The 72,089-nt window shown below is 36.8% G+C and overlaps 3 protein-coding genes across 3 annotated transcripts in view; 1 reads left to right on the forward strand and 2 right to left on the reverse strand.

Moving 5' to 3' along the window:
* The window catches only part of cdc73 (cell division cycle 73, Paf1/RNA polymerase II complex component, homolog (S. cerevisiae)), a 35,476-nt gene extending 27,271 nt beyond the window's left edge, over positions 1 to 8,205 (forward strand). Inside the window, exons 11-17 of the mRNA XM_042769751.1 lie at positions 594 to 651; positions 2,458 to 2,493; positions 2,767 to 2,854; positions 5,116 to 5,277; positions 6,147 to 6,247; positions 6,334 to 6,475; positions 7,745 to 8,205. Coding sequence (XP_042625685.1) covers positions 594 to 651; positions 2,458 to 2,493; positions 2,767 to 2,854; positions 5,116 to 5,277; positions 6,147 to 6,247; positions 6,334 to 6,475; positions 7,745 to 7,781 — 624 coding nt within the window. The 3' untranslated portion in view covers positions 7,782 to 8,205. The remainder of the gene's footprint in view (positions 1 to 593; positions 652 to 2,457; positions 2,494 to 2,766; positions 2,855 to 5,115; positions 5,278 to 6,146; positions 6,248 to 6,333; positions 6,476 to 7,744) is intronic.
* A 17,729-nt stretch (positions 8,206 to 25,934) lies between these two features.
* On the reverse strand, positions 25,935 to 55,214 carry kcnt2 (potassium channel, subfamily T, member 2). The gene is made up of 29 exons (XM_042769758.1): positions 54,152 to 55,214; positions 53,881 to 53,960; positions 53,457 to 53,553; positions 52,947 to 52,991; positions 52,799 to 52,847; positions 51,459 to 51,518; positions 50,948 to 51,022; positions 48,631 to 48,714; positions 48,366 to 48,460; positions 43,157 to 43,337; positions 40,109 to 40,273; positions 36,757 to 36,893; positions 36,470 to 36,533; positions 36,184 to 36,292; positions 35,964 to 36,072; positions 34,867 to 35,016; positions 34,523 to 34,725; positions 33,410 to 33,620; positions 33,183 to 33,290; positions 32,799 to 32,969; positions 32,579 to 32,650; positions 32,281 to 32,415; positions 29,829 to 29,940; positions 29,595 to 29,696; positions 29,090 to 29,173; positions 28,844 to 28,972; positions 27,590 to 27,878; positions 27,217 to 27,301; positions 25,935 to 26,457 (listed from the first exon to the last, which is right to left on the reverse strand). The coding sequence occupies exons 1-29, from the start codon at positions 54,244 to 54,246 to the stop codon at positions 26,412 to 26,414; spliced, it is 3,342 nt and encodes a 1,113-aa protein (XP_042625692.1). The 5' UTR covers positions 54,247 to 55,214; the 3' UTR covers positions 25,935 to 26,411.
* Positions 55,215 to 66,447: 11,233 nt separating this feature from the next.
* Positions 66,448 to 72,089, reverse strand: part of LOC109099048 (probable G-protein coupled receptor 158) — a 48,236-nt gene continuing 42,594 nt past the window's right edge. Inside the window, 3 exon segments of the mRNA XM_042769776.1 lie at positions 66,448 to 69,572; positions 70,586 to 70,732; positions 70,845 to 70,950. Coding sequence (XP_042625710.1) covers positions 67,830 to 69,572; positions 70,586 to 70,732; positions 70,845 to 70,950 — 1,996 coding nt within the window. The 3' untranslated portion in view covers positions 66,448 to 67,829.

Below are 72,089 nucleotides of genomic sequence, written 5' to 3' on the forward strand. Positions count from 1 at the left end.
CATTTTTTGGCCAATGAAGCTTTTAGCAATTATTTTTAGCAATTTTTAGGAATCTATAAAAAAATGTGAATGAACACCACAACAATTTATGTCACTGCCAAAACTTTTGCCCATGACTGTACTGGCAATAGAATTGAATCAACATAGAAAATAATAATTATCTAGAATGTACTTTTTTTTTTTTTTTTTTTTTTTTTTTTTTTTTTTTTTTGTAGAGAATGTGAGTGGTACTTGCCGTGGCGTCAGATGAGCGTCAGTACGTTATAATCAGTTATGGTCTTTTACTGAACCGATACCGAATCGTCCTCGTCTGCATCACGATGCATCGAAGAAATGATTAATTTCAACACCCCTAATATAAAATATATAAATAAATGTATATGTGTGTATACAGTGTATGCAGTGGGAAAAGCCCAGAGTATAGTGTCAGGAGATATCCATGCCACTGTGACATGAAGGAAGACATAAGTGTATCTTTGTATGAAACTAATGAGAACTGCTTCTCAATGACTGGCCTAGGCTAATTGAAATGCGTCTGACTCATCATCATCATTCATGTGCATTTTCTCTTGCTTTCTCTTTTTCCTCTGTAGGAAGGTGCATCTGCTAGAAAGGCCCAAACACCAGCTCTGCAGCCTGTTCCCAGACCAGGTATGGATGAAGTCCTTGAAGTTTAAACATGATACAGCTGAAATATTGCATATGTGACGTTATCACTTATAGACCGTTATTTATAGGGATGCACGATATTGGATTTTTGCTGATATCCGATATGCCGATAATTTTCAACTCCTTTTGGCCAATAGCCGATACCAATATATGATTTTTTTTTTTTTTATTTTAGTTAGTTTTTAACAAGTATTTATTTGTTAGAATTAAATAAACAAAAATAAAAATGTTTTATAATGACAGTACATTGAAGATTTGAAAATAACTGTAAATAAACTATATATTAATCACTGCATTTTTTTATCAAAAATATGCAGTGGTAACCTTAGCATTTTATTTTATAATTTAACATCTGTAAATGGTCTAAAGCAAAAGAGTTTATATAATTTTTTTTAACTTAAGTGTCACGTTTGTGAAGCTATAGCAGGGATGATTATATATGGCCAGGGATATTCAATTTTGTGTAGTGATTTAGATTTTACTGTAGTTTTTAGCTCTTGAGCTAATTAAACACACCCGAGCTTGCTAAAAGAAAATCACAGGTAGGTGAGTTTGATCAGGGTTGTAGCTAAACTGAAGCAGATTGGCCCTCCAGGGTAAGATTTGAGGAACCCTGAGCTATAGCTTCTGACCTATAAATCAAAACATACTCATGATTTATGGCATCAGTTACTGCTTTATTTAGCCAGAAACAGTCTAAATATTATTTGTGTATTTTGCTTTCATTTTATTAGAAGTAGACCAACAGCGACCCCTACAGAATTAAAACTCCTTACTGAGCAGGCATAAGGACCCAGGGGAGGCTGCCGCTGCAAGTGCTATTACTGTTTACTCTAGATGTCTGTCATACACCAAACGCGTCATTCTGTACGTGCATTCTCAGTTTTAATACTGCAATCCAAAACAGTGAATCCAGTCACCATTCAGGCAAAACTTTGCTTCAAGAATGAGCCACAATGCTGACATGATCTAATCACTAGCACACCCTGAGCGCATGTGAGTTAGCATATTCCTCTTATCGGCAAGACATATCGGCATAATTTTTCATATCGGGCCGATGACAATATTTACATTTAAAGCCATTATCGGCCAATTCCGATATTGAGCCGATAATATCGTGCATCCCTAGTTATTTAATTCTCTGTTACGCTTTAAAACAGGAAACATTTTTGCAGCTATAACTGCAGCAAGATGGAAGTGTTTTTGTTTGTTTGTTTGTTTTTCCAGGCTCTGAGACCTATACCAAAACCTATACGTATTTGACTTATGTATTGTAATTCAAAGTAATTTCTTCTACTTTAACACCAAGCGATCTTATTCCATTTGTTGACAATAGTGACGTTGGAAATTACACACTTCACCTTCACTCTCTTCTTAACTACATTTATAAAAAAAAAAAATCTGAACATCATCTAATCACTCATCTAAAGCACCTATGCGCTGACACACACCAGTGTTTATGTTCCTACACTCTGATATGAGGAATGTTCTGTAAAATGCTTTGACACTCTGTTTCCTTCTTGATAAACTATTAATGTTCTTTTGAGTTTGAGATGGCATTTGAAAGCACAAATAATCCTTCATCACATCTGCATAATTTTAGATAGACAAGTGAAACAGTCAACATGTTCATCTGTTGACTACAAATTTTCATAGTGGTAGCATGTGCATAAATTATTTCTAATTTTCTTTTCAAATTATTTCTGGCCATAGTAACAATTCCATATATGGAGTGTTTTTCTTTTATTTATTTATTTATTTATTTATTTATTTTTGTCTTGTCTTTAGTCTCTCAAGCAAGACCCCCGCCTAACCAAAAGAAAGGTACGTCTTTAACAACATGGATGAGGAAAGGAAACATACTGTTTTGAACAAATATGTCTTTATCAAATTATGTGGTTTTTATAACAAAATATGTGGTGCAAAAAAAGGGCATGAGGACATGGATATATATACATATATAGTTGACTTGATCATCTTGAGTAAAAACCTACATTTAAAATGCATTTATTATTATTATTCATTTATCATACTGCAAGATCACTGCAGTTATCTAGTTTATTTTTAACAACAACAACAACAAATTGATTTTTCCAGGTTCTCGAACTCCCATTATCATCATCCCTGCAGCGACAACATCTTTAATCACAATGCTCAACGCCAAGGAGCTCTTACAGGACCTCAAGTAAGTGCTGATAATACTACTAAATTCAGTCATCTGTTAAATTAATTTATGATTTTTATCAGACAACAAACGTCCCTCATTATTGTTGGAGTATTACAGGTGTTTTCTGTCAAATTGACATGAAACAATTTTTATGAGAACATGAAAGGATCAAGCTACCAACGAGCTCAGACCAGTCAAACCAGCTGTTCTTGTGTGCTAATATGCTCAATCATCTTCCTCTATAGTCATGAGAAAATCCATTTCAGAACTATAATGGAACGAGGAAGTTGAATGAGTAAAAACAACGGCTTGGCTTGATGAAATGATTTTGATAAAATCAACAAATGGAGATTAACAGAAAAAGTGAGATGATAGTCCATTTGTGAGCTTAATTTCCTGAAGGCAAGCTTAAACCGTTTTATGCACTTGGTTAGGGCATTATAGCAATAAAGAAAAAATCCAGAGCATAAATCAACAAGTGTCTAAGATGCAGGTTATGAAAATACAGCTGCACCACCCAAACCAAACAACTTCTCTAAACTTTATTTGTAGTGCTTCTCCCATCCAGTAATCACCTGAGCTTTGTTACTTTTTTTAAGAATCGGAGTCTCAGCTTTGAATTGTCAATTCAAAGAAAATAAATGGCATTTTGATGCTCTTTAATGTGTGATGACAGATCACGCCACCATCTCTTCCTCTTTATTACTAGTTACAGCCTGAAGTTAACATGAATGAACATGGAAGTTATGTCGACACATACAGACATTGTATTACTGCCTTCATTCTTGCCAGCATAAAGTTTTAAACTTTTAAAAATGAATGGCAGAAGTTGATATATTTATTGGGGAAAATCGTTAGATTAATCAGCTATTTGGAAAAAAAATTGATAGATTAAAAATCATAAAAAAAAATAGCAAATAGTGCTGAATATTAAGCATCTTAAGCATTTAGTTCATAAATTGGGTTTTGAACTTCAAAAATCCTTGCAAAAGATTTTAATTTTTTAGAGTAGATTTTGAATAAACAGGTTTGTAATGTGACTGTGGAATCCCACATGTTCGTGCGAATGTTACAGTTGCACAGTCATTGTGATTTACATGGAAGTTGAAAATCTCCAACAACGCACCTCTCTATTGCTCACATGCCAGTGCCATAAAAGCAGAACCTCACTGTTTGAGTCAAAAAAGCCTTTAGATCCGGTCCTTGAAGCATTACATTCGTGATGTGCGTGACATTCAAGTGCTGTGCGGTTAGGCCAAGCATGCACCAACCATCTTCTCATATTTGTAATAAGAATCGTTTATCAGTTTAACAAAAGAGAAGCTTTCAGAGTCTCCTAGTGGTTTAACATTTAAAAGCAAAGAAATCAAGACGGTCATAAATGTTAGTATTGAAAATTCTACAGTTCTAAAAAGTTCTAAAAAAGAACAGTGGGAACGTGGTCTGAGACAACTGAAGTAGAATTAAATATCAAGATAATTCTAATTTAATTCACCCCCTCAACATTTTTCTTTCTCTGTATCTCTTTGAAGAACCCACTAGATATATGAGTAAAACTAATGTGAATCATTACAATCTTGCCATTTTAATACATTTTATAAATATGTATTTGTCTAGTTATTACATTCAGGAAATTGTCCAAAGTAGTCCCCCTTCCCTTTCGACTGCTCTTTGGCTTGTGCTAATCGGGAACAGAAGTTAAAATGGAAAGGACTTGGGGGACTCGTGTAGTGAGTTCTTGACTGCTCTCGAAGAAAGTCATCTTGTTCTATTTGCGTTTCATTTGTTGTGCAGGTATATTGCTCATGAACTGGCTGTTTAGAACTGTTTAGGCTGTTTATTTAAGTAGGCTGTTGTTCTAGTAGAACAAAATAATTGTTGATGATTTATAATTGACATTGCATGTATGCAGATGTGATATGCATTTCCAGTGTTCTAATTTTAAATATGGTTGTGAATTCACTGTGACAAAATATTTAGGTATTTAAGTATTTAATTAGGGTTTTAACATTTAATAAGGAAAATTTAGGACCAGAAGACTCATGATTCTTGCATTTTTCGCTAATAATCATAAGATTACTGACATCTTTTGGGAAAGAACATGTAAAGTTTAAGCTCTTCTCAGGCTTCTGAGATGATTGATTGGTTTATACTCTGTGCATGCAGTTGTGTGTTAGACAATGTCTGAAGAACTGTTCAGTTGACGTTCAATAATGAATGCAATTGCTAATGTATATAAAGTGTATTTTATCTCGATGTTAATCGGTTTTGCTTGGCAGGTTTGTCACGTCAGAGGATAAGAAAAAGCAGGGTATTCAGAGGGACAACGAGGTTCTGCTTCAGAGACGTAAAGATCAAGTTCAGCCAGGTGGTGCCACAATCAGCGTCACAGTACCCTACAGAGTGATCGACCAACCGCTCAAACTCGCCCCACAGGACTGGTGAGCTTATCTATTACTTTATCTGGAAGCAGTGATTATAGTTTTAAACGCTCCTGTTATCAACAGGATTTGCCTTGTAGATCTTTTCTTAAACCTGTTGAGTAGTGATTCAACCAAACTTTTTTTTTTTTTTCTTACCGATAACAAAAAAATAGTTCATTTAATAATCAAGCAAGCATTTTTTTTAATAATCAACACTCAAATAAAGCTGAGTTGTGTGCAAACATTTAAATTGCACATTAAGTCAGTCTTTGTATACATTTTTTTTTTTATTTTATTTTTTTCTCCAATTCTGTGTTTATGTAAACATTTAAGCTGTGGCTGTAATACCTTTTCATGACAGATCTATTCAGACATACTTTAAATTACGAAGACATCCATAACAGGTTAAGTAAAAATATAATGAATATGTAATGAACTGCATATTTTTAGTGAAGTGCTCTAAAGTTAAATCATAGTCTCTTTGAGGTTAAAACACTTTTATAACATAAGACACAAAGCTTATTGTAATTATTTGATGGTAGATGTGCTACGAATAATGCTTAGTGATGTTTTTAACTGAAAACTATAGACTAAAAGATTGATATTGTGATTTTAAGAATCAATATTGGTTCATCAAAATGAAGATCAGTTCAAGTTGAGAAATCAGTGTTGTCAAATTAGCAGTAGCATCCACACAGCAAGACTTGTTTACCTGTTGTTGTTTTCCCGAAACATGTGCTCCCTGTCAAAACATGCCATCAGAGAAACGCTAATTAAATGCCACTGTTTTGTCAATGCTTTCACTCCTCCAAAACCCTTTTAGCCAAAAACCGAGATTAGCAACCTCATAAATGGCTGTTGTTGTTGTTGTTGTTGTTTGTTCACAGGGATCGTGTAGTGGCCGTGTTTGTCCAGGGTCCTGCCTGGCAGTTCAAGGGCTGGCCGTGGCTGCTGCCTGATGGATCCCCCGTGGACATATTTGCCAAAAGTGAGACGCAGCACATTATTTACTTTACACCACATTGATTGCGTACAGGAAAGAGTGTGTTTTATGTCATGCTGATGTTCATTTAGTCCGAGCCTTTCACCTGAAGTATGATGAGGCACGGATGGACCCAAACGTACAGAAGTGGGACGTGACTGTGCTGGAGCTGAGCCACCACAAACGCCACCTGGACCGGCCCGTCTTCCTCCGCTTCTGGGAAACACTGGACAGGTTGGGATTGCAACTCCTGTGTCTGTCAAGCAGTGACTTTTCAGTCTGCCTTTAGCATGGCACACACTGGATGCCCCTGGATGACTATACTGGCTCCAAGCTTTTGAATGGTCTAGTGCAGTGATCCTCAAATCTGGCTCGCGAGATCCACTTTGCTGCAGAATTTAGCTCTAACCCTAATCAAACAGACCTGCGTTTCCTAGTCAATGTCTTCAAGATCATTAGAAAATCACTGGTAGGTTTGTTTGATTAGGTTTTGAGCCAATCTCTGAAGGAAAGTGGATCTAGCGAGCCAGACTTGAGTATCACTGGTCTAGTGTATAATGTTACAAAAGCTTTTTATTTCAGATAAATGCTGATCTTTCTATTCATCAAAGAATCTTGAAAAAATTACTCAACTGTTTTAAATTTGAATAATAATAAATGTTTTTTGAGCTGCAAATCAGAACATTAGAATAGTTTCTGAAGGATCATGTGACACTGAAGACTGAAGTAGTGATGCTAAAAAAATAGCTTTAAAATCACAGGAATAAATTACATTTTACAATATATGCAAATAGAAAGCAGTTATTTTTAAATAGTAGGAATATTTCACAGTATTTTTGCTTTTTCTATATTTCTGATCAAATAAATGCAGGTTTGGTGAGAAGAACAGTATTAAAAAAAAAAACAGAAAAATCTTTTGACTGGTAGTGTGTGTTAAAATAGAAAACTGTTTATTCCTGTGATCAGAGCTGAATTTTCAGCATAATTACTCCAGTCTCCAATGTCACATGATCCTTCAGAAATCATTCTAATATTCTGATTATTAATGTTGAACAATGTCTTTACTGCCACTTTTGATCAATTTAGTGCATCATTGCAGAATAGAGGCATTAATTTACATCTTACTGAATGTTGCCCTGACCTATAGCCCACTTTTATTTTTCTTTTATTTTTTTTTCAATCATATTTGGGGGTTTTGGTCTGTGTAAACATACTTCAGATGTGTTTGATCGCTGCATAGTGTCTTAAGTTAATCATGTGAAAATGTTTCCAACTTTTTTTGTAGTTCCTCAGAAAATGTATCTTGAGTTGCGGTGCCTTTAGTAACTACTGGAGTGTGCAAGAATTCAGTTAAACAGCTTATAATTTTTATTTTTTTTTTTTTTTTTTTTTTAGATAGTCTGGTTAATTAAGTCCTTGAGAGATAAAACTACATATTTTTCAACCCTTATAGTAATCTATAGTGTGTGTGTATAGCTCATCATCCGTACATCTCCTCTACAGATACATGGTCAAACACAAGTCCCATCTGAGGTTCTGAGACCGCTGACATCCACCGGTCAGTATATCAAGACCGTCAAGATCTTCCCTCCCTCCAGAGACCTGTCAAGATGTACTACTAGACACCTGATCTTCTCAGCCTCCCTGAAAGCACTTTGGAATTCAATCTGTTTCACCTTCTGCTGACACCAGTATGATTTGTTGACCCTTCCTCCTCCCGAGGATGAGCAGGTCAGGGCGGGCGTGAGGAAATTTTGATGTTTGGGTTGGTCCTTGTCATGTTTTCTCAGTAGATATGTATTTTTCAATTGTAAAGCAGTTGGTGATCAAGGCGGATTCAAAAGGAGATATTTGATAAATTTCATGTTTTTTGTAAAACATGAGCTGGATGAGAATGCCATTGAAAATGGTTACTTGTTGATATGAATAAAATGACTGCTATGTCTAAATCTCGTTATGATAGATTCACTTTGTTCCTTTCTTCTTTTTTTTCCTGCCTTCTGTTCTATGAAGTGTAGAGTAGTGCATTGGCGTTTACTGCGAATGGTAAATGTAAGTAAGATTAGAGGAAGGCCTCATGGTTTAGGATGTGATGCCTTTGTTCAAAACCAGCAGGCATATGAATGACCAGAATTCATTCATATAAAATCTGTACTTAAGATTGTTCATGGTGAATTTGTTCTCTAATTCTGCAGTATATCAGAGATTTTGTTCAAGTTTTAAACAGAAACCCAAGTACTGCTTGCATCTAACCATTTTTGAAATGGAAATTGCAGTTGCTTCCATAAGGCAAAGTCAGTTATCTACAAGGGTACTTTTTTCTTTTTTTTCTTTTGGATGGTTGGTTTTTGTATAAATGCGTTTGAAAGTAATGTTTGTTTTTAAACATTTCTGTTGAATGTGGATTATTATTAAAAAAAAAAAAATTATTAAAAAGTATAAACAATTGGTGATGCATATTTTTTTCTGTTTCAGAAAAGCCTATGATAAGTAGGGATGTAATGATGCACCCACAACTGGTTGAAAAATTGATTCAACTGGTTGAAACAACTGGTTGAAAATTGATTCAATTGTGATGATTTAAGTCAGTTAATAGGTTAAACGAATCGCAATACAATTGGAGGAGATTTATATGAATGTATCTCTGAGAGGAACTGACTGTCTTCAGAATATAGATGGTGTTTTCTTTTCGTCATGCCACTGTATAATGCAGTATTTATTAGCACAGTGCTGCTTTGTTTACAGCAGTAACCATGGAAATGCTGTATCAGCGCTGTATCACTGCTGTTCCATGAGCACCACCTGCTGTCAGAAGTGTAGCCTCATGCAGCCTGTCTACTTTTATGTACAGTAGGTTTATATAGCGTAATTTCACAAAGCTAAAGTTAGACCATTGTGTTTTTGCTTCAAATGTTAAAATTAAACATGGATGCAAAAGAGATTCGAGGAGAAGAAAAGAGACAATGAGGCTTTGCAACTCTGTATGCCAAGGAAGATGCAGATTAAGCCCACTCCACGTCCTCGGCAGACCTTTGCACGGGTTACAGCTCGCCCACCCCTCAGCTATCACATCACAAGGCAGAGACTGCTTGTGAATGCAGCATGTCAGAGCAGACCACCAGAGCAGTACCCCGCCTGGCCCAGGAAAAATTATCCGCCTTCTACACTTCAGAAGAATCAGCCATCCCCTCATCCTACCCAGGTGGTGAGGAGGAAGAAAAAGGCACACCCACCCACTAGTCACAAGCACTTTACATGCTCACAGTTCAATAAAGTTTTCACTGTTTCCCCAGCAAATGTTGCAAAACACTTTATCAGAACACCGCATAACCACCTCAGGGAGTCATCGCTCCTCTAAAGGTGGTGAACAATGTAAATTGTGCATATATGTTTGCACAGTACAGGCCACAAACTCGTTTAGTTTTGGCAAGAATGCACACAGTCCAGTTGGGTATTGAGAACGGTTCAGTGTGGTTACAGACTGCAGTTTGCCACTTCTCCCCCGCAGTTCAAAGGCATTAATTTATTTTCAGGTACGAGGAGGAATAGTACATTTTCTTCAGGAGGAAGTTACCACCCTGTTGAACAAAAGGGCAATAAGAGTGGTTCCACCCGAGGAAAGCCACAATGGGTTTTACTCGAGATACTTCCTAGTCCTAAAAAAAGGGACTAGATCTCTGTCCCATATTAGATCTTTGTGCATTGAACAAAGAATTAAGGAAGTTCAAGTTCAGAATGCTCACACACTCTACACTATGGCCAGGTACTTGGTCTACCTCAGTCAACCTGAAGGATGCATATTTTCACATAAGAATATATCCACCTCACAGGAAATTTCTGAGGTTTGTATTCTTTGGTGTGGTATACGAATATCCAGTTCTTCTCTTCAGCCTGTTCTGTCTCTCAGCCCAAGGGTGTTTGTAAAATGTACAGAAGCATCCTTAAATCCACTCAGGGAGAAAGGCATTTTTCTCGCTACTTATATAGACGATTGGCTAGTGACAGCTGAATTGAAGCACAAAGCGAGAGATCACACAGCTATGCTCCTAGAACATCTACAGAAACTGGGATTAAAATTAAACACAGAAAAGAGTGTGTTAGTTCCCAGACAGTCAATAATGTATTTGGGGTTGTCACTGGATTCAGTGACATTTAGAGCACAATTGTCAGAGGAGAGAATAATAAAATTTTATGCAATGCCTGGCCGAATTTTGGAAGGTAAACAGTATCTCTTTTTCGCACATGCCTCAGACTGTAAGCTTTGATATAGAGCCTCAGCTCTAATAGTAATTCCCTTAAGCAGACTATTTATGAAAGAGTTCCAACACTGGGCAGCTTCTTTCAAGACTGGACCCATTATGGCACTCACAGACTAGACTGAAAGTGAGGTCAGCGCCAGTCTTTTCTGGTGCAAGCAGTACCCATGGACATTGTCCAATCCAGGAAGGTCGTAATGACGGAAGCGTCGTTGTCCGGCTGGGGGGGCATTCACGAGGGGGGGCATTCACCATCTGATCAACTGTCACGTAAACTACCTGGAAATGCTGGCAATTTTTCTAACGCCAACATAGACAGGGACGTCTCAGATCACTCCCATTACACATGTTGGCATGCACACTGATTTTGTGGAGCAATGCCAATCTTTTATCCCTGAGGGCAACACATGTACAGGGGATCATAAACCGGTGTGCAGAAATGCTGTCCAAAGTGCTGAATTCCCCTTTATGGGGAATGGAAACTGAACACGGAAGTGGTTGGTCAGATCTGGAGCGCACACGGCATTGCATCAGTGGATCTGTTTGTGTCACAGGACAATGCTCAGTGCCCTCTGTTCTTTTCTATGAAAGATCAGAGTGCGCCTCCGGGAATAGATGCACTGGCACACGATCGGCCTCACCTTCTCTTTTACGTGTTCCCACCAATAGCGTTGATATCCCCAGCCCTTTAAAGAGTGAGGGAGTATGGTTTGAAAATGATACTGGTAGCTCCGCGATGGCCCGGGAAATATTGGCTTGCGGAAATCATACATACGTATGCTGCTGTCACAGGCAGGGGGGGAGAGATTTTTCATCCTCATCCAGAATGCCTTGCACTTTGGGCCTTGCCAGTGAGTGGTTAAATATCAACGCAATTGGTCTTGCCAGGCAGTGTAATCAGAACTATAAAGAATTATATGGTTGTGTCCACTCGGTCATCCTATGAATGCCAATGGGGCGTGTTGGAGCATTGGTGCGCATCTAAACACGTAATCCCCTTTTAATGTTCGGTGGCAGTTATTCTGTCCTTTTTGCAGATTCTGATAGACCAGGGTAGAGCGTTTCAACCATAAAGGTGTTTTTGGTCGCCATATCTGCCTGTCATGTAGGTTTTGATAATAAAACTGTTGGGCAGCACCCTTAAGTTTCACAGTTTATGAAGGGAGCGCATTGTGCTTTACCTCCATCTGGTCTACGTGCTCACTCAGCGTCATGGGCTCTCTTTAAAGGGGTCACGATACAAGATATCTGTGAAACGGTGAGTTGGTCCAAAGGTTTATAAACTGGATTTTACAGCTTATACGTCACACACCGTCTTGAGTGTTGACTTAACCAGCCCTATTATAGGTCTTTTTGGTTGGCAGGAGTCTTTGAAACAGGCTCTCTAGCAATATGGGAGTAAGAATATCCCATAGTGAGACAACGAAACGTATGTTTGAAAGAGAATGATAGGTTACTTGCGTAACCCCGGTTCTCTGATAGCATTAAGTGAGGTGTCTAACCAGAACACCCTATTGCAAGTAACCTATCATTTTTTTATTTTTTTGTTGTTGTTTTTTTTTTTTTAATGGATGCCCTACAAGACTGCTTTGAGAGCACCGACTGTTCAGGGAACATGTTCAGGGAAGCTGCCACCTATGACCAGCACGTCTGTTTGGACGAATATACAAACTCTGTGACTGTATACATAGAGAAGTGCATTGAGGATGTCAGGATGTGAGGAAGCCATGGCTAACAGTTGAGGTCCATGCCCTGCTCAGACAGAGAGATGCTGCCTTCAAACTGGGGGAGGAACGGCCTCTCAGGTCAGCAAGAGCTCAGCTTTCCAAAGCCATCAGGAAAGCAAAAGGCCAGTATGCACAGAAAATTAACAACCACTTCTGTGATACTAAGGACGCCAGAAGCATGTGGCAGGGCATCCAGGCCCTAACAGACTATAAAATCACACCACATGCCAACAAAAGTGACACCCACCTCCCTGACTTGTTAAATGATTTCTCTGCATGGTTTGAAGCTCTGAATGACACACAGGCATTTAAATCCATGCCCACTCCTGAGTTTCAGTTGACGTAAGGAGGACGCTATCTAGAGTGAATCCATGGAAAACGGCTGGCCCAGTCAACATTTCAGGAAGAGTGCTCATGGACAGTGCTGACCAGCTGGCAGATGACTTCACTGACATCTTCAACATCTCCCTGAGCCAGGCTGTGGTCCCTGCGTGCTTCAAAAAGACCACCATCATCCCGGTTCCTAAGAAGTCAACGGTGACATGTCTCAATGATTATCGCCCTGTAGCACTGACTTCCATCACAATGAAGTGCTTTATTACAAAAAAAACATCCACTCCTCTTTGCCCTCTTCACTAGACCCTCTACAATTTGCATATTGCCCCAACTGCTCTATAGATGATGCTATCTCCTACACACTGCAATCCGTCTTATCACATCTGGACACAAAAACTCAAATGTCAGAATGCTGTTCATTGACTTTAGCTCAGCATTCAATACAATCATTCCACAGCAACTAGTAAGTAAACTCTCTACTGGGTCTCTACTGTGGCTTGTACCATTTCTCTCTCGGGCATGTCTTTCTTCCATCTTAAGCACAATGCCCTATAATGGCATGCAAAGTCACATAGACTCTCTTTAGACCCTTGTTTCCTCTCCAGAAGCCTTCTTTCAGCTTCAGCAGTCGAATGGCCAAATACTCTTCACATCGCTTGACAAAAGATCAGTCTCTGCTTCACTTTTAAAATGGGGTTACTTTTTAAATTGGGGGAAACTTTATTTTTGGTGGGGGAAGATTTTTACTTTTTAAAAATGGTGAGTCTCTTCTTTTATTGGGAAAAGATGTGTGTGTGAGTGTAGTTTTTGTGTTGTTGAAATGGTCATCTGAAAAACTGGTGTGCGAATTGTGTGAAAAAAAAGGTCGACTACTGCTCAGGTAAAAAAAAAAGTAGATGTAAATAACTGGAGTTTCCTTCTTTAGAGTGTTACTGGTACCCAGGATCTTAGCTTGTTGAAACCAATCTGTAGATCTCTGCGAATTTTAAACAGTCAACCATAGAAACTTCCCCAAATTGCACTCCTATTGCAGACTATTTGTATACTCAGTTCTAAGATTTTTTTAACTTTTAACACACTCTCTATCGATGTGATAGGCCAGCTTTTCCTCCAGGGATCCACACTGAACATCAAGATCTGCTTGTAAACAGCATTGGCTCACCTTCTGAATACAGCCTGCACTGCATTTCTCCAGGATGACAACTCATGTCCTTTTAACTCCTCTATTGCTGCCTGTAGGGACAAGTTCAAATCAGCTTCTTCCATTGCATCCGGTGGTAGAGGCATTGTAGAATGAGGTGATGGGTCTGCATCTGCAATGGAATCATCCTCTTCAGGATTAATATACAGCTCACTCAATGTACAGTATGTATGAGTTCTTTAACAGGTTCTCTACGAGTCACAAATGGGCCAGCTGTAAAATCATGATTGGGCAAGATATGGTCCTTCTGTAAATTCTTTTTTGGATTGGTATGCTCTCATCCTTCTCACCAGGACTTATCAAAGTAATTTATTATATTTCTTATTGTGTTTGTACATGTTTGTATTTAAGTAATTAAGAATAAATACAGATTTGTCCCTGTTTGGGCGCCATCAGGGATCCCCACACTGAACATCAAGATCTCTAAAAAAAAAAAAAAAAAAAACACCTATACAAATATTTGAAGGAGGGATCAACTGTATTACTTTACAATACAATCAGCTACATCAATAAAGAGTTTTTAAAACTGTTTGCTAATTAAGTTTTTTTTATGCAAAATCAATAAAGATAAAACTTTTTAAAAACTGTTTTTATGCTAGTTTGCTAATTAAGTTTTTTTTATGCAAACATACAGTCATGGCCAAAAATATTGGCACCCTTGGTAAATATGATCAAAGAAGGCTGTGAACATTAATCTTCATTGTTAATCATTTTGATCTTTTATTTTAAAAAATTCACAAAATTCTAACCTTTCATTGGATAAGAAGAATTTAAAATGGAGGAAAATATCATTATGAAATGAATGTTTTTCTCAAATACAAGTTGGACACAATTATTGGCACCCCTAGAAACTCTTATAAGTAAAATATCTCAGAAGTATATTCCCATACATATTCACAATTTTGAGCACTCCAGGGTGATTATGAACATAAAATTATCCATCCAAGGCTTCCTGTTTCACAGAAATATAAATATGAGGGAAAACAAAGCCCAAATTCCCTTAATCATCTATCACAATGAGAAAAAACAAAGAATATATTTCTGATGTACAGCAAAAGATAATTGAGCTTCACAAATTAGTGAAGTGGCTTTATGAAAAGAGCTAGAGCAGTGAAAATTCCAATTTCCACCATCAGGGCAATAATTAAGAATTTCCAATCAACAGAAAATGTTATAAATATGCCTGGAAGAGGATGTGTCTCTATATCGTCCTAATGCACAGTAAGAAGGAGAGTTTGAGTGGCTAAAGACTCTCCAAGGATCACAGCTGGAGAATTGCAGAAAAAAAGTTGAGTCTTGGGGTCAGAAAACCTTTAAAAAAAATTGACAAAAGAATTGTCAAACAGCACCTACATCACCACATGTTGTTTGGGAGGGTTTCAAGAAAAATTCTCCTAGCTCATCCAAAAACAATCTCCAGCATATTCAGTTATCAAACGGGACTGGCTTCTATAGTCAAATGAAACAAAAAAATAGCTTTTTAGCACCAAAATACCCCATGTGTACAACAAAATATACTGCTGTATTTTTGATGTTGTGGGCCTTTATTTCTGCTGGAGGTCCTGGACATCTTCTTTAGACACATGGCATCATGGATTCTATCAAATACCAACAGATAAAAAAAAATCAGTAAGTGAATGACTCTTATAATGGGCCATGTATGGATCTTCCAACCGTACAATAATCCAAACACAAACCTCAAAAACAACACAAAAATGGGTCACTGAGCACAAAACCAAGCTTCTGCTATGGCCAATCCAGTCCTCTGACCTGAACCCTATAGAAAATGAGTGTGGTGAACTGAAGAGAAGAAGCACCAACATGGAGCTGGGAATCTAATGGGTCTGGAGAGATTCTGGATGAAAGAATGGTCTCTAATCTCTTGTCAGGTGTTCTCTAAGCTCATCAGGCATTATAGGAGAACATTTAGAGCTGTTAAACTGGCAAATGGAGGTTTCAAAAGTATTGAATAAAAGGGTGCCGTTAATTGTGGCCAATGTGTATTAGAGAAAAACATTTATTTCATAGTGATATTTCCCCTCATTTTAAATTTTTATTATCCAATGAAAGGTTAGATTTTTGTGAATTTTTTAAATAAAAGATCAAAAGGATTAACAATGCAGATTAATTTTCACGGCCTTCTTTGGTCATATTTACCAAGGGTGCTGATTTTTTTGGCCATGACTGTAACATATGCAAAGCCCACACTTGTCAATGACTCTATTCTTCAAAGATTTCCATTTACACCATACATGAATAACCCGTATTTGTGGTAGACCTTCTCATATCAAATCAATACAAACAATGACCAAACAAACAAAATAAAAATTAAAAATAAACAACAATAGTAGCAATCAAACACTGATCCAAAGTAAAATAAACCACAGAAAGCCTTATCATTGGAAAGAATAAACTGTAATCCTCGTCTTGCAAGCTTGTTACAGGGAACAGTGAGAGGTGTTAGTGAATTGGTAAGGATAGGGACCCAAATCAAGAAAGATTTTGAAGAATCCAAACGATATTGGAGCCATGCCAATTCTGAGCTGTCTAACTGGAAATGTGAGCTGCAAGGAAAAAAACAGATCAGATTCAGATTCAGCTCTGACAGTACCAGAAAGATTTTGAAGAATCCAAACGATATTGGAGCTATGCCAATTCTGAGCTAACTGGAAATGTGAGCTGCAAGAAAAAAACAGATCAGATTCAGATTCAGATCTGACAGTACCAATAACTCTGGTAATGTATTTCTTAACTTCGGCTGGGTTTATGCTGGATTTCCGAAGGGCCCAATATGGCACCCCTTACGAAAAAGAAGTTTATTCAAGTGTGCTATTAGTATACTTATTTTAAACTAAAAATAGGAAAGTATGCTTTTAGTTTACTTTTTATGTACTTCTCAGAAATGGGCTTTATGTACTTCTCAGAAATATACTTAAAGTGACATTTATGTATACTTGACTTATACTTACAAAAAGTCTAAATATATTTGAACTATACTTGTGCTGCTAGAATCCGTGTTTTCACTGTTATATGGTAGAGGGCGCTAGGTCATCTGACATGAAACAGCATCAAAACTGTAACGTTATGGAATAAAATGTTGACCGATGGAGAGGTAATAATTACAGTCAAGCAAGTATACTTAAAAATATACTTGAACTTTACTTAAGTATACTTAATAAAATAAACTTGAAGTATACTACTTTTTGGTATGGGATTATATCCCAAGAGGAAAACAAGAGTGAGAAGTTTCCCCTTTTGCCAGCTAAGTCATTTTCCAATTCCTTGGTGTCCTTTTATCTGGCTTTGCCTAGTGTAGAAGTATCATCAGAAGTCTCATTGGCTGTTCAACAGCTAGCACTCCAAGCTGATACCACCTCAGAATTCCAGAATCACTTAGAGAAGTTGATAAGTGAATGGCCTATGGTTTGCACAAATGAGGTAGGACACTCTTCTGTAATCAAGCACTGCATCAACACTATAGATGAAGTTCCTCTCCATAGGATAGCCTACCATGTTTCTGTGGAGAAACAACAATTCATTGACAAAGAGATTAAGGAGATGTTAGCCAATAATATAATTCGACCTTGCAACTCACCATGGGCTTCTCCTGTTGTTATTGTTCCCAAGAAGGATGGTGGATCTAGGTTTTGTGTAGATTTTCGTGGACTGAACTCAAAAACTTATTTGGATGCTTATCCGATGACCTAAATCCAGGATATTTTGGGATCCTTACATGGAGCAAGAATTTTCAGTACTTTAGATCTAAAAAGTGGATACTGGCAGGTGGAGTTGGAGCCAGAAAGCATACATAAAACTGCTTTTGTGACATCTTCAGGGCTATTTGAGTTCTTACAGCATTTAATGGAATGTGCACTGCGAGAAATCATAGGAAAGTGCTGTTTTGTATATATAGATGATATCGTGGTATACTCAAAGGATGAGAATGAACACCTGCTACACCTCGGATAAGTATTCCTCTGCCTACATCAAGCTGGGCTGACTTTAAACCTTAAAAAGTGTTACATGATGAAAAAGTCTCTAACTTTTCTGGGCCATGTGATCTCAGGCAAAGGTATTAAGACGGATCCTGCTAAGATAGCGTCAGTGAGTCAGTTTCCTGTGCCTCAATCTCTGAAGGACTTGCAATGGATTTTAGGACTTGCTGGGCGATATCACTGATTTGTACCACGATTTTCAGAAAAAGCAGCCCCTGTACATGCTTTAAAAAAGAAGGGAGCCACTTGAGCTTGGATAGAATCTTGTCAAGAAGCATTTGAAACTATCAAGAATAATCTAACTCAAACCCCTGTGCTGATTTCCCTAGACTTTACCAAGCAATTTAAGGTGCAGACCGATGCCAGTGAGAAAGGACTGGGAGCAGTTTTGACTCAAGACATAGAAGGAGAAGAGCACGTTATAACTTATGCTTCATGCTTACTTCAGGGGCTGAAAAAGCATACTCTGGGCTGAATGACGAGTGGCAAGGCAAAGATCCTTTTAACAACAGTATCTTTACTATGAGACATGCAGGAGTTCAATACGCAGTGTACAAACTTCAACAACGTAGCACCAACTAGTGCATGCGTATAAGCAAGCTGGAGGATCATAGTCTGCTCAGATTTAAAGCTACAGAACACTACTATGTTCTACATCCTCCTTCTTTAACTTTGACAGTTATTCCTTAATGAACAGTTTCTTATATTAAAGTTAACTCAAAGTTTTTTTTTTTCATAGGAAACGCATTTAACAGATTACTTGAGCTGAGAGTAAAAAGGCAATTAACACAACATTTGTTAACTCACATTGTAACATCAGTTATAATGTTAACATTTATAAATTGAACATTTTGTTACTGAATTACAGAACTTTCTTTTCTGTCTTTCTTTTTTAAATTCTTGTTTTTCATTCCAGGTACTTTGGGTTTGGTTTGCAAATGCGACCTGCTCTGGTCACATATGGAGCTGTAGAAAGAACTTTTGTTGAATGTTCATTCAGGGGTTTCTTCTCGGTTCCTTGTGGGGTGCATTGTTCTTTGACCTCATTTGGAGTGAAGAATTTGTGCTTAGATTCAGCAGAGGGGGTCTGAACAAAGGGAAGTGACATTTCGCTGTGGTCTAACTTTTGTGGTGGTGGCTCTGCGACAGGAAGGATATGTTTTCGATTTCGTCTGTATTCTCTTCCTTCAACCTCCACAAGATATGATCTTGGTTCATCGCAGAGCTGTTTGACGAGTCCGATTCAGTCATGGCCTTTTGACGTTGCAAGTCTCACCACCTCTCCTTGTAAGAGTGGTCGGAGAGTTCTGCTAGACTTGTCATAGTATGTCTTTTGACAATGTCTCTTTTTTGAGATCTGATTCTTGACAGCAAAGTTATTCTTTGAGGCTAGCACCAGAATGGACTTGCTGATTGGCAGAGATGTGCGCGTCTGTCTCGACATTAATCTCTCTGCTGGTGACCCAGTGTCTGGTCACGTGGAACATTTCTGAGGTTGAGCAAGTTTTGAAAAACATCAGAACCGTCCCTCTTGGATTTCTCCATTAGATGTTTTGCACTCCGCACTGCCCTCTCAGCTAGCCCGTTAGCTTGTGGATATTCAGGGGTACTAGTGGTATGTGTAAAATCCCAAGCAGCAACAAATTCTTTGAACTGTTGGCTTGTAAACTGGGTACCGTTGTCTGAAAAGACTTTGTGCGGACTCCCATGAACAGAAAAGTGCCTTTTGAGCTTTGTGATTACAGTACTGGAGGACAGGTCACGAAGCAGATCGATTTCGAACCATCCCGAATATAAGTCAACTAGTACAAGGTAGTATTGACCATTCCACTCAAAGATATCCGTAGCCACACTTGACCATGGAAGATCTGGGATGTGATGTAAGTGTAGAGGCTCTTTTTGTTGATGGGGTTTCATACTGTTACAGACAGAGCACGATAGTACCTCCTTTTCAATGTCTTTAGTTAAAGAAGGCCAGAATACAATGCCCCGTGCCCTGCGTTTGGTCGCATCAAGGCCTGGATGACCTCTGTGAATAATGGTGATATACTCACTGCGTAGTGATTCTGGAATAACCGTTCTCTGTCCCTTCATGAGTATATCTTCATCGACTGTGAGCTCATCCCTGAAGGGAAAATACTCACGACTTTCCGTTGGCAGCTTTGATTGGCTACAGGGCCATCCTGACTTGATAATACTGCAGAGACGTTGAAGGACTGGATCCTGTGCAGTATGAGTTTGCAACTCCTTCAGTCTGGAAGATGAGATGTGTTGAACTGACATAACTTCGAAGTCAGCTCCGTCATCTGTGTGCTCGTCTGGTGAGTCTCTGGGGGAACGTGACAATGTGTCGGCAAGGAACATATGTTTTCCTTTCTTGTATGTGATTGTGAAGTTGTATTTCTGCAATCTTAGCATCATGCGTTGCAGCCTTGCTGGAGCGGTGTGGATAGGCTTGTTAAGTATGGTAACCAATGGCTGATGGTCAGTTTCGATGTGAATTTGTTTACCATATATGTAGTCATTGAATTTGGTGCACGCAAATACAACAGCCAGAAGTTCTTTTTCTATCTGTGCGTAACGCACTTCTGTTTGCGTCAAGCTCTTGACCTTGAAGACATGCAGCTCCGAGTCCGAACTGGGAGGCATCACAGGTGAGTGTGACGGGGTTTCAGGACGTCATAATATTTTAAAGTAGGTGGACTAGAAATCCTGTGCTTCAGAACTTCAAAAGCGTCCTGATGCTGTTTAAACCAGCACCACTCTGTGTTTTTACAGGTCAGCTCGCGCAGAGGGGCAGACAGCTCACTAAGGTTCGATATGAATTTTCCTAAGTAGTTGATCATACCTAGGAAGCGCTGCAGCGCAGTAACGTTGTCTGGTGCCAGCATTTCTGTGATTGCTTTTGTTTTTGCTGAGCCAGGTTGTAGTCCCTTGCTTGTGAAAATATGACCGACAAAGCTCACCTCACTAAGGCGGAATTTGCACTTTTGAGGGTTCAGCCTCAAGTTCACTTCACGAGCACGGTCCAAAACTTTTCTTAGGTTTGCATCGTTTTCCTGCTCGCCATTACCTCCCACAATGATGTCATCGACTATGACTGCGCACGGGTCGCCAGCAAAGATCTGCTCCATAGCGCGCTGAAAGACCTCGCTGGCCGAATTAATGCCAAAGGGCATCCTAAGAAATCGGAATCTTCCAAATGGTGTACTGAACGTAGTCAGGAGGGAGGACTTGTGATCCAGCGCAATCTGCCAAAAGGAGCTTTTTGCGTCGAGCACAGAGAATACTGTGGAGTTTGGCATTTGCGCTGCCACTTCTTCCACTGTGCGCATGGGGTGATGCGGACGTTTTAGGAACTTGTTTAGGTCCCTAGGGTCAATGCACAGTCTTATTTCATCTGAGTTTTTCTTGTGAGTCGCCACCATAGATGACACCCAATCGGTTGGCTCAGACACAGGAGTGATTACTCCCATAGCGACCATTCTTTCCAACTCTGCTTTTACCTTGTGTTGCATTGCTGCAGGAATTCTGCGTGCTGGACGGACGACAGGTTGGGCTTCTTTGTCCAGTTTCATGCAGTACGTTACGGGAAGCTTTCCTATTTCATCTCGGAAAAGATCTGCATATTCTGTGTTAAGCTGCTGGACAAAACTTGAGTTTTCTTTTACGCTGACTTGGTGGACTGCATTATTGAGAGAAATGAGGCCCATCCGAAGACAGTCAGACAGTCCGAACAGCAATGGCTGTACATTTTTTTGCACTACATAGAACTGTAGAGAGTAGGTCTGGTCACTCAGATTGCAAGATAACACGGTTGATCCAGCAGTTTGGATCTCCTCTCCACCATACGCAACAAGCTTCACATGGCGTGACACCTGAAGGTTTTAATCTTGCTTTACCTGTGCGAATGTCTGCAAAGACATGATGTTACATGAGGCTCCTGTGTCGATCTTTAGTTCGAGAGGCTTTCCATTGGTTTGCACTGTGCAAGATATTGCAGTTTTTCTTTAACTGTTTTGAATCAATTCCGGCCACCTTTTGATGATTTACCGCAACTCCATCTATAAAGAATGAGTATTCGCTACTATTTGAAGCTTTGGTAACATCAATTTGATTTACAGTCTTTTTTAATATTTCGTGTGCGCTGAATTTTCACTGATTTGCAGCATTTTTGGAAGTGGTTCCATTTGTTGCACCTGTGACATTGCTGGCCATATGCAGGACATTTCTCCCGTTTTGCCTCATGGTTGCTTCCACAATTGCTGCAATTATGAATTTGTTGTGGGGTAAACTTGTCTAATCTGTGTTTGGGAGTACGAAACGGTTTTCTTTTTACCATTTGTTGAACACTATCCACATTTTTCAAGTTGTGCTTTGGTCCAGCTAGTTTTTTAGTGTGCTGGTCAGTCAGTTCATGTATTTGACATATTTCAATGGCTTTTGTCAATGTTAGCTCATTGTCACGCAACAGGAGTTTTCTCATTCCATCGTTGAGTATCCCACACACGAGTCGATCTCTTATCAATTCTTCCTGTAAATCTCCAAACCTGCAACTCTGTGCCTTGTTTCGTAGGTTGCTTACATATGCCTCTATTGTTTCTCCTGGCTTTTGGTTTCTTTAATTAAATTTGTGTCTTTCCATCGTTATGTTTGTTTGTGGACTGCAAAGTTCACGAAACTTACCTTTTAGACATTCCGGGTCCTCGCGTGATTCAGCCGGAGTAATTATTTGTCGGTTTTCTCCCTCGCCTGTATATGCAGCGGGTGCATAGACGAATGTTCGCTCGCGCTCAATGGCTTCCGAGCCGGCCAGATTAAGCAGTATGAATGCTTTCGTGCGAGGCTCTTTCTCAGAGTGTGCAGCAGCAATGAATATATCCAATTCCTGCTCAAACACACGCCAATTTATCGGCGATATTGCCATCAAATACAAGAGGATCAGGTCTGCGGAACCCTTCAGCCATGATTTATTGTGCAATGAATAACGATGGCTTACTGTGTGGATGCTCGTTGGAATAGTTCATTTTCTCGTTGCTCTTACGATTCTGTGCAGACCACTTCTGACACCGTGCTGAATGACGAGTGGCAAGGCAAAGATCCTTTTAACAACAGTATCTTTACTATGAGACATGCAGGAGTTCAATACGCAGTGTACAAACTTCAACAATGTAGCACCAACTAGCGCATGCGTATAAGCAAGCTGGAGGATCATAGTCTGCTCAGATTTAAAGCTACAGAACACTACTATGTTCTACACTCTGTATCTGAGAAAGAGTGCTGTGCTGTTCTGTGGGCTGTGGAGAAGTGGCGACCCTACTTAGAGGGTAGACCCTTCGAAGTTATAACTGATCATGCAGCATTGACTTGGGTTTTTAATCACCGCAAAACCTTCATCAAGATTGACACGTTGGGCTATATGGCTGCAGGAGTTCGAATTTAAGGACAATGCAATGTGGTCCTGGATACATTATCCCGAAGTCTGGAAGACAATGCGATGGTGAACATGGTGAAGCAAGTGAAGTCTTAAAGTTTTTTAGTAACACCCTCAAGCCTACCAGTTGATTGGGAGGAAACTGCCAAAGCGCAGCAAGAGGATGCTGAAACAGTGTCATGAACTGTACAAGGTTTTAATGTAGTTTTCTTCCTCACCAACATGGGGTCCTAGTGTGCTCCCTGGGTGTGATAAAAGCTGAGGAAGTAATACAGTGAGATAGAGGACAGCATGGTGTGCCTTGTGTTCCTTCTCTGCCCTGAGAGACAATCCTTGTTATGAAACTCAGTTGTTTGCTGCTCAATTAAGGATTTTGTTTATAGGCTTCCTTTTCCTTATTCATCAACTCATGCTATGGGAATAATATGGAGGTGCTTTCATTGAAGAAGAGACTGATGCGCCAGGGCATATGGGACACTTCATACGTTATGTGTCTGGACTTTATCACAAGTACCAGTATTCTTTCCAATGAGAAGCCTTTCTGTGGTTTATTTTACCTTGGGTCAGTGTTTGATTTCTACTATTGTTGTTTGTTTTTATTTCATTTTGTTTGTTTGGTCATTGTTTGTATTGATTTGATTTGAGAAGGTCTACCACAAATATGGGTTATTCATGCATGGTGTAAATGGAAAGCTTCGAAGAATAGAGTCATTGACAAGTGTCAATGAAAAAAAAAAAAAATGAAAAAAAAAAAATCTTCGAAGAATAGAGTCATTGACAAGTGTCAATGGAAAAAAAAAAAAAAAAAAAAAAACCCTGGCTACGTGTCCTGTACTAGTCTAACTGAGACTTGTCATTGCACTTGTATACCGTTGTTGTTCTCTCGTTGATCTGATTGTTTCTACTGTTCTCATTTGTAAGTCGCTTTGGATAAAAGCGTCTGCTAAATGATTAAATGTAACTGTAAATGTAAAGTGTGGGTTTTGCATATGTTACGTTTGCATAAAAACAAGAACTTAATCAGCAAACAGGTTTGAGAAAACTCTTTATTGATGTAGCAGAGTGTATTGTGAATACAGTTGATCCCTCCTTCAAATATTTGTGTAGCTGTTTTTTTGTTTGAGAGATAGAGAATCAGTTATAATCTTACTACCTAATGAACAGGTCACAAATAAATTCTACAACTCTTTGCCAGGCCTTTACCATTCTTGGTTTAGCTTTATTAAATCTAGCTAAAGAGCATTCCATATTAACTGTATGTTGCATATTCAATAACCACAGTCTTGAGATGTCTGCCTTAGTGTCCCACCAAAAACTTTTTAAAACTACTTAAACTTTTTAATTGTTTCAAACTTTTTCAAACTTTCTGGTCCAGCTTTCTCAAGACAACTTAAAGTCTAGTTGGTTATTAAGGCGCATGTGATTCAAGTTGACCGTTACATTTTCTCCAATAGTGAGTAATACAGACCCTCTCATTTCCATATAGTAAAACAAGCTATGGTGCCCTGTTCGCACAGACATGATATTGCAGACTGAGTGAAAATGGAAGATGATAATATTGTAATATTATGTGCTTTGTACTGTAATGTTTTCTCACTGGTGAATATCGAGACATGAGGTAATCTGACAGCGTTACATTCAACCCTCCAACAACACCATCTCTCTTTGTATAACGGGTCATCCTCTGGTCTGCTTGTGTGTGCGTGTTTATGTGTTTTGGAGGAAAGCGGCTTGTCATAACTTAAAAAAAAGTTCAAATTTTGACTGTCAGTTTCAACTGTTGTAATTTAGATTATTATTTTTTTTTGTCATTGATAACCTTTTGTCTCATAACTGTTTTTTTTTCATATTTTGACTAGGTCATACATTTGACTATCAATTATGACATCAGTTTTGACTATCTCAGTTTCAACTTTGTCATAATTGACTCATTTAGATTTTTTGTCATTTGACATTTTATCTCATAATTATGACTTATTATCTCATAATTTTGACATGTCAGTTTCTGAACTTTGTGTCATAATTGAATCAATTTAGATTTGTCATAATTATGAGTTTTATCTCATAATTTTCACTGCCATACTTTTATTGCCAATTCTGACGTCAGTCTAAACTCTCAAGGTTTATTTATTTATTTATTTATTTATTTATTTTTGTCATCAGTGACCTTTTATCTCATAGTTATGACTTTTTATCTCATAGTTGACTTAATTTAGATTAAGTCATAATTCTGATTATTAAACCATGTTTTTTGTCTCTATCTCTCTCTCTTCTGTGATAGAAACTAGTCCTGGACACTTCAAACTTCACACTTGTCATTAAAAATTCCCCAGACACACTTAGTGGCACTAACTGCATATTAAAGATTCAGCCTCATGTTTCATTGTGCTCGTTGTTTGATGAGTTTTTTGCAGCTTCACAGAAGAACTGATGCACATGATCATCAGTATGACAAACTCCAGGGATCCACAGTCTGTGCGTTCATCTGTCAATCGGACACTGAGCCGACTAATGCACTGACCTTCACCTTGATCAGACATGCTTATTTAGAAATATAGGCCTGAGTCTAAATGTGTTGTTGAATTTGGTTTACTTTTATCTCTCCCTCTCTGTCTTTCTGAGCATTAAAACTGTAATAAACTTTGTTGAGACTGTCAAATTTGTAGTTATGTTTTTTTTTTTTTTTTTTTTTTTGCTTTATTTCTTTTTTTTTTTTTTTTTTTTTTGAGATGATACTTTTTATTGTTTATGATAGACCAATACTAATCACAGTAGTACATGTTTATGGCTTTCAGATGAATCTATAACTATGGGCAGAATGATCCTTTTTTTGCTCCACAGAATAATAACAACATGGTTTAAGCAAATAAAATGACACAATTTTAATCTTGGAGTGAAATATTCCTTTAAGTGATTGTTAACATCCAGTGTTTTAATTTAGATAGACTTTCATTTATTCAGAGACATTTTTGTGGTCTTTGTAGGTGGATTACATTTGCACTGTTCTGTCTTTTAAATGTAGAGACTTTACATGCATTATTCTAAGTGATGTATAGGTACTGCGTTAAAGGTTTGCAGCTGCTTAACCTGATGCTGAAGAACAAGCTTTACTCATGTCACAGTGAAGACAAACAGCTATTGTGAGTGTGATCTTCATTCACAGATGATTCTTTGTGTTCCTCTCTCTTATTTGTGAATCACTCCTCCAGCTTTTCTTGATGTCAGTATCTTTCATCTTTAATGAGAGGATCTTTACGGATTATGTACCTGAAACCAAATAAATAAATAAATCCATAAAAACTACAGCCACATATGGTACTGCTATTACCATTCAGGTGAATATAACGTCTTAGAAACATGACAAAAATGATGGATAATAAACAGAAATATAATAAATAGAAATTATATTTCTACAAGAAATTAAAAAAATAAAAAATAAAAATATTAAAGGCCTTTTTTAGGCCTTTTTTTCATAGTGACATTGTTTTCATGAAAATTAACCAAATTTCACCCAAATTGTCATTAGCGTGAAAAAATACTCATACTGGAATACAAATACACACACACACACACACACACACACACACACACACATATATGCAGTGTTTGACAAACTATGCATCCCCATTGTTTTGTGATCTAAATGGATTAATGTATTAAGGAATTAAAGAGATGAATCAAATTATTTTTTATATAATTTATAGCTTTTCTGAAATCATATTTTCAATCACAATTGCACCTGTTTTAGGCTATCCATAAAATTTATGTATAATTCTGACTTAATTATAAAGTATATAGAGAATATATATGTGGTATTGGCTGTACAGGATTTAATTTAGTATGATTTAAATTATTTAAAAATGAATAATAATAGAATTGTGTCTATTACAATGCAAAACAACTCTTAAAAAAAAGAATTTATAATAAGTAAAATAAGAAATCACATTTTTTGTTTGTTTGTTTGTTTGTTTGTTTTTTCTTCAATGTAACTTCCTTATGAAGTGCAATAGATTCAGCTTCACTTACACAATGTCATTCAGCTCCAGTTTTGTATCTGGTGACGGGTTGATTAAGGCGTATGAGTGACTGCTCTGGTTATTATTCATCCTATCTGGATTAAGAGACAAATGTTAATAATATAACAGCAATCTTCTTCTAGAGCATTTCAGTCATTAGAGTTTGCAATGAATTTAAAATAAATGTTACTTAGTTTGAAATATGAAATAATGCATAATACAATTTTAGTCAAATTGCCAATCATTTTTTGCATTCTGCTGCCATTAGCAGGTGTGGCAAAAGGTTAATTGGTGCTTCCAGAGTTCTTAAAATAAAATGTCTAAACTTTCTAAAAAACATCCTAATTCATTCTGAAATGATTTCACTGTGATATTCATCTCACCGAATCCGTGTGTGGAGAGCCCCAGGTTCTTCATGCGTTTCTTGACCAGCTCCGTGAGCTCCAGTCTCTCGGAGCATGAGAGCAGGACACCGCGCTGCTGGCTCAGTCTGTCTGCATCTCGCTCAGCGTGCCACGGCCCCAGCAGATTGGAAGCCCACTGCATGCTCCTTCGACGCAGAGAATGAGTCTGGATGTCTGGCAATTCACAGGGAATAGCCTCATCCTGCTCCTCCGGGTCCTTTCCCTCCTCAAAGACTGACACTTTGTCTGACATCTGGGATAGTGGAGTCTAGATGGAAAAAACCAAGATATTTCCAATTTCATATTTTCTATTTATTTTAACCACTTAATCTGAAGAACTTTTATTATTTAGTTAACTGAAGGAAAAATATTTTTAATACATTTTTAGCCTGTGTCTGAATTTCATTTTCTCAATTTTTGTTATATGTAACTATTTAACCTTGTTACCAATGTTATGATGAGAAAAATTGTCAAACAATTTTAATTTCAAGCTATGGGAAAAGCTATGGTTATTTAGCAATAACCAACTTTTGGTCCCCAAACTACTGTAGCCCGAAACTCAATTTCCCTGAATTTATCTCATTTGTAGAAAAATTGGATATTGGGCAGTTTCAAGCCTTATTAATATGGAAGCCCATTTCTGCCAGGGACTAAAAAGTTATTTGCAACTTCTTATCTCACAATTCTGACTTTTTTTCTCTGAATTGTGTGATATAAACTGGCATTTGTAAGAAAATGTCAAAACTGTGAGATGACTTTTTCCCCCTCTGAATTAAACTTGCAATTGCAAGTTTATATCTCACGGAATTGTGAGATTAAAAGACTAAATTAAAAGATTATTATTATTATTTTTTTTTTCTGTGGCAGAAACTATCTTTCAAACATTAGTAACCTTGAAACTAAATTCAGGAGTTTGGAGTAAGTTTTTTTTTATTATTTTTAAAAATATATATATATAAATTAATACTTGTATTCTTCAAGGATGCATTCAATTGATGCAAAAATGGCGATGAAGATATTTATGATGTTTCAAAATGATGCTATTTCAAATAAACACAGTTCTTTTGAACATTCTATTCATTAATAAATGGAAAACAAATGTATCAAGTGTTAGTGGAGTTCACTTGTTCAAAATAACTGATGATTAAGTGATAATTGAGTAAAGCTGGCTCCTGTTTCTCCTGATCTAAACGTGTATATGTGTTGTTGTGGATGGAATGAACGTAATGAAACCTCAGGAGGTTCAAGCATCTGAGACTCAGTCCTGTAGATGCCGATGGGAATGTCTCCTACAGTGGAGGAGAGCATTTCATACAGTCTGCCATACGTCTCAATGCACAACTCCTCCTCTGTGATGCTCATCTGAAATGTAATATGCCATATTTTAACACTACTAAAACAACATGAAATAAAGGCATCTAACAAAATTCATTTAGACGAGGATGTGGGGAATGTGCTAATGTTAAAAGTAACACTTACAGAACAAAGAAAACCAGATTTCGGTGTGGATTCCAGTCCAAGCAGTAGTCTGGTGATGGTGATCATATAATCCTTAACAAAACACTGAAACAACAGAAGCACTTCTAGCACAACAATGGACGAGTTTGAAGGCATGAACATTTACAATTTTCTAACAGCAAGTGCATACACTAACTTTACAAATTTGGGGGTTGATAAGATTTTTTTTAGTTTTTGTAAGTCTCTTATGAGAGAGTCTCTTATGCTCATTTATTTGATCAAAAACACAGTAAAATAGTAATGTTGTAAAATCATTACAATTTAAAAGAAGTGTTTACTATTCTAATATTTAAATTCATTTTAAAATGTAAAAAATGTCATTTATTGCTAATTTCTATTTCTATTGTATTTGTGAGGATATCTAGTGTTTTCATTCATGCTAATGTTGCCATCTAGTGGTCATCAGCAGACGCACAGGCAAAAATGATTTCAGCTCAACAGGCAGCAGCTCTTTGTGTCTTAGTACCTGATAGAGAAGTGTGTCCAGCATCCCAATGCTAAACACCCTACCAGCTGCAAAAGGCAGGCGAAATATGAAGGACAGGTTTGAGCCTTTCTCTCTTTCTTTCTGCTCCGTGAAGCCATGTGGAAAAATGTGGAAAAGAAGATTCGATCCAAACTGATTAATCAAGGCAAAAGCATTATATTATGATTTAGTTAAATAAGAGTAACAAAAAACATGTCCATAATGTCTGCTGACCTTCTCTAGTTTGGAGAAAGCCAGCGAGTGACAGTCCTTTGCGCTGAACTGCATGAATCTCATGTTAGCGGGATGAGTTAACTCTGTGATGATGTTGAGGCCAGACAGCAACCTACAGAGCAGTCAGTCATGTCAGTTACTTAAAGGGATACTCCACCCCAAAATGAAAATTATTATTATTCTGACGAAGTTTTTCATACTTTTCTGGACCTTGACAGTGTAATTTACTTGGCAGTCTATGACACAGTCACAAGTAGTGTTATCAAAAGACCTGGTACTTCAGTACCAAGTTGGTACTAAAAAAATTAAAATGTTACAGTGGCAGGTTTATTTAAGTACCGGTGGTACTGAGTACCCGGTCAACCCGGTTCTTGATGCGCTATCCGAAAGGTGCGCAGATGCTTTCTCTTCATAAAAGCGTGCACTGAGACGTGGCGACATGGGTTATCCGGGTTGTTGGTGGGTTATTTGTAAGGTGCGCAGATGCGATCAAATGAAAGAGTTTTTCAGGTAAGTTTTTCATTGTGTTTCCCCATACATTGGTTTATTTCATAAAAGCGTGCACTGAGACGTGGCCACCGCCACAAGTAGATTTTCCAAAAGGCTTTGACTTTGTTGAATAAACATGAGCACTGCACATGTCAAAGTCAAAACCCGGTGCGGGTATTTTTATATCACTGTATTTCTGAAGGAAACCAACTGTCTTCAGAAAATTATGGATGTCATTTTCATTTCATCTTGCCTGTAACGTTAATGCCTGAGCAGTGTTTGTGAGTGCAGTGCTTATTTGATTACAACCATTACTGGGGAAACTCTCCTGCTCTACAAGCGCCTCCTGCTGGCGGAGAATGAATTTGCATTTATATGCCGCCACAAACAGAGTGCAAGGCTGTGGGAAACACCCCGTTCTATTATGAATATTATAAAATATTTTAATTTGAATGTCAGATTGAAATTAATGCTGTTATAAGAGTAGTTAATCGTTAGCATAAGTGCGGCTAACGCTAATATAATGAGCATTAGAATAAATTTTTTTTTTAACCATTTTATTCCCCTTTAACTTTTATTAGGGTAAAAAACAGGAGGACATGATGATATTTACTATTTTTACACACCAGAAGCTTTTAAATGAATTGTGAATCTAAAATATCTGTGTTAGAGAATGTACAAATGGTTAACATTGTTTGTCATATCAGTCAGATAAGCTTTTTTTTTTTAGCTAACTTAGTTGTTATTCTTGGCTTTAAAATGTAAAAGCCCTTTAAAATTAAATATGTACACAGTTTGGATCAAATTAAAGTATATTAAATTTTTTTTAATTAGCATGTTTTTGTGTGTTTTACTTTGGTACTGAAATTGGTTCCGAGAACCGTGGATTTTCACTGGTACTGGTACTGAATACTGAAATTTTGGTACCGTGACGACAATAGTTAGTAGCATGCCTGGTTTTTTTCATAAATATTTTATTTTGTTTTGTTAAGACGAACAGAGCTTTTACGGATTTGGAACGACATGAGGGTAAGTGATTAATGACTACATTTTCATTTTGGGGTGGAGTATCCCTTTAAGATCTTCAGTTCCCTTCTGAAAAATAAGAGCTCTTAATTGAACTGAATAAGCCCTTGTTCAAGATATTTTTCACAAGTAGCTGAATGTGAATGTTAACGATCTGTAAAATTGTAAAACTAAAAGTGCACGATAAATAAAGTTATTGTCTCCCAAAATAAAGAATCGACTCTGTACTGCCTAGACTAATTTGAATCCCACTTTCATGATAGCTACACATCACAGGGTAACACATTTGCATAATGCGTGCCTATGTTCTACGTTGGCCGGCCACAAACAACTTGACCCTGCCCACAAACACGTAATTCTACTGACGACTGCTTCTCTAATCTCTGGGAGTTCAACGCAGGATTCACAAAACGCTTGCTGTTGAAAGATGGATCAGTATCCTGTTTATTTGGACCAGCTGCTCCACTGAATCACAACCTGTAAGTATGATAAATAACAGATGATTGTATTTTCTATAGAGCGTTCACAATACAGAACTAGGCCATCTGACCAATCAGAGCAGAGCAGGCTCACGGAAAGAAGGGGTTTAGAGAGACTGAATCTTTGAACTGCTTTGAACAAATGGTTTGAGAATCGCTGGAAAATTAAGTGATATTAAATGCATATTTTAAGAAAACAAAAGCATTTTTTGACCTTGCATGCATGTAATCCTATTGTAGGAGACTTACAAAACAATATTAGGAACCTTAAAAATGGCATATTTTTTTTTTTGTTGTGCTTTACAGAAATACACATACTTTGCTGTGTTGATGTGAAGTATTGGATTTAGAAATGTATGTATTTTAAATGTACTAAATTGCAACTACATCATTACAAATGAGTAATTGCAAATATATTTAACCCTTTGAGAGTCTCAAAATCTCAAGGAGTCTCTAACCTGAACAGGGTCTGGACGTTTATAATGGTTTTTGCATCAGCCATATAGTCTTCCTCAGCGCTCATGGTGCTCTCTTTATCCACAACCACCATACTGGCAGCAAACGAGACGCCACAACGCAACAGGTCATCCAGACTGTAAGGAGATGGATGGATGGATAGATCGATAGATAGAACCATAGATAGCTAGACAGATAGCTTGTTAGATAGATAGATAGATAGATAGATAGATAGATAGATAGATAAACAAACATACAATACAATCAAAGTCGATAATGTTTCATAAAAATGTGACTTGCCTGTCGATTGATCCATGCAAGTAATAGATCATTGGGAACCAACAGACAGTCTCAAGAAACTCAGCCTCTGGCCTAAAAGAGACAATCCACACAGAAATACAATATTATGTAGACATCAGGGGGAATGTAACTGTAACTACAAGACTGCAAGACAATGGCAACTAAAGAAGAGTTGGTAAAGCCCAGTGAACGAGGTGAAGTGTAAAATTAAGATGTTTACTCATGTTCCAAGAGCAGCACGATGGGACACAGTTCATTCTCTGATCTGTAAGAGGCTCGTAATGGGAGGATGAAGTTGTACAGGCCATTTCTTGTGGTCTCCGCGGACACAATGATGAGCTTATTCTTTAAACTGTACGCTTTGACATCTTCTTCGTCTTTGTGGTTGCAGGTTCGACAAAAACTGACATGACAATAGGATGATCAAGCAATGCAATATTACAATTCAACATAAAACCAGTGATCCCCAGGCACCTACAGTGAATATTTAAAGCATATATCAAAGACACATTTTGTAAGTTGGAGTAAAAACTCAAATATCTGAGGGGACACATATGCTTCTACATAAACTTAGATATTGTCCACCAAAGTGTAATCATGTGATACCTTTTCTAGTTGCATACAACATTTGGGTGTTTTCTTTTTCCGTAAATGGCAAAGTATCGGTGAGCTTCCGATGTAGGGTAAATCTGGAGGATATCCCTTAACATAACTGCAAAACAAAACAAAAAAAAAGGAAAAAAAAGTTCAGTTTCTGTTTTGATTTGTACTCAAGCTAACAATAACTTTCATAAACAGATTATTTTCTCTCTCAGTGAAAGCAAAAATTACTCATTGCTGCCTTCATCTCCAGTGTAGGGCTGATATGGATTCTTTGACTGATCGCTGAACATGTCGGCAGTCTGGAAAGAAGGTGAATCAGGCAATTCTAGAACAGGAACCATGTTTGGTTTTCTGGTCTCAGATATATTAGTTTCAGCTGAGAGTGATGGACCTAAACTGGACGGAATGCTTAGTTCCTGCAGGTCTATGGCCACCGTACCTTTAGGAAATACAAACAAAAATCTTTAGACAAAAATCTGGAATGACATTACATTTTTATCCACATTTTTGGGAGAATTCAAAGTACCGCAAAGGTCTGAAATGTAAGTTGTTACACACTGAAACGCTTCTCCTCTGCTGATACTCTCCAATTATGATGGCACAGACATTAAAAATGTTGGTCCAATAGCATTTAGAAATACACCACATGTGCGTCTCTCATGCTAAACAAGGCTGAGAAAAAGATTATGGTGCTTTTTATCATTTAGTAAGTTGACACCACAAAAGAGCAGGCAGGATACTCTTCAAACATTCACCTTTTGTGTTTTACAGACAAATGTTAATATTATACTGAACTTAAAATTAAGTTAAAGAAATAATACTTCAATTAATCAAGGACAAATTCAATTGATCAAAAGTGAAATGAAAGTCTTTCAAACGGTTATAAATAAATGCTGTACTTCTGTACTTTCTATTTATGTAGAAATCCTGAAAAAATTTTTTATCACGGTTTCCACAATAAAATTAAGAAGCACAACTGTTTTCAACATTGATAATAATCAGAAATGTTTCTTGAGCTACATATCAGCATATTAGAATGATTTCTGAAGATCATGTAACACTGAAGACTGGAGTAATGATGCTGAAAATACAGCCGAAATAAATTAAATGTTAAAATATATTCATTATTTTAAATGATAATAATACTACAAATAGTACTTTTGATCAAATAAATACAGCCATGTTGAGTATAAGAGACTTCTTGCAAAAACATTACAAAACTTAATGAGAAACTTAATTCAAGATATATTCTTTGAAAACATGACCCCAAACTTTTGAATGATATTGCTGTGATATGTACAGTATCTTTCTTTGAATTATTATAATGCTTATTTGTCTGACCCATGCTAGTAATGGCGCTGCTGGTTGGAGGTTGAGTCTTGGGGCTGTTTTTGCACCCTCTCTTAAAGCAGGAGTTCTCCTCTTTGGTGAGACTGATGTAGAAGCACACATCCAAGGGCTTCATGATGTGCTCAGGACCAGGGTTCAGTAGTATATTCTTCTTAGTGTCATCAGGACACACTCCAATGAGACAGATGCCATACCTACAAATGAGAGAGATATTTATACAAATTATATTTCTGGCCCAGAGGTGAGAAGTGGCCATTTTTGTGGAATCAAATGTCATTTTCACTGTACTATGGCATTTAATGCATTTCTCAAATATGCTTTTACCACATACTCACTTATTATATGCATTAAAGGAGGCATAAGTGAAGCTATTTCCTTCATACTCAGAAAAGAAGATGCTTTCTTTCAGAACAATGCTGTACACTTCATTTCCTGAGCATTTTCCGTAAATTCTGTGCCAGTCCTCAGGAGAGTGCTGACCCTCCCTGCACAGATACACACATTATATCATATACAATATATAAAATTTTGAATTTCGTTACATTAGGGTGAGTAAATATCAAAATTCCAGTGCCAGATTTACTAACAGGTCAAATTAGTGTAAGACTGCAAACGCTGATGGGAGTAGAAAGTTCTGAGGTTAATCTACTGACAATTTGCAAATTAAAGAACACAGGGGCAGCCACAATATTTTCATAATGACCAATGCAATTTACCAAGAGCAGTGCAAATTAGCATAGGGTTGCAGACAAGCAGAGCCAACGATAATCAGGCGTGTCTAATCTACTAACAACACAGGCACAAAATGGGTTAAGATATGCTTTTTGGGGAGTGTTAAATAGTGGCATAAATTTCAGCAAATTAACTAATGCAAACCTTAGTAAATCACTTTGCCTAAGTTTCACATACAGACAACAACGTTGTCAAAACAAATCTGTGTTCGCACTGATCTGCAGAAACTACTAAAAACACTGTATTATGCATGCCAGGCCAGTAATTGGCACTGTCACACTGTAAAAAACACTATGCGAATATTTAATATGCATGCATATGACCTCATTGTGCATGCATATGACCTCACAGAGACATAACAGTATCTTTTCAAAAACTTGGATTTTTCAGCCCCCAAATCACCTCTGTCATGTAAATGAATGGCCAAAACACATAAAAAGTTTTCAGGTTTTTAGTTGAAAATAGTGTCTTGTAAACACCCCCTTATTTAATCCAATAAATTTTGCATCTGTAAGGGTAACTTCTACAAATGCATATGCAATAAGGTCAGCCACAAAAATAACTGTCCACTCCTTTTCATATCTAATTTTTCACTTTGTGCCTTTAATAAAACCTGATAATAGTTTTTTAACACCAAAAGAGGGCCCCAAATCATTTTTGGGTGAACCATTTCTTTAAGGGTTAATGGCGGTGTACGCACAGGCCTTGAGATGTGTGCACCAGCAGGGTGATGAAGGTGGACGTGGCAGGACAGATGCAATTCAGGGCCAGCATAGCATATTTAAACTCTTCCTCACAGACAATATGATCTGAAGGGGCAAATTACAGTACAACTGTCTTAGAAAGATCTGTGTCAAAGTCTTTTGCTGCATTTGTTTGAAATTATCTGGAATCAACTACAAAGACAGATTTAACAGTACCTGCAAATTTCACATGAAATTTGTTTTCTGCTTTGAGAATCTGAACAAAAAGAGTGCAGCTTGGAGCAAAGTCCTTCACTGCCCAAGCCCTCAGGATGGTCTGGTAATCCTGAGAAGAAACAAATTAGTAATAAAAGGTGGAATATTCATAGAAATTATCATAAATAAAAATATATTCTATATGTTCCATCCATTCACCGATGACTTGACGATAATCATTTTAAAATGTTTTAAACACAAGTATGTATTTCTTCACTTTTTGATGAAGAATTTCAGTAATACATACTGCTGCATTGCGGTCCTCCTCACAGCGACAAGTCAGAATGAAGCAAGCCTCAGCATTATCCAGCCTGTATGGAAAGACATGTTTTCAAAGAATATATCTTGAATTAATTTCTTATGTCATTGCCATTTCTTTAATCGTTTTTAAGTGTTATATTATTGTGATAACCTAGAAATCATGATATTTTCTGTATATGGTAGTAGTTGCACAGCAGTAGCCCAATGTAGATGTGGAATGTGAAACAGGCCAAAGATTTTGCAGGAGATAAACGTAAATGTCTCTGAACTTACTTTGCTCTGACCAGATCTTGATCTTTGAGGGCAGAGCCCTGCAGATATATGACTCTATGTGACCACATTGGGATCCGCAGCACCCGTCTCACCGCCGCATCCTGCTCTGCAGGGCAAAGGATGATGACATAGTACTCCTAGAAGACAACAACATCAAACAGACAGAATAAATGAAGTTTGTCAAGAGTCAAATTAAATTTACTAGCAGACATTAATACCTACTTTGTGTTACCTGGTAAATTACCTGATCATTAAAGGGTTAGTTCACCCCAAAATGAAAATTCTGTCATTAATTACTCACCCTCATGTAGTTCCAAACCCGTAAGACCATCTTCGGAACACAAATTAAGATATTTTTGACGAAATCGGAGATGTGACCCTCCATAGACAGCAACGCAACTGAAATGTTCCCAGGTCCAGAAACGTAGTAAATACATCGGTAAAACAGTCCATGTGACATCAGTGGCTCAACTTCAGTTTTGCGATGCTATGAGAATACTTTTTTTTTTTTGCGCAAAGAAAACAAAACTAACACAATTTATTCACCATTCTTCTCCCCTGAGTTACGTCTTCTGCCATTTTAGAGAGTATTACAATGCATACGCACGCTTTACCCTAAGCATAAACAATGCTGATTACGTCAAATACATTCTTGGGTACTCTCAAAAATGGCAGAATACGTAAATCTGGGTAGGGGGGTGGTTGATTGTTTTGTAAGTTTTTGTTTTTTTTGTTTTCTTTGTGTAAAAATAAAGTATTATTGTTGTATTAGAATAATGAAGTTGAGTTTGTGTTGTAACTTGGGGTGTTTTATCGAAATTGCTGTTTATGGAGGGTCAGACAGCTCTCCGATTTCATCAAAAATATCTTAATCTGTGTTCCGAAGATGAACGGAGGTCTTATGAGTTTGGAATGACTTGAGGGTGAGTAATTAATGACATCATTTTCATTTTGGGGTGAACTAACCCTTTAAAGGAGTAGTTCACTTCTAGAATAAACATTCACTGTTAATTTACTCACCCCCATGTCATCCAAAATGTAAATTTTTTTGAGGATGTAATTTTTTTTTTTTTATGAAATTTAATGGTTTTTATTGGATATAATGGGGTTTGATGGTGATAATTGGGTTTTAAGTTCAGAATTGAAATGTTTCAGTGCAGCTTCAAATGGTTCTACCCGATCCCAGCCGAGGAATAGGGGTGTTATCTAGCTAAACGATTGGTCAACTTCTTAAAAAAAATACAAATTCATATACTTTTTAACCACAAATGCTCATCTTGCACTAGCTGGACTTCACGCATTAGTCACATTGGAAAGGTCACACGTGAAGTAGGTGGAAGTACCAACTCAGTGTTTACAAAGCAAATATGCAAAGAAAGTCAGACGTCCTTTACAAAAAAAGACAAAACAACGATGTCAGACGTTTTTGAAGTTGTAGGAGAAAATGAGATGGAGTTTTTCGCCCTAACCTAACTTTTTGAACCAGAGTACACAGACGAAGAACTGACCGTGTGTGACCTTTTCAGGGGATTATGTAATGTGTGACGCACATCGCGGTGACAAGCATCTGTTGGTCAAATTTTTTTGTATTTTTTTTTTTTATTTTTTTTTTTTGTTTGGCTATGGTTTTGGTTGGTATTGTGTGGGGATCTTTTAGGGTGCTTTGAAGCTGCACTGAAACTGCAATTTGACCTTCAACCCGCTGGTCCTCATTGAAGTCCATCATATGGAGAAAAATCCTAGAATGTTTTCCTCAAAAACCTTAATTTCTTTGTGACTGAAGACAGAAAGACATGAACATCTCGGATGACATGGCGGTGAGTAAATAATCAGGAAATGTATATTTTTGAAGTGAACTACTCCTTTAAACATCAGTGTTGTTCATATATGCAACACAAAAGAAGTGTTGTTTTTCTACTCCATTAAATAAAAGTTACTCGGGTTCAGCATTTATTTGGACCCAAATAACTTTCATTGTACGGACAAGAACATGTTTTTCAAAATACATATTTTTGGGGGGGTTCTACAGAAGATGTTCACCCCATGAACTGCTGAACTGATTAAGTGAAAAAAAAAATATTCATATAAAACCTAAGTCAGTCCTATAACAGTGAAAGCAGTGACAATAACAACGAGTAGTAACAAGTAGTAAAATAACTGCTGAATAGACCATCCAATGAAACTGAGTATGCCTTTGAACTATAATGATTCTGTTTTTATCTTCAGGGGATCAAGCATTTAGCTCTGCAACCCTACTGTAATTGTTAGGATTTTTATTGGGGGTTCAAGTACTAAAACGTATATCTTCGATCTCATTTCCATTTTTAATTTTTCACTAAACCTACCCTTACCTAACCCTAACCCCACCTTCACTATGGGGCACCAAAACATTTGAAGTTGGCTGGGACACTTTTACTACAATAGCTATAATTTTTCAATGGAATGAGATATTTTCACTAAACCTGGTACTCATATGTATTAGCTCATTCTGTGGTTAACTGAAAAAAAATTGCAGTGATTGGTCACTTGGTGTCAACCCTTGGTATCAACCCTTTGACCAATCGACTTGAAAACTAGCATGCAGTGTCTTTGTCCTAAGTGCCATGATTGTCTATAAAAATATTGACGTATCTTGAAAAATATGGCTGCCATTGGCCAATCAAATTTGTGCACCAATTAGACAAGGTTAACGGAGGGTGATCAGAATGAAACTTGACAGGCCTGTTTGACACATGGTCCTAGAGGTCTGTTAGATATTTGAAAGAAATCAGCCACCGGGGGCACTACTGTACTTATGCTGTGTTTCACACATACACGCAATACTCATATCATATTAAAGATCTCCTCATTCTGAACAACTTTGCCTCTGGTTACCACTGTTGTCAATCAAATCGTTCATTTAATATTTGAGACTATTTTAAAAAACTACTTTTGCAAACTAGTACAGTACATTGCAGTACAATTGCCTGGGCTCTCTAGGTCAATAATTATCAAAAAATGTTGAACTTTAGTCTTTGGATAGCTATAACCGGTTCATTTAGAAAATAGGTGTGGCAAAATGTACACAAAATCCTATACTTCCTAAACGAAAATGTGCTTCACAAAATTAGGTGAGCAAATGCAACGTGATCTAAAGAAGCATGCAAAGTTTTATGGAGATCGAACCATAGATGGCATTATAATGTGAAAAATGCTGTATTTCTTTGGCAAATTATATGATATTACTGAAATTGGTATTTTTCATCACTGATTTAAGTGGTTACAAGATTGCTAAATAATTGCACTTTAAGGCCTTAAAGTGCTTAAAAACGATGATTACTGCTTGCAGTTATATTTTATTTTTGTTATGTACCTGAAGTCTTGGGTGAGCATAAAACTCATTGAGGAAATCCATCAGCAGGTCGATTTTGACTGAACTGACACACAACACCACGTGTCTCTCGGTTTCTGTTCTTTGCTTGCTGTAATCTCCTCCTGACTTCTGCCGCTCCATCCACAAGTAGGCCAGCTCCTCAAACTAGTGCATCACAGCACACAGAGAAAACACCATAATGCACTGAATTAGCTCTCATTCTTTAATGACATTGCCACAACAGTAGATTAGTTCTGAGATATCCCTCATGGGACCTAGGAATAAAGTGTATGAACATTGTGAAGCCTTTTTTAACACAAAAAAAATATATTTTCAAGAATGCTGGTAACCAAACAGTTGCTGGTAGCCATCGACTTCCACTGTATTTTTCCCCCCTTTAGTGTGGAAATCAATGGCTACTAGAAACTGTTTGGTTAAGAAAAATTCTTGTTCAACTTAAGGGATAATGATAGAATTTTCATTTTTGGGTGAACTATCCCTTTAACAGTTAAAAAAAAAAATGCATATAGTTTTTTGTTGATTCTTTATTATTTTAGTTTTATAACATTTTAACAATTTGATTTAGAACAATTAGAAGATAAATGTCAATTATTTAAGTGTGCAAATACTTTTTTTTTAAGAATTTTCCAGTTCGGATAGAATAAAAATGAAAAAAAAAAAAAAAAAACGTATTGAACCGCTAATTTTTGACAAGCTGACAACTGGAGCAAATTCAAAAAAGAAAGGCGCCTATATTGCAAAGCTGACTATCAGACAGTTCAAAGAAGGTGCAGGCCTATACTCTGCTGAACTTAGCAGGCCCTGACATGGCGGAGAAATCCGTGGCTTTCTCATTTGCTGAAGGAGAGGACAGAGAAGATCCCAACCTATTACTGCAAATGTTTGCTGAACTCTACTTTCCCACAAAGAATATAATAATGGACAGACACATCTTCAATACAACTAACTAAAAGCCTGGTGTCTTACGCTTCCATACTCAAAATACTTGCAAAAAAATGTGACTTGTGAACTTTAATTTTCGAGCTAATAAGTGACCGCACGGTTTGTGGGAGTGAATGTGAGAAGAGTGCAGAAACAATTGCGCCACAAGATTAATTATGCTTGGTATATGAGAAATCTGAAAAGAGCACAAAAGAACTGAAACACGAGGCTGAAGTCTGAAGTACCATATAAGATCACTGCAACAGATACCACATCCTTGATATACTCAATTGCTTCAATAAACAATGTAACAACTGTGGTTAATGGAACCACTTTGCAAAGTGCTACAGATTGGCTCCATCACACAAAACAGCACCACAGTCTCAAAGTCGTGATTACTATCCTAAGTGAATTGCAGCACAATTCAGAAACTCAGTCTAACAAAGTGAATTAATTAGACACAACTCTGGATGCCCTTGAGGACACTTTCTATTGGGAGACATTGGATGATGTTTCTAAGAAAGGTGAAATATTCACAACATTGCATCTGAAACATGGGTCTGGCCAATTAAAAGTGGACACAGCAGCCAAATGCAACATTATCTGCCCAACAGCTACACCTCATTGTACCCTTAGCTCACATAAACACTGCTGAAAATGTGAATCTCATTGCATATGGTGGGCAAACTAACAAGACTGAGGGCACCACAACATTAGACTGATCATGAACAAGGCCAACTCAAATTCTGTGATGTAGGTCGTGAAGTGAGACCACTGCTTGGATTGCAACACAGCATAGCAATGGGTCTGATACAGTTAGGACCACATGTGCATACAGTGCAAAACCAAAAACCAGAGGTACGGGAATTCAGTGATCTGTTTGACACCACAGTGCTTGGAAAACTGCCTGTTGTTTATCACATGATCAGTAGCGGCCACTGTATGTGCACCCAACAAAGTTCCTACTTCAAAGAAGTCATGGCAGAGTTCGAGAGAATGACTAAGTTCGGGGCCAGCCATTACCCCTGAAACTGATGCCATAGAAAGCCAAAAGGAAGATGGCTCTATGAAGATATGCATAGATCCATAGATGCCGGCTGACAAGGTTTTCAGCATCCTTGACGCAAAATGCAGATTTTGGCAAATCCCTTTAGATGAGGCATCAGCTAAGCTGACCACATTCATGACACTCTTTGGCACGTTCAGATTCTTGCGCATGCCTTACGGGATTTCCACTGGCAGTGAAGTATTCCAGCCATCCATGGAGCATTTCTTTGATCTCATTAACTAACTGCTTGATTTCTACCATACATTTCTGCCATATGGACATCAACTTGAGATAGTCACCACTGATAAGCTATTACTAAATATAATGTAGAAACTTTAATTTTCTGTAAAGCTGCTTTGCAACGAACCATATATTCGTAATATTCATCATTTAGAAAGGAAAACAAACTCTGCAGGCTGCAGATACACAAACTGTAAACAAAGCAGAGCATGCTTACAATTTTGAATATCAGTTATGCTGATCACTTTCTTTACTCCACTCCACTCAGGTTAATATTATAATATTCGCAAAGGTACACTTAGGTAACAAGACACAAAATTAAAACAGCCTTCTGTCTGTACCATCTTGACTTCTTTGATTGCCATTCTGCTATTATTCTCCTGCACTTACTAGTTCACTCTCTCAATGATGGCCCGATGCCAATTCTACATGTTTTGAATCAGCCCCCCCCCCCCCCCCCGCCAAAAAAAAAACAGAGGACGTCCGACTTGAGCCAACGATGCGGAACACACCAAATAAAAATACATAGGTTGACGTTGCCTAATGGCTGAACATTGGCTTGGTGTGTCCTAGGCTTAACTGGTTAAGGACACTCCTTTTGGTGATTCACAATGTTACAAGTTATGCTGCACTTATTCCCTAGTTAGTTTTGAACATTATGTTTTGTTTGTTTAGTTAAAGCAACAAAGTTACTTTCAGAACTCAAAACTTCCTACAGTTCAAAATGACATCAGCATACAGTGTATATCATGCTAGATATAGTCTACAATAGTTGTCATTCATTGCTGTTTCAAAGTGTAGTATCAAGTCAAGCTTACCTGGATAGGCAGGACTATTAAAGCAACACATATCATAATAACCACCAGTAACTTGGAGGGCCAGATGTCAGGAAGTACATCTCCAAACCCCACTGTAGAGAAGGTCACGATGCAGAAGTAGAAAGAGTCAAAAACTGAGAGTTTTTTTCCAGCACGCTGCAAGTGCTCAACACCACAAATGCTGAAGAGAGGAACAAATTAACAAAAGTAGACAACACAAAGAAGTCCATGTTAAGTATGCAGCACACGAGGGACTGTATACTACAGTATTATATGTATTAATATATTAATTCCACTCATTATGGAAAAGAATTGAAACCATAATGTTTTGGCCACAATTATGGCACCATGGAATACCAAATATTAATTTTGCAGTGCATAGTCTGCATATTCTTGAATGATGCAAACTTCTGCATCTTGATCACAAGTCACTAATGAAAAGCAATGCCATTGTTGCTCTCTAATGATTTCATATAGATATGGCAAAAATTTAGTATTTAATTTCTATATTCATAAATAACAATACATAAAGTTTCAAATGAATTACTCAATTCAGTTATAAACTTTACAAATAGTCAAAATCAGCAAAAGCTGACAAAAGCAGCATAAAATCAGCATAATGGTCACAATGCATGTAAATCGACCATGTTACATATTCTGTGCATGACGCACAAATGCCCTGTTATGTGAGATAAGCAAGCTCCTTTGCTTAGTAAAACATTCAAACATTGACTTATGTGGCAAATGCTCATGAAGTGATGGGATCAGGAAATGACAGAGAACTCATCTTTCGCTCTGTCTGCATTAGCTCTCCAAATGACACCAAGTCGATGAGCAAACAGTTTGTGAAAATCTCCTCTAAAAGCATTGAGATGCACTTACTGGAAATGTAATGGTGATCATGTAGTGCTGTCTGTGGATTTCTAATGATGAACACTTGACCACAGAGCAATTAGTATATTGCTTTAGTCCTGAGATAAAAGAAAAAATATGTTGACAACAAAAAAGCTTCTCCCCCCTGTATGCAGGGGCGTGTCTACGTGGTGGCCAGGGGTGGCATCGCCCCCCCTGAAAGTAGCTGGGTTTTCATCACCCTGCTTTTATGTGCATTTCAAATAAAAATGCCTTAATTCACAAAAAAGTTTTTACTCTCACTTGCGGTGGTTTTTAACCTGTTTGAAAAAGGGTTAATACGAATAATGGGAGATGGAAATGCATTTTGCGTATAAATTCCTCCAAGCGCATTGACTTTGTGCTATAGGATGGTAAATCTTGAGTATCCAGTGGACCAATCTTGTTCCACAGCATCTGAAACGTTGTTATATGGTCATCTGGACAACTGGCAATGCCCGAGCGCAAAGTCCAGTCTTAATCAAAGTATTTCTGTATAATTGCCTCTCAGCAACTGGTTTAAACCGACTGCATTCCCAAACAGCAGCATCCACTCTCTGAAAGCAATAACCGCATCATTGGTTTTGTCTGCTCATTTGAGGAGCAAGTAATTTTCTGTATAGGAAAATTATTATATTCATAGCCCTTCTCCTACTTTTCTTAAGGATGTATAAGTGCCCAGTTTATCAGAAAAAACAAAGTGAAGATTTTGGTTCTCTTTGACTCGCTGGATGGAAATGGTGCTTGTTTCACAAATGTTTTTTGTGCGAGTTAATTCCCAACTTGGGGATTTGAAAAAAAAATTTTGCTTGCATTTTTTGAATTACGTTCTTTTTATGAGATTTGGAATTGGGAACAGAATGTTGCTTTTTTTCGCATTAGTTAAATTCCCAAGAAATGGAAGCAAGCTGATTATCCTTCAGCCTTCTCTAGTTTTTTTTTATTTATTTTATTATAGCCTTATTTTAGGTAAGTGCTTTGTAAAATTGCATTTTATTCAATTATTGGATTTGTGCTTGTTATTTAGTGCATTTGTGTTTTGTTGATTTGTATATAGTTTTGCAATAAAAGCTTATCAACCAGGTTCCAGAAATAATCGAAGGTGCTTCAGAAATTTGTGAGGGTGTCTTTATTTTGTTTTTTATATTTCTATTGTTATCACTGTGTCAATCACTGCTACTTTGAGAGCGAATCCCGCATAAATATGCAGACGTCATTCCCGATACTTTGCAATGTGTGTGTGTGGTCGAAAAACTATGGAGCCCTGCACATGACATTCAAGAAAAAATAAATAAATCGTGCTCACGATTTACTAATTCGTTCCCTCGATGTACTAAAACGTGCACACGATTACTATTTTGTTCCCTCTATTTGCTTATTCGTTCCCTCGATTTGCAAAATCGTGTGCATAATTTACTAATTTGTTCCCTCAATTTCCTAAATCATGCACAATTTACTAATTCGTTGCCTCGATTTATAAATTGTGTGCACGATTTAGCAAATCGAGGGAACGATTTAGTAAATCGTGCGCACAATTTATAAATCGAGGGAACGAAATAGTAAATTGTGCACACGATATAGCCTACTGTTTTTTTCCTGCATGCCATGTGCGGGGCTCCGTAAAAAACAACGTTTTCACATTTTAAATGGATTATAGACTAGAAAGTTTGCTTAGAATGCTCATAACCACTAAAAAGCTGTAACTCTTTGTTAAGTGAGTGTATACACAATGTGTTATAACATAGGCTACATCATGCCGCAAACCAACCTAAAACTTTTTGTCGGAATTTAAACATTCAGACATTTTAAAGTGCGGCTTAAGGCTGGAATACACTATGCAAATTTTACCTAGTTATTTGCCCCTGTTTTTAGATTAGATGTATCAACGCTAGTTGCAGAAAATCAGATTTTCGCAGAAAATGACATTTTATAAAATGGATAGTTCTGGTCCTTGATTCTGATTGGTTGAGCCACATTCAAAGCCTTTGTAAATTACTGATAAATAGTCAGTGATCTCATTACATCAGTATTACTGCGCCACTAACTAGAAAAGTGCACTTATTTGGTAATTGTTTATCATATAGTAATTTTTTATAATGTTTAAAGTTTTTTAATTTTTTAATTTTTTCTAATTAACACTATATATGTTATACCAAATAAATGAAATCAGTATCAAGAAAATCCTTATTACCATTTATCAAAATCCATTTACACTGCAATTACAATTCCATAAATAATGTTATGAATGTTCTAAATATTAAAATGTACATAAATAGAAATGAAATTAATAGAAATGTTGGGAAAAATTAAATTACATTATTACATGTAAAACTAAACTGCTAGTAGGTGTCAGCAAATTTTAATAAGTGAATCATAAAATTCTTAATTCAACCGATTGTTCGAACTGTTTCATTCACTGAAGAACGAACAAGTGACCACTGACTTTATGAATAGGTCACTGAGTCATTGACCAGTATGTGTTGCTGACTCTGAGAGACTATTTACTGATATAAGCAAAATAAAGCAAAAAGAGTATATTTTAAAGAATCGTAAAGGGGCAATTCATATCTTGAATTTTGGCAGCATTTCTTTATGCCAACACCAGATGGAGGGGTACTGAGATTTTTTAACAGTGGTTTAATTTCACAGCAGCTGCAAACTTTTATTCCTGCTCTGATAGCTGCAAAACTACGTGGAGGGTTTGTGTTAATCAAGAGAACATTGTACTTCAGCCAGCAAAGTTTAAATCCCATCTGGCTAGTGCTTTTCAACAACACGTCCTATAATGTTTAAAGGTGCTGTGTGTAAGTTTATGACTCTACTAAAGCATAAAAATATCATAATATGTTTGCAGATATTTAAGAAACATGCGAAGTTAAAATACTTGTTTATCTGAAAAACAATTATACAGTTATTCTCCTTTGAAAATGTGTGGACCAGAATGTCTGTTGTTGTTTTGGTTTGTGAAACCCGCCTACTGCCAGTTTACCCAATTGTATTTCAGCACCCCGGGTTGCCAGTTGTTGGAAAACACAGCATATTTTATTTCATTCATCATCAAGTGCGCTTGTTATTGTTGGTGTCGTCAATCTGGCAACCTGCGTGTGCGTCAAGTCTGAGGAGGAGGGGCCGGGTGAAAAAACCCTCTCCAATATTTTGAATTTGGACTGCAATACCTAGTTCAACCACTCGGTGTTAATCCTACATACAGCACCTTTAAGAATTTGGTTAGTTGGCAGAGTAGTTTATTGGTTGTTTGAACACATTCAATAACATGAGCATCTACAATATGAACACAATCCAGTCAAATGTTTTCAGTTACCTATGGAAGCTCAAAACTTTTCAGACTCCGTTTACATCTGTACTTAGTGTTGTCCACTTGTGATCAGATCGACCAAAATGCATCTCAAAACCAGTTGTAAATGGCCTAAGTTTAGGGCAAATAATATTTTAATAATGTTTTTGTGTTTGGGGCGACTTGAAAAATCCTCAGTCGTTTAGTGTATGAAGCCCAGTTTTTCTCTGTAACCATTTGCAATGCTGGCAAGTGTGTGATGCCTATATTTGTGTAATATATTCTAGCCTGTAAGTGTCCAAACACTTTTAAGAGCCACTCTATTTTACAATTAGCTTGGCAGTACATAAGGGATTAATAAGGATGTGAACATGGATGGACAAGTACATTTGTGGTGAGTAAGTGCTTCTCCCTTTAAAAGCAGAAACCACAAAAATTAGCTGCAATTCAGTGTTTCTCACAGAGCCCCAGATATGACATGTGGGAAAAAAATATTTATATCGTGGCCACGAATGAACAATTTGTTCCCACGACTTACTAATATGTCTACTAATTTTACTAATTTTTGAGCACCATTTACTAAATTGTTACTTCGTTTAAAGTAGCTACATCGTGAGCACGATTTACTAATGAATGATTTGTGAATAGCATATTGCACCATCTTTGCACTCATACTTTATTCATAACAGCCATAGATGTCTATTAGATGAGTGAACAAATTAGTAAATTGCACTGAAGTATTAGTCAGTCATGGGAATCGTGGTTCATTTGTGGCCACGATATACATTTTTTCCTGCATGTCATATCTGGTGCTCCATAGTTTCCGACCCTGATCATGCTGCATGGCTAATTCTTCAGTCTCTGAAAAATACGAGCAACAGCAAACACTGATTAAGACCAGGAAACACAGTTGTTGGGAAATCCTGTTTGACCAGCAGTTTGTGACTGAATGAAAATGTAGACTGTTTATGTGTGTGTGCTTTATATGTGAGTGTGTACATGAGTGGATTTTCACTGACTCACAACGTGAAAATGAGGCAGATGATGGTGGAGATGAGGATGAGGAGCTGATTGAACATGGCTGACTGTGTCCGGTGAATAGCACGATGAAAATCATTCTGACAGCCATAGAGAAAAGATGTAAATATATTAAAGATATTATATATTTGAATTTTTAGTTGAACTGTCCTTCTCTATACAGACAGACAGTCTGCTAAATTTGCAACATTGCAATAATACTACAGAATAACAAATCAATGTTGACACTTTCTTCCAAACATATACTCACAACCATGCTTTCCAAAGCACGTTTTGCCAGCCAGCAGTTCAGAAACACAGGGATGAAGAGGTTTTGGAGAGGATGATCAAAAATCTGTTACAACAAAGATCACCTATTAAACCTTAAGAAAAATTGGAAGCATTTCACCATAATGCAATAGTAATACATACATAATACATAAGAACTAATGTTATATGTAAAACTACTACACAGGGGTCAGTCAAAGTAAGTTCGGAAGAACAAACATGAGCTTAAAAAAAAAGCCATACAATTAAATTTTCCATTTGAGATGAAAGCACTATGAAAAAATACTATGACTTTCAGAACTCAAAACGTTCTAAAGTACAAAATCATTTTGTCTTTAAAGTTCCGTATAAAAACATTAAAGTTGCTTTGTTGTTGCTAGGGTGTTCTGGGTAGTTGTCAAATCATTGCTATGTGGTTGCTAAATGGTTCTGTTTAGTTGTCAGGGGGCTGTTTTGTGGTTGCTAGGTTGTTCTGGGTGATTGCCAGGGTGTTCAGTGTTGTTGCTAGCTTGTTCAGGATGGTTGCTAGGGTGTTGCTATGTAGTGGCTTTGGATATTTGCCAAGTAGGTTCTTTGTGGATGCTAGGGTGTTTTGGGTCATTATTTGCCAGGGAGTTGCTTAGTTGTTGCTAGGGGATTCCTGGTGGTTACCAGGGTGTTGCTATGTGGTTATTAGGCTGTTCTGGGTAGTTGCCAAGTGGTTGCTTTGTCGCTGCATGGTGCTTAATGTAGTTGCCAGGTTGTTGCCATGTGGTTGCTAGGTTGTTTAGGCAGGATTGTTGCCATGGTGTTGCTAAGATGGTCTTGGGGTTGCCAGGGTATTACTATGTAGTCATTAGTTTGTTCAGGGTAGTTACCGGGGTGTTACAATGTTGATGTTAGAGTGTTCAGGGTGGTTACCAGGGCATTGTTCTGTGGTTGCTAGATTGTTCTGATTGGTCGACAGGGAGGTGATCAGGGTGTTCGGGGTGGTTGCTAAGGCATTGCTATATGGTTGCCAAGGTGTTCTGTTTGGTTGCCTGTGAGGTGCTCTGTGGATGCAAGGGTGTTCATGGTGGTTGCTAAGGCATTGCTATATGGTTGCCAAGGTGTTCTGCTTGGTTGCCTAGGAGGTGCTCTGTGGTTGCTAGCGAGTTCAGGGTGGGTAGTGTCCAGGGGGTTGCTTGTGGTTGCTAGGGTGTTCTGGGTAGTTGCCAGGGAGTTGCTATGTGCTTGTAAGGTTGTTCTGGGTCATTGCTATGGAATTACTATGTGCCTGCTAGGGTGCTCTGGGTAATTTCTAGGGCATTACTATGTGGTTGCTAGAGTTTTCCTGGTGGTTGCCAGGGTGTTGCTGTGTGGATGCTAGGCTGTTCAGGCAGGGTTGTTGTCAGGGTGTTGCTATGAGGTTTGCCAGGTCGCCTGGGTCATTGCCAGGGAATTACTATGTGGCTGCTAGGGTGTTCTAGGTAATTGCTAGGGCATTGGTATGTGGTTGCTAGGGTGTTCCTGGAGGTTGCCAGGGTGTTTCTGGTTGTCATGGCATTATTATTTGGTTACTAGGACGTTCAAGTTAGTTGCCAGAACATTGCTATATGGATATTAGGGTGTTAAGAAAAGGTAGTTGCCAGGGAGTTGCTTGTGGTTGCTAGGGTGTTCTAGGTGATTGTCAGGGTGTTGCTAGGTGGATGCTAGGCTATTATAGGTAGTTGCCATGGAGTTGTTTCTTGGTTCCTAGGTTGTTCAGAGTGATTTCCAGGGCATTGCTATGTGGTTGCTAGGGTAGTCTGGGTGGTTTCCAGGGCATTATTATGTGCTTGCTAGGTTGTTCAGGCAGGATAGTTGATAAGGAGTTGATTGTGGTTGCTAGGGTGTTCTGGTGGTATTTTAGGAGATTTATTATAAACCCAAGTGAAAAGAAGTCTTCGTGATATTCTGATTTCTGGATGTGGCTCGAGTCCCTCCCTCAAAGTAAGGGATTTTTTCTCACTTATTTGTCCACCAGGCAACAATCCAATCATTTAGAAAAACACACCTATCATTACCAAGCTGCACAATTTAACATATCTGTTTTATCCTTGCAGTGTGGTACTGTAGGTTGTTAGTTACAAGCCAATGTTTAACACTTAGAAAATCTCTAACACTATTTATAAGCTAAAGTACAAGACCAGATGAACATATTAATGGATTAAGCATTAAATCAATTGGATTACATCTTTAGATAGAAAAGAACTGTGTTCAGATGTGGCAGTACCAACATCACAGCACTATTATTGTTAGTTGTATATTGTGTCAGCAGTTTTCCAATGATATATACTTACTCCAATCACAAAGGGCACTGTATTAATCATTTCCAAGAGGAACGCTATTTGAAGTACCTGCTGCCATATGTTCCCCTAGATCATTAGAGAGACCACAAAGATACAGAATGATCACAGATGTTATCAAGAGTTGCATGGAAAATATATCAGTAGATTGCCTGTATTGTTTGTTAATTGTGCATCATTGTTTTAAGGTCATTGTTTAGAACACAGCTATGAAAATACAAAACGATTGACTAATTTGTTACCTCATTTTAAGTAGCTACATCTTGAGTAACATTTACTAATCTGTTCTGTTCATTTTGTGAACTGACATCAGTTCATGCCATGTCTGGGACTCCATAGTTTCTGACCCTGATCATGTTGCACAGCTAATACTTCCGTCTCAGTAAAATTAGAGCAAACAGGCAAACACTGATTAAGACCAGGAGACACAGTTGTTGGGAAATCCTGTTTGACAAGCAGTTTGCAGTTGAATTGAAATGTAGTCTGTTTATAAAAAAAATCATACCTTGTATCGTAGATATGTCAGTAGGATTCTTATGGATAAACATATGACTGCAACAGACACCTAAAGAAAATAACTTTTAAATACATCCATACACTAAACACCAATCATTATTCCAATGATTATTAAAGGGGTCATATGATGCGATTTCAATTTTTCTATTCTTTTTGGAGTGTTACAAGCTCTTGGTGCATAAATAAGATCTGTAAAGTTGCAAAGACTAAAGTTTCAAATTCAAAGAGATACTATTTTAAAAGTTAAGAGTCAACCACACACCCCTAAAACAGCTCGTTCTAACACGCCCCCACATGTCTACGTCATGATGTGGGAAGATTTGCATAACACCACCCAAATGTTCACGCAAAGCAAGAAGGTGTAACTTTTATTCTCGCTGTTGCGGCCACCGCCGTGTTGTGGAGTCGCTGTGTGTTTCGTTGTGAAAGCGAAACTACTTTGTTTGGCCTTCCAAAAGACACAACTAGAAATCAGTGGTTAAGTTGTATTTCAACACTGTTCCAGAACAATTCAACCCTAATATTCAGATGTGTGCAGTGCATTTTATGGAGGATAAGGACTGTTTCCTGAACCAGCAACCTACAATGCGTCTGTGCACAAAAGCTGTTTCTATAAAGTGGGGCTATTCCAACTTTGTAAGGAGAGTCTGGTGTTTCTGACTCACAGCCTGTAAGTATGTTTACATATTTAAAGAATTTGCCACTGATGATTCAAAAGTGAGTTTAAGTAGTGTAGAGTAGCGCTTGTTGTTTTTTGTTTCTCCGATCACAAATGCAGACATGGTTTTATGTTTACGCAGCTCGATACGCAACGCAACGCGTAAAAAGACAATATAAGTCATTATAATCCATGATTATGTCCCCCACTGGATGCAACAAATGCCTCGTTTGTAATGGGTTTTATTGGTTTTGTCTCATCCTGCTGGGAGACGGCACCACAGTATGGTAAGGGGCGTAACATTTCCGTCACACACTTGAAGCATTCAGCCAATCACAACGCACTGGATAGCTGGCCAATCAGAGCACACCTCGCTTTTCAGAATGATGAGCTTTGTAAAAATCTACGCGTTTCAGAAAGGCAGGGCATAGAGGAGAAACAATAATGTACAGTACAGTATGTGGAAAATAATGTGTTTTTTAAACCTTAAACCGCATAAATACATTGCATTACACAAAATACAGAAAATAATGTTCTTTTTAGCAACGTCATATGACCCCATTAATAAACTTATTTCATTTCCACAACAACAAACCTTTCACAAAATAATCTAAAAATACTCAAAAAGTCAAAAAATTATTAGATATCATGAGATTTATATGCAAGACTACCTGCACAGCCCAAAGCGAGTGATTTCGTTCAACCCAAATAATTGAGGCCCTGGTAACAATAAAGATTTTTTTTTAAATGGAGCAAGTGAATGAATCATTCAGCAATTTTATATTGAATTTCTGTTTACAGTTCTTTGGAACTACATACCAGTTGATTTCAAGCAGGGTATAATTTTTATATGGGCAGCCCAAGCTATGAAGAGAGAAGAAATATCAAATATCATTATGGACCAGTCATTTTTATAGCAGTACATAAACTGAATAGAAAAATGTAGTAAAAGTCACATTTACATGATGAAGCAATGTATTTCTTTCCTAGTTTTTTTTTATACAAAACTCATTCTACTCAGGCCACATGTTTAAAGGAAACAATTCTTATATTTCCATTGTCCTTCCATCTGTGTATTGGGAATTAGAGACAAGAAATTAAAGACTGTATAGTGACTTTATGAGCAGTGTTTTCAGCCCATTACTGTTTCTCATAGTAGAAACAAGCCTTTTTTTAGTATAGACCTAAGCACATTTTTCTTTAAGCCTTTTCAAAAATACACTGTGAATCCAGGGAGTGATGAAGAATCTTAAGGGTAATATCATATATGACTAAAGATGAGCCTTCTTAACATAATTTCTGTCCATCAAACAATAAAAAAATATCTACCATTTAGGTTGATCTTTTGAGTCAGTCAGCACTCTGAATATATACAAAATGCAGCTTAACACCTTGAGCGAAAGATAAAACACTCGCACCCTGAGACCTGAAAAATACAAAAACAGTGTTTATATACCATTTTAAACATGGTAGTATAAAAAAAAAGAAAAAAGAAAAGTCACATGCACTCAACAAGTGGGAAAAACTTAATTTCTGGAACAAAACACACATTTATTATTTATAACTAAATTTAAGTTTAGACCAGTGTGAAATTAGAAACAATGTTCTTAAAAAATATTCATTTTGAAAAAAATATTTTATAATGTTTTGAACTCCTCGTATTATGGAAACAAGAAACTTATCATTTTAAACATATAATCTGATCATTTAACAGGAAAATTAAGTGTAAAGAAAGAAAGAAACGAAGACATACTAGATCGTTGGTCTTTGATGAAGTAAAACTGCAGGCGTTCTTTGAAACTATTCTGATCGACGGAGAAGTCAACATGCACCCTAAAACACGGATGACAATTGCTGATTAAACAATAGAAATTATTATTCTCATACTTTTTGTTTTTTTGTTTGTAGAAAGTTTGCAATTCATCAAATTTGAGTTATGTAATGCAGTTAGCATATTGTTTTTGAACACAAACAACAATCAATATATAAGGATTTCAATTTTGAGTGAATCTAGAAGCACTTACGTGGCATCGGTTTGCCGTGTCTGCTCTCGAAGCAAAAAATCCTTGAATATGTGCCTGAGAGGCAGGGGTGCCACTTCGTTTTCACCCTCGGCCATATCTCTCAAAAGAGAGAAAAAAAAAACTCTTTATAAGAACAGTGAAACAAATTAATATAATCCCAAAAGTTTGTTTGTGTGTTTTTTCAGTTATTCTTTATTTCTCAGCGTCGAGCTGCAAAATAATACAACAGTGCATCGCTCTCGCGAATCCCTTGGTCTCTCTTCCCTGGGTATCTGGTAAGTGTGAGTGATGGACGCAAATACTGATGCAAATATTGATGTCAGCGGCTTCCCCTCAAGCATCAGCTTCTTCTGACGTGCGATTTCGTTGTCATAAATATTAAAAAGCAGCGCCTATAGACATGAACGCATCGGCCAAATAGTTTGCATATGTTTTCGTAGGAAGGAAGGAATATTAGAGACCAATACTGAGTGGCCACGAATACACGGGCGCGAGCGCTTGGCCAACGCACCTGACACGCGCGACCATTTAACCCTGTTTTTATTAAAAGCATTATCTAACACGTATTTGTCTTTATGAGACACTGAAGTTGATTAATAACTACAAACGAACTAGATAGCACTACTGAGTGACGGCTTAACATATAGGCTACTATTTGTAACGCTGTTATTAATGCTGACGTTAATATCCTATTCAGCACTTAACTGATATATCCAGAAACCTCTCGAATGTCGAGGACGTTAGTATGGAGCATTGTAGACATCGGAAAAGCTGTAAGTAGCTTACGGTAGACTGGTATAGCCTGTGTATCATATATGAAGAAATTTTTATTTTGTGAATTCAGCTGTCTTTTCAAAATAAAGCTTTCAAAAAGTGTTTATTTTCATATTTGAATGCCACTGTAGTTCATAGGAGTCCACCCTGCAATCACATCCGACACAGATTTAGTTGTGTTTGTATTCTGTCGGTGTCTTTAATATTAATTGTTGGTTTATGTGCACAAGACTGAAGACTTTGGATGTTGCATCGCATCTTGCGGTTTTTCAGCATCTCACGTTTGAGTTTGAAGGTGTAAATCAGGACAACACAACGATCATAGTTTCAGCAGTTTATTACATATCAAATATCATTAAAATGTTTTGTAATTTTTTTTTGTAGCCTACTTTTTAACTTTTTGTTTTAATATAATGGCAGAATATTGTTGTGGTATGTTGTGTTTCGATTTTTAATATAAATGGTTTACAGCAGGTGCAAACATTGATTAATAACTATTAATTGTAAAGGGTGGGGTCGGGTGGGGTTGCTATAAACTTTGCTTCTCCAAGGCACAAGAGAGCTCGGTTTTAAAGGCTCTTTATGAGGTCATAGAGCTCTTAAAGGTGCAGTAAGCAGTTTTTTGAGAACGCTGTTGAAAGAGGATGGGACTGAGCACCAAAACAAAATTGATTTTAATGTGAGAGGACAACAGGGGATGGACTTTTTTTTTTCCCTGGAGGAAGCATTATTATGGATTATGGACTGATATTTTGTCCATAAGCAATGATTTAAAGCTAAAACCTCTTAAAGGCACAATATGTAATTTTTCACCTCTAGAGGGCGTGTATGCAAAATAAACAAAAAGTGTGGAATCATGGGAGTTGTGGTCTTCATCCCCACAGCTGATGCAATCCTACGGGAAATCATGTTCATGGATGAGCTAATGATTTTATAACGTAGTATGAAGCAGGTTGAGGCTGAAAGCCGTCGAATTGAAACAAGGCCGCTGAACGAGCAGCAGAACTTTTATTTAACATTTGAAAGTTCTGTTACAATGCTACTCTGTGCGGTCATCACCTGTCTAATAAAACGCACAACATATTAATGCGTCTTTGGTGTTTCCATGTTTTCTACAAAACAAAGCCGGAAATTGAGGGGTTATGACGTCATTGGCAGGTGACACAATGACACCATGGACACGGTCTGTGTCACTAGTTAAAATTGCTTATTTTTCTGGATTTAAACATTCTTCGAAGCATTTGGGATAATGTAAGTACACAAGTCAGCAAAATATATAACACTGTTCTAGTGGTTTCTGGTTATTTTAATAAAAAAAAAAATCTTACATATTTTGCCTTTAATTATGTTTTTTTTTGTTTCTTACAAATGTGCAGCTTTTCACTTCAAAAGACGTTAGCTGATGGACTTTGGATTGCTTATGGATTATTGTGATGTTTTCATCAGCTGTTTGGACTCATTTTGACAGCACACTGCAGTGGATCCACTCGTGAGCAAGTATTGTAATGCAAAATTTCTCCAAATCTTTTCTGATGAAGAAACAGTTTTGTTAATATAAAAGATTAATCTCTCACACAAAAATATTTAATTTAATTTGAAATGACAAAAGCATTTCAATTAAGATATATCATTAAATGCAAAAAGCTTAATGGGTACTTGTTTGTACACTTTAAGCACACCCCTGTTCCCATAAAGCTCACATCATGTTTTATTAAAAATTCTTGTTTATTTTAAACAACCTTTTTTTTTAATGATTAATTAAAAATAGTTTTTTTTTTTATTTTTATTAATTTTTTATTTATTTATTATGTGAATATTTTGCAAAATAAATAATCTAGGTCATATATTAACTTCATACATATTTTAATATGAACAACTATTATTAACAATATCTATGAAATTAAACTTTTTCTTATTGTTGTCACGCTAAAGCTGTGTGATTTTTATAGTAGTGCACCCTTTAAGCTCACCTTACAATAATATGAAATCTTTAAAAATTACAGCAATATAAAACCACAGACCAGCAACAAACTGTAAATTTATAATATTATGGATGTAATAGTACAAGCCAGTAATGCCTGTGAAGTAATATATTAGTGTAGCACACAATCTTATACAGCTAGTCAGCTAACTGTTCTGTAGCATCTTTTGGATCTAACTGTAATTATTTCCCACATTCAAGTTCAAGGTTCTAATCTGCAAAAGTCTAAACATTAATCTCTTAATTTTACAAAAAGTAGTAATACTTACCCAAAATAAAGGCTTAAATATCAAAAAAATGTACATTTACAGTAGGTAGACATCCAAAACGTCACTTCTACCGCCGCTCGTACCGCCGCCGCGGCGTCTGGAGAGTGCATTTGCAGCTTTTGACCGCTGAGTGGCGCTTTAATCACAAGTTTCAAACAAGCGCATCAAAGCACATTTTCGCAAATAGACGTCAGTTTGGCTCGCTGATGTGTGTACATTTGACGGCTGCAGTCAGGGAAAATGAAAGAAAAACACTATAGTTAAAATATTTAATATTCACAGATGAAAGTTTGGTGATTATGAAGTTATGTGCATTTCTTAGAACGAATTCAAGCAGGAATAAAATGTCAAGCCTGTGCCTGAGCCTGTGCTTATATTTTCTCTAAGCTACACAGTATAACACCATATTTTAGATTCGACACATTTAATAGGTGTGCAGTATTATTTATATAATATGAATTATGTATTATTTATTCAAAAGAAATTGTGGTTTACTTTGCATCAGAGCATTAAAAAAGTGGCTATTTTAGTGAGCTAGGCTACATGGATCTATATGCAAAATGTCAATATTCTCATATATTAGGCCTATATTTTAATTTATATTTTAAAATTCCTTTAATAAAAAACAACATGCATTTTTGTTATTCGTTACCTGTCCTTTATTTTGACAGACAACTTATTGGGGAAAAAACATATTTGTCTGTAAGAAATTGTTGCGTGTTTTATAAATTATTTTCTTTAATTTAGTAAAACGTGAGGCACTGTATAATTTCGTTCCCATTATTTAGGCCTAATTAAAACAAGAAACGAATAAATTAAACCTGCACGATTTAGCTAAATCATTGAAATTCTAAAGAATGGACGGATTAATAAAACGTCCTCACGATTAAACTCAAGTTTCTCTCATTATAATCACCAAAGTTCAAATGATGTAAAAAAGAGATTCATTAATAGACAACTTCAGTGATTTTAAAGGGAGCCGCCGTTACTTGCTTACATAGAATTTAAGTTAAAAAAAAAATAAAATTGCAGCGGCATTTAAATGCATGTATTTAAAATGTCTGCGTGCAAGAGTGATGCTGAGTGCATGCGCAGCATTTATTCTTATTTGTTTATCTTCATTACAAATCTTGTTTGGTTTTATTTTGGATAATTGCATGTAAAAAATAATTTACGTTGTAATGCACATGCAAAATGTGAATAAATTAGTCATATTTAAGTGTTTGTGCGAAAATTATTAATGCGCATGCAGGACAAGGAGGCGCCCTCTAGATCACTTGAATTTTTCCTGATAATGAATTAACTTAAAATTGTGGTGTCTCACATACATGATAAATATATCTACAGAAAGCTTGAAATCTCTTTTAAACGAATCAATTCAGAACGAAAGCATTATGTAATCTGTGAAGGTTGTATTTCTCTTTAAATGCGCGTTCATGTGGAGAGAGTCAGCACTGTGAATTTCATCTTGCAGCCGACAAGAAAACATTTGTTTATAAATAATTAAAATGTCTCCTTTTTTTACAATTATTGGGCTACTTCTGCTAATGCATGTGCTTGAGCGCGAAGTATATTTATTATGGTTATTGATTATAGATGTAAATGTAGTAGTATAATCCTGCGATTAGTTGAATAATGACAAATGAACGACTAGTAACTAGAAAAATCTTACATGGGAGGCAGACCTATTAAATAGCCTCTAGACATCTCTGTTAAAGTTTTTAAAGCATTTTATACGCGTTTGCATAAATTCATCTTTCAGAACGGTCTTTAATGGAGAGATGCTTTAACACTGATTTTTCCTCTGAAACACAAAAACGAAAATTTAAATAAAATTGATTCCTTCTCTGCAGATATTGTTGCCCTCTGTTTGTGCATTATAAATAGGCTACAAAAAAAAAAAAAAAAAAAAAAAAAAAAAAAAATTAAAAAAAAAAAAATATAATAATAATAATAATAATAATGTCTCCAAAAACTCCAAAATGTTTTTTTTTGTCATGTCTGTAACGCATGTGTATTCCCAAATCTAAAAAAAAGCCTATAAAACATCATAGACGGATCATACTGATGTCTGGACTCTGTTTGGGATTTAGAAAAAACATAAAGAGATGGTTCAATATATCGGTTATAGGCTACATTCTGTGAGAATTTATATTTCATAGTCTAAAAAAAAATATTGTTTAGACGAAACAAAATAAAATTAACGCAACAGTTTGCGAATTTATTTATTTATTTATTTTTGAGTTAAGGCAACTTCCTCTGAAGTTATAATAACTAATAAAACTATATTGCGCTATACATTAGTCAACATTTGAAGTGGATCAAAACCTTTCTTCAAAGTTGCCCTAAAACCAAAATGGACGAGTCCTATCTACTTTGGTTCTGCAAGTTTGATACCCTCATAAGACACTGTCCATATGAAAGCACAAGAGATTCACACATTTATATCAACCCCCACAAGTTATACAGAACTACCCCAACCCCCTCCAGCTGAACTGAATTCGGTCTGTTTGTTGGCTGTGAGGAACGGTGTGTTGTTACTGGGTTGAAACATGCCTGCACTCACAGCAGCCCTACTCTTTTTATTTATTATTTTCCCGCAGCCCATATTATTGTTTTCACAAGACCATAATAATAACAAATTATCAATTGATAATTAATCATTATTTTACGAAAATCATTGTTATTTGTGAACGTAGCGTTTGCGGAAGGCTTTAAGACCAAGCGGAGTCCTCCATCAGCTGCTCCCGCTTCACAGCGAGCGGGACTCGCGCTAAACTGACCCAGCTTTCAAAGTCCGCAAGTAGCAAGACAGAAAAAACATTCAGTCTACCTGGAGGAAGACGTATTTCATTGTAAATTAATGCTGTGTAAATATAGAGAGAGAGAGATTAGAGAGAGAGAGAGAGAGAGAGAGAAAAAAAAAAAAAAAAAAAAAAAAAAAAAAAAACCGTGTTGGCTATTTCTAAAACTTGGAGCTCATTATTGAAAGTACAAATCCAAAACACCAGAAGCAAACTCTCAGTGTTCTTTCATTGAAAAGTACATTTTGTTTATTCACAGGCTATATGGTTGAAATAATATTTTAGTTCAAAACTTTAAGTGCCATTGTTTAAAAATAACATTGTTATAAAAATGCTTTATTGGCTAACGTTTCTAGACCTTCAGTTGTTATGCTTTAAAATCCCATAACATTTGTAATTTCACAGTATTTTCACACTAACCTTTAAAGTCACAATTCTATAACGGTCAAATTTACTCAGGCCGATGGCACTTTTAATGACATTTTTTTTTTTTACACTGTTTTTAGAATAATTGTAGCTTACATAAATAGGGTGAAGCAAAACAAATATGAATAATATTTGGATCGTCCCTTATTTTTTCCCTTATTTTCTTAAAGAATAAACACTTATTTTCTTACAAGAATAAACATGATAACATATTATTAATTAAACCTGATAACATAGAAATAATTTAAGCATTTAAAACCTTTTTTTAAAAACTTGAACTGCAATACTATTAAACTGACTTTAAAATCTCAAGGAGTTTATAAGTTAAAAAGGGTAAAATGTCACAGTGCATGTTAAATAGCCTAAATGAACTTGTGTTAACAATATAATTAGAACTAACAATAGAATTCGAATTTTTTTTTTTTTTTTTTATGAACAATTCCTGTATAAAATGGGACAGCAACCTTTATATCAAACATTTTAAATCGTCCACAGCTGAGCAACGCGCGAGGCAGGGTTGAGCGTGCGAAGTGAATGTGCTGCACAAAGTCATTTTCAGATGCAATGAAAAATAAAAAAATTAAAAACACTGGATAGCCTAGATTAGGCCCAGACTCTGTTCCTAAGTATATGATAATTATAATTACCCCACAGTAACATTATTTAACCGATTAATCGCCTATTTTCGTTTGCTGCATGTTATTTTATGTTATTTATTTTATTTTTTTAAAACAGGCTAAAAAATAAATTAAGTTGTGAGAGGAAAAAAATATATATAAGTCATGTATAAGTTGCATTTTATTACATTCAGAAATAATAACGGTGTCCTAATGTGCCAACAGGATATTTTTAGTTCTTTTCACTTTACAACAATCCTTTAAATGTAACAAAAATTTATCAGAACAGAACAATAATTACAAATATATCATTCTAATGGATAAATAAAATTGCAGTATATAATAATATAGGCTTAACTATAAACAAACAAACAAAAAATAAATGAATAATAATTTAAAGCGAACCATAAGGTAAGGTTGGGCTCTCATTCGGGGAAGAAATCCAAACGTTTCCATATTCGTGATGTTGCCTATTTCAAGCTCAACTATTATTCATTAGGAAAAAATAGGCTTTGTAGTTCACGCGTGTTTCAGTATCGACGGAAAAAAAAAATAAAAAATCATAATTAACAAAATATGCCAAAGTGGACCGCTGCTCGCGCTGGATGGCACGGTGAACGGCTACTGTTTCCAATGAATGTGCGCGAGGCACCAGCGCGAACAGCTGAAACAGGAAAATACAAAATTTTTGGTCACACAGTTAAAGGCATAATTCAAAAATGCAAAGTGTTAGCAGTTTGAAAAATCAAGAATAATAACAGAATTAATCATAATTATTGCTAAATGCTGGACCGTTCTCATTTCTATCTGCAAATGGAACCTGAAGGATTTTTTTTTAAACCAGAATGAACCGAAATGAAAACATTTAGCTTTTTATTCGTATATATAGGCCTTATATTTAATGACTGTTTAATAACAATAGCAAGCATAAGATCCTTTGTGTAAAGGTCTTCTTTTAATTTTTGGTGAGTAGACTGTAGCCTAAGACTATCCTAAATTTTGAAATTAACTCACTGTACATTTTTTAATGTTTTTTTTAAAGATGGTACAATGTTATATCATTATGTTATTGTTGTTTTACCTCCTCCTTTTATCTCATTTTACAATTACATTCAGTTCGCAATCCGTCCCTTTGCGCCACCTGGCGGTAGTTTCGCGAATGAATTTAACACACGACTGACTTACAGTTAACGCCGCGGCCCTGCGGCGGCGGTACGCGCGGCGGCATTACTCATTTTGGTTGTCTACCATCTGTAAATAGCTCATCTTTTGGTAAACATTTTAAGACAGCTTTCAAAATGGTATATAGTAACAAACACATCAATTTGTTAAGACATCAAGTATGATAATACAATTTTTATTTGTATTTTTTTATTATGAGCTCAAATATGGAAGTGTGCTTAATGGGTACGTGATCTTAATAGGCACGTTTACCCTACAGATTGCAGTGAATCATGAATCTGATCATCAGGAGACTAACAGATCATAAAATGGAAATTATCAGAAAATTATATGTTTGATATAGATTCAGATTATCATGAATCTTATAATGAGTCATAATCATGAGACTTGCAGAGATTCAGGTTATTCTTAATTTTTTTTTTTTTTTTTTTAAATGCCATTCTCAAATGTAACATTCTCAAGACATTACATTATCTTGTTCAAATAAATCACATAACCATAATTTGTCTGTTGTTATCATTATCTTAAGTAGTAACTATTAATACATGTGTGTGTACTGGGTGCTGTATTAAACCATGTTAAAATAATTATTGATATATAAATATACCATTACACTCTCATTGTATTCTCAGTCATGCCACACTGTGAAGTATTGGTGAAGATCTGTTGGTGTTTGGCCACAGGGAGGCAGCGTTCCTATTTGATTTAACACAAAAAATGTCCTTATCTCATGTTGTTCACAAGCTTCATCTTATCTAAGGATTTCAGATGTGTTTTACGCATATTCTGCACATTTGCATGCATACATGGGTGTGTATTAGGGTTCGAGCAGCTTTTGTTAACAGATTTTCTTTTGCAACCTGTTTGTGATGTTCTAGAATAAAAACTGCCTATACTGTATTTCTTATTAAAATAGGGGTACTTAGAGAGAAATATTGAGAAAAGCATCTTTTGAATGGACTTTTCCACAATTAAAAATTACATGGCTTTATGTGAATCTTAGAAATGGGCTTTAAAAACTATTTTAGGGTGATCATTTCCCTTGATATAATTTAAAGGAATAGTTCTTCATTAAGATGTTTTTAACTTCAAAATGTTGCCTGGTTTAAATCAGGAGAGAGATATGCACAGGTCAAGCACCATTAAACAAATATGTTGGTGGATATTGATATGAGAGTGTAGCTGTGTTAATAAATCATATATCATATATATTCAAATATTACTTGTTCATTCTCTTTTGTAGTTGTAATATAAATATCAGCAAATATGACACTAAATATGTTAACTCACCTAATAGTTTTGATTGTGACTTTAGCCTGTTTTACATTTTAGGGGACTTTCTTTGGTAGACAAAAAGCAAACCCAAGAGAAGTATTCCATAAGGGACTAAAACATCATCATATTAGCATATGATGAGGATCATGAGGCCAGTAAAATCAGAACACAACGTGTTTATTGCAGGAAGTTTGGTATGTACATGCAAAGCACACAATATCTATTTACATTACAAATGTTCCTGGGTGGATTGCTATTGAGCATAACAACTGCATAATACTGAAGTTAGGAATGTATCTTTGCATTGAGATATTCAGTAGACTCACAACACTCCTGCTGATTCAGAATTTTGTGTGCAGTAAAAAGTCAAACCTACTCACCTACTCACTGTCATGCAAGAGCCAATGTGACTTTGTATACATTGATGCAACAATCATCAATAGTGTGACATCACTGATTATGTTGTAAGACAGTAGTTAATACTGATACAAATCACAACAGAACAGAAAGGGTTCTGTAAAATGGGGAAAAAACAATACTGTACCAGCAACAATGCAACAGAGAAGTGTTCTCATGCAATGATCAAACAAATGCTTTGAACTGTAATTCTCTGTCAATATTCAACACCGATTAAAAATGTAGCTTGGTTTACTTGCATTCATGCAGTTTACTGATACAAATGTTTTACAGAGAATTATTAAACAACTGATTACATTGCAACCTGCTGGTGTACAGTTGTCTGGTCTTTACCATTCATTGGATATCTTTGATAAAATAAATGAATAAAAGAAAACTTTGTAGACCATGTCTAAAATAGTACCCATGAATATGAAAAATATCCCTAAATATATTTGGATATATTTTTAAAAGACTGATCTTAATTATCCATCACTCACACTTAAAGTGAGCACCAGGTGAATATTGTTGTTCGTAGAAGTTTTAAAGGAATGTTTTTGCATATTTTTGTAATTTATAATTAATTTTAAAACGTAGATAAGAATAGGGTAAGATGAGCCTAAAACTGCTATTATAAAAAAGAATTTAAATTTCTTTAGATTTCTTACAAGCTAAACCTTCCCGTAAGTGATTTTCCCAACCACCATTAAAAAAAATGAAACATAAAAAAAAAAAACCAATGTTATGTTTCAGTTTTATTTTTTAGCCAAATCATTGATATACAGTCGTGGCCAAAAATATTGGCACGCTTGGTAAATATGATCAAAAAAGGCTGTGAAAATTCATCTGCATTGTTAATCCTTTTGGTCTTTTATTTAAAAAAAAATCACAAAAATGTATCCTTTCATTGGATAATAAGAATTTAAAATGGGGGGGAATATCATTATGAAATTAATGCTTTTTTTAAATTATTTTTTGTTAAAATTTTTTGGAACCCCTATAAATTCTTATGAGTAAAATATCTCTGAAGTATGTTCCCATTCATATTCACAATTTTGAGCACTCCAGCATGATTATAAACATGAAATTATCCAGCTCTGGCTTCCTGTTTCACAGAAATATAAAGAGGAGGGAAAACAAAGCCCAAATTTCCCTTAATCATCCATCACAATGAGAAAAACCAAAGAATATATTTCTGATGTACAGCAAAAGATAATTGAGCCTTCACAAATAAGTGAAGTGGCTTTAAGAAAAGAGCTAGAGCAGTGAAAACTCCCATTTCCACCATCAGGGCAATAATTAAGAATTTCCAACCAACAGAAAATGTTACGAAACTGCCTGGAAGAGGACGTGTGTCTATATCGTCCTAATGTACGGTGAGGAGGATAGTTTGAGTAGCTAAAGACTCTCCAATGACCACAGCTGGAGAATTGTAGAAAATAGTTGAGTCTCGGGATCAGAAAACCTTAAAAAAATTGTCAAACAGAACCTACATCAACACATGTTGTTTGGGAGGGTTTCAAGAAAAATTCTCCTAGCTCATTCAAAAACAAACTAAAGCATATTCAGTCATGACTGGAACTTTAAATGGGAATGGCTTCTATGATCAGATGAAACTAAAAAATGAGCTTTTTAGCAGCAAACACTCAAGAAGGGTTTGGTGAACACAGTGAGAAAAAGTACCCCATGTGTACAATGAAATATACTGCTGTATTTTTGATGTTGTGGGCCTATATTTCTGCTGGAGGTCCTGGACATCTTCTTTAGATGCATGGCATCATGGATTCTATCAAATACCAACAGATAAAAAATCAGTAAGAGACTGACTCTGTTAGAAATCTTATAATGGGCCATGTTTGGATCTTCCAACCGTACAATAACCTAAACAACACAGAAATAGGTCACTGAGCTCAAAACCAAGCTTCTGCTATAGCCATTCCAGTTCTCTGACCTGAACTCTATGGAAAATGAGTGTGGTGAACTGAAGAGAAGAAGCACCAACATGGAGCTGGGAATCTAAAGGGTCTGGAGTGATTCTGGATGAAGGAATGGTCTCTGATCTCTTGTCAGGTGTTCTCTAACCTCATCAGGCACTATAGGAGAAAATTTAGACCTGTTAAACTGGCAAATGGAGGTTTCAGAAAGTATTTTGGAATGTGTTGCCACTATCCCTAAAAACCTCATCGGGCATGGATATTTTTAAAATGGAATTGAAGACTTATTTATTTAATCAAGCTTTTGGCGTTTGATTAGGTCTGAGAACTGTGAGTGATTTGTTGTTTGATTCTCTTGTGTCTTGTTTTAATGTAATTAATGTTTGTACTGTATGTATTTTAGAGTATTGATCAGCCTACCTATGGACAGCACTTTGGTCCATTCTAATGGTTTTGAAAGTGCTTTATAAATAAAAGTTGAGTTGAGTTGAACTGAGTATTGAATAAAAGGGTGCCATTAATTGTGGCCAATGTGTATTAGAGAAAAACATTTATTTCATAACGATATTTCCCCCCCATTTTAAATTGTTATTATCCAATGAAAGGATACATTTTTTTAAATAAAAGACCAAAAGGATTAACAATGCAGATTAATTTTTACAGCCTTTTTTGATCATATTTACCAAGGGTGCCAATATTTTTGGCCACGACTGTAGAGTTACATCTATCAAGTCACCAACATGTATGATATAGAATAGAGACTGGGGATATTTGCCACAAGGGAACTTTACAAAAGCTATATTTTAAATGTTACACAAATACTTGTTTTCTTTTAGTTTTAAATATCTATAGTTATTTAAAACTAAAGCGACTTTTATTACATGAAGCAGATCTTTTTTCCTGGGCAATAACACTGAAAATTTTTAATTTTCAACTTTGTGCAGCCAAATGAGCCCTGAGAATTACTAACTGGAGTAAAAACAGGTAGGGTTATATATATGCAGCTTCCTAGATACAGGATCTCATCTTACCCCGCTCACTCTAACTGTGCCTTGTGAAGGTCTTCAAACCTCAAAAACAAATTCTCTCATTTACTGCATTGAAAAACTGCAGTATTATAATAATTATTCTTTTTTTAATTTTCAGAAAGGTGTGTGAGAAAAAATAATAAACTAATTATTCAAAGAGATTCTTGGTATTCTTATTTAGGGGTTGAACATTGCATCGTCTGAACACTTCCTGATAACTGAAGCAAAAGTGCCACTGGGACATCCAATGTGTTGTGTTTTTTTTTCTGCCCTTCAGAATTGTTATTAATTTTAATTTTTTATTAATCTAGTTTTTAATTAATTTATTTATATTGTTTTTAATAAATACATAAAATATCAAGCCTGAAATTGAAAATGAGAGGGGTTTGAACACTTTTGCAAGGCACTATATTTTTATTTCAATCGGAAGCCAGTTTTTGTTGATGAAACTTTTACATTATACATTAACAATCATTAACCCCTTTGCATTCCTGTAAAATGTGCCTAAATCGCCTAAAACACTCTGTGGGCAATACAGTGGAAAACTAACAGGTTTAAAAACTTCTGAAAAAGTGTTTTACTTGGTATATATGCAAACTTATTTAACACGTAAATCAAATAAGTATGAAATTAAGGCTAAAGGCCCATTCACACCAAGAATGATAGCTATAACTATAAAGGTTTAGTAATTGTTATAAATATATGAAAATAGCAAAATCCACACCACAGCAATATCACATTTAGAATTCTGTTTTCCAGCTAATGAATGATAAAAATATTGATAGCCAATCAAACTCCACACATCTTCAAGGAGCTTCAGCATTTAAAGTGGCAGACGACATAACTGCAGTGCACTTTAGTGTCTGTTGTTGATGTGGAAGCCAATTACCGTTACAGTTAGCTTTCTTGGTGTGAATGGGCCTTGACTTTCAAATATGGAATCTGCCATCTCAGAAACCCTACTGGAGTGGTCTAATTTTGTGATTGCTGTGTCATGCACTTTTCCCTGACAACTTCTCTTCAAAGTCCCATGGACAAACTTCAGCCATGTTGAGGTAAGTGGACGATGTTTGAGTTGTGTGGTTCTCAGTCGTTGGAGGCTGTTTATCATTTGAGGTAACACTTGGCAATACCTCTGTCTCCCAGGGGCAAACGTCGGCACGCTTACTGCCGCTGATGGCAGAGTCTCTAGTAGAGCTCCTCCTCCTGCCAGATGCCACTGTGGCCACTTGGTCCCCCTCTGATGGTTGGCTTGTGCGACGCTTCTCTGAGGGTTTGCTTGAGGAGCTTCTTCGCTCCTTATTTTTGGACGTTCGTTTATCATCATCTTTATCCTTAGCTTTCTCTTTGGAGGAGCAGGATCCTTTTCTTTTCGAGCAAGAATCTCTTCTCTTTGAATGATGTGTGGGGCTGGAAGTCTTCTCCTGGTTGGGGGACAGAGGGGGATCGTAATCCCAAGGACAGATATCAACCATGAGAGCTGGAGGCTGTAAAAGGCTACCTGTGGATTTGGAGATGTCTGAGAGGATGAACTTGGGTTTTCCATCTGTGGGAGTGACACTTTTTTTGCGGCTTGTTCTCTCGGGGGACAGTCCTACAGGCTCCATTGGTTGCACCGATAGATCCTCGAAGTTCCACGGACTTGCATCTTTGTGGGCATTGAGGTTGAGAGGTGATTTGGGTTTCCTCCCTTCATCCCTGTCCCCAGTCTTATCTCTGGAGCGGCGCCGGTTTGACAGAGATTGGCCCAACCCTTTTTGTTTGTGTTGAGACTTGTGTCCACTTTTTGCACTGCTCCCATTGATTGTATTGGTTTCAGTGGGTGCAATGGAAACATGCTTCTGTGATTTGCCTTCTGTTGGAGTTGGTAACTCCTCCACTTCCCAAGGGCACACCTCAGAGAGATCGTACAGGTCCTTGCTCTTCCCTGGTTCTGAACAAATGGAAGGCTGACTGCCGCTCACCTGCTGCTTCATGATGCCCATCTTACTAGGTGTTTTGGTGTACTCAACCGACTGGCTGATGATCATTTTTGGTAAACACTCAGGGGATTCATCGACTTCTGAAAGTGCTGTGCTGTCCCTTGCTTTGAGACCCTTTTTACTGGCATCTTCCACACTGTGGGTCTTCCCTGCAATGCCCAGCGTCCTTTCTCTGGCGCTAGCAATGACAGACAGTGACTTCTGTAACATAGAGGTCCGAAGATGTACAGGCTTTTTTTCTGCTGCTAGGTTATGTGCACTGGCTGACTTGCACACTAAGGGCACTGATTCAGTAGATTCGGCTAACTCGACCTTTGGCACCTCAGGGTTCTTCTTGTTGGACCTCCGCCCCATCAAGGTGTCAAGCAGAGAAGCTTCAGTAGTAGAGTTCTCCATTTTATCTTCATGCACCCCATTGGTTTCCTCTCCTTGGTCGTGTGTATGGTCATAGCTATGAGATCTCTTCAGTGAGAACATCTTTCTCTTTAACGATTCTTCCCTTGACTTCCCGGAGTGAGACGTGTCAAATGGGTTTCTCCTCAGGGTGCCTCTGTTACTCCCATGTTCACTTGCATCTCGATCTTCCCGGCTGTATTGCCGACTCACTGTCTCTGGTATTTCTGTGATGCGGCGCATTAGTGTCCGTCCAAGTCCTCTCTTGGAACTGCGTTTTTTCTGTAAGTGAGGGTTATTGGCCAGCATCTTCTTTCTTTTATAGATCTCCAGTTGGCCATAGAGTTTCTTGAGCTCCTCCTGATAAAGGCAAAGAACACATAATACACAACAAACTGAAGGTTTTCACTCTTATGCCACTTGTAGAAGAACCAAACTACTCTATTCTAAACTGACCCAAATATGAATTAAGTGAAAAAGAACCCACTTCTCATTGCATTCACATAGTTTCTTAAGATTTATGTTTAGTGTTTTTGCATTTAGATTTGAAGAGCGAAGTGAACATAGTAAAGAGAGAGACAGGACTGGAAAGGACCAAAAGCTAGGATTTTAACTCCAGTTGCCAGAAGCACAATTGTGCTAAATGTCAGGGCACCAGTCATAAGGCCATTGTTCTTTGGCATTAAAGTTGTATTTTTTAAAATATTAAATATTTTTTTATATATATATTTTTTAAATATTAAATTTTTTAAATACATTAAATATTTGCTTGTGATCTGGTCTCCATCAATAATTTAGTGGTCTGGGATCCAACAAATAACGGAAAGTTCTTGATTACCAGATACATATTTTTACAGAGATGTCACTCACAAAGAACAATCCATTTCACAAAGTATTTTAGAGAAAAAAGTTTAAGATTTCTATTCACTATTCTAATACCATGGAAACCCTATAATATACTCATGCTGTCATCTCCATAAGACTGGAATAAAAAATGAACACTGCCTCTGTCATTCTCACCATCATTACCTTTTGTACAGATAACCTGTGATGGCTAAAATTATTTGTAATATTCAAAACAATGCTAAGAATTTACTGCTCAGAAGTATAGCTTCCTCCAGTTCAAACTGCTATGAAATCCCTAAAATGCACCAAGTCTGAAATACCATAAGTTTACTTAAACAAGACAGAGATATCACTAACAAGAGTTCACTGAAATTTAAACAGAAATCTAAATGGGATCCTGAATCAACACCAGACAATTTTGAACAATGGACTCCAAACATTGCAAATGTTTGTCAGATTTTTAGATTTTGATTTTAGGAAATTGTTTGTGTGTCTAGAAGTCCAAAGGGCCGGTGAAAATGTCTTACTCTAATGTCCTCAGGATCCAGACTGTGCTCACTCCAGGCAGATGTTATGCTGCTGTTCAGACAGGAGCCTGAGTGACCCATATCCAGCTCATCTTCATAAGCCTCTGTGGCTATATCCTCCCGTGTATGAGTTCCAGTGAACAAAAACTGCAGTGAAAGACAAAACAATATATGAACCTTTCTCAAAAACAAGGCTGTGTTAAACTCCATAAGCTGTTTGCAGATATTCTACAGATTTAACGACAAGGATAATAATCACCTTTGGAATGAGAAGTAATCCCAGAATAACCGTCACTGTCAGATGTGTATGGACAAAAAATAACATTAGCATCCAGTCTGGATGCAACCCAGTGCCAAGAGAGAACCTGTAGATCAGACCAAAGCTTGTTAAAAGGTGCCAAAAGCATCTTCCATCACCACGTGCAGGCCGCTCCTCTGACTTTTTATGGACAGAGAATCACAAATGGCAGATCAAAGCTAAATAAACGTGGGAAATATTTTAGGATCAGGAGCAAATTTCACAACATAGAGCTTCAAACAGCATAATGAGGGCAAATGTAATTGGAAGTGGTGTGGCATCTAAGGGCTTGCTCTGTTTATTTAACAATGTTTAGTCAACAGGGTTAGGAATCCTGATTATTTTGGAGGCAATGGAGGTCACCGTTCCTCTGTTATGCAAAGAGTAATGCAATTCTGACTCATTAATCACACTGCATTTCAAGAGCTGCTTTGGCAAAGTATCAAAACAGGGCATCAAACAGAACCCGCAGGGGTTGCAGACATAGGCAAAGATTCTGCTTAAACTGTTAGGCACAGTCATACCTTCATCATAAATAACGCCAGTTACTCCACAAGTATACTCTAGGGCAGAGGTTCTGACTCAGGACCCAGATTATAAATGCATGAAGTGGCAGCCCAATGCACTGCCAAAACTGTTTATCGTTCAAAAATAATACATTTGCCATCAAAGGGATGCTCCATCCCAAAATGAAAATTTTGTCATTGCATGACCCCACGCCATTTTGGCACTTCTGAGCAATACGCATACTCTAGGGCAGAGGTTGCTTTCAAACCAAAGACTGGCGCGGCTGACACACGGACCCAGATTAACATGCATAAAGTTGTTATTTTTGTTTTCTGCATGTACAAAAAGTATTCTTGTCGCTTCATAACGTTACGGTTGAATCACTGATGGCAATGGCACTGACAATGCTTTTTAATACTTTCCTGGAAACACTGTGATTATTTATTTGGCATTCATGACACAATCACAAGCCTCCATTTTGCCATCTTAAAGGGAAGCTCCTTTCCCAAAATGAAAATTTTCAAATTTTCATTTTGGGATGGAGTAACCCTTCAACAAAATAACAAAAATTTAAAGATTAAAATGTATTGACAATAACTGCATAGGCCCAAACTTATGCAAAATTACTAATGACAAAAGCAGAATATTGATATTTTTGCAGATCAACATGGATGAGTTGTTAACAGATCAATGCATTAA

This window comes from Cyprinus carpio, chromosome A2 (assembly GCF_018340385.1).
Source record: "Cyprinus carpio isolate SPL01 chromosome A2, ASM1834038v1, whole genome shotgun sequence".
Taxonomy (NCBI): domain Eukaryota; kingdom Metazoa; phylum Chordata; class Actinopteri; order Cypriniformes; family Cyprinidae; genus Cyprinus; species Cyprinus carpio.

What these genes read in the sequence shown, in the direction of transcription:
- kcnt2 (XM_042769758.1), bottom strand. Translation starts at nt 54,246, where the DNA reads ATGGCCGAGGGTGAAAACGAAGTGGCACCCCTGCCTCTCAGGCACATA. An exon ending in GTGCTTTGGAAAGCATGGTT is followed by an intron (nt 48,461 to 48,630) that starts GTGAGTATATGT and finishes TATGGCTGTCAG; the next exon opens with AATGATTTTCATCGTGCTAT. An exon ending in AGGAGGACCGCAATGCAGCA is followed by an intron (nt 36,293 to 36,469) that starts GTATGTATTACT and finishes GTTTCTTCTCAG; the next exon opens with GATTACCAGACCATCCTGAG.